Raw genomic sequence first — 72,089 nt, 5'->3', positions numbered from 1 at the left:
TCCCTATTCTTTCATCTGTTCCCAACCCCGACTCTACTCGTCGAGTCTAGCAAGAACTCGACGAGTTCTCCTTCAAACATAACATCGAGACTATCTTCATCTGGCTCGCCGAGTTTGTCCTTGAACTCGTCGAGTTCATCTTCACCATATGAGTGTGACTAGTCTGTGACTCGCCGAGTTGTAGAAACAACTCGTCGAGTCCGTCTTCATGGGTTGGGAGATTGCCTTGGACTCGCCGAGTGTGTTCATCCACTCGCCGAGTCCTATGGTTTCCAGGTCCATAACTACGTCTATTTCGTTGAGTCCTTCTTCTGGACTCGTTTAGATCCCTTCTAAACTTAACTGGATCCCTTCAAATCATAGAAGATTGGAGAACCAGACCCCCGACTCTCCGAGTCCCAAGAGCGACTCGTCGAGTCTACTTATGTCCAAGTCCATAAATCGATTTCTGTTGTGCAAAGCTCATCCAAAAGGTAGATCTGGGCTCCTAAGGCCGATATAACACGTAAAGTCACGAAATTTACGTGCATGCATGGGACCTTTAAGCTTGAAGGACCAAAAATGGGGTTTATTACATGCATGGGGTTCTCATGGCCATAGAGATGGCACCTTTATGCCATGAGGACCCTCCAAGGTTCCAAATCTGAAGCTTCTACCCTACATTACACCCTAAAATCTGAAATGACATGGAAATGCCCTTAAAGATGCCAAGGTTCAATCCCCAAATTAGATCTAACACATAGGAGGTCAAGATAGGGGCTATTTACCTCAAATACACTGGAAATGCAACCAAACTCAGAATCCACTGATTTGCTCCTTGATTCACCAAACTTCCCTCCCTTCTTCTAGCTTCAAACCAAGATGCGAAGGCACAATATAACTCAAAGATGCTCACAACTGATTAGGTTTTCGAGGACAGAACTTGGGGGTGATGGAGGCTGGGGTAGAAGCCTCATAAGTTGTTTAAATAGGGTGCAAACCCTCCAATTTAGGGTTTTACTCGGACATCTCCTACTCGCCGAGTCGGTCTTCCGACTCGTCGAGTAGGTCACTTAATCCCCCGACCCGGAGTCGATCCTACTCGACGAGTTGGGCCTCCAACTCGCCGAGTCCAAGGGTAAAATATGAAGTTTGGCTCGAATTAAATGCGTACCTGAGATCGGGTGTTACAAAATCCCAATTAAATGCTCCCTCATTTCCTCCTATGACTCCCACGTCTACTCCGAACCATTGCGGTGCTGCCACTGCACCTTCACTAACTCTACCCTCTTGTTTCTCAGCTCCTTCGTCTACCCCGAACCATTGCGGTACCTCACACTCTTGTGGTCCGTGTAGATAGTACACCGGACCCCGTAGAGGAAATACTGCCAAATCTTGAGGGCGAACACCACCGCCCCCAGCTCCAAGTCATGCGTCGGGTAGTTAGCCTCGTGAGGCTTCAACTGTCTCGAGGCATAAGCTATCACATGCCCCCGCTGCATCAACACTACTCCCATACCTATGATTGAAGCGTCACAGTAGACTACAAAGTCATCTACCCCCTCTGGCAGGGTAAGAATCGGCGCCTCGCACAGTCGCTGCCTGAGCGTCTCAAAGGCTGTCTGCTGCTCAGGACCCCAGCGAAACACCACCGACTTCTTGGTCAGTCGGGTTAGTGGAACTGCTATCTTAGAGAAATCTTGGATGAATCTCCTGTAATACCGTGCCAAACCTAGGAAGCTCCGAATCTCGGATGGAGACTTCGGGACCTCCCACTGCATCACAGCCTCTATCTTGGCCGGATCGACTAATATACCCTTCTGGTTGACGAGGTGTCCCAGAAACTGCACCTCGCGCAACCAGAAATCGCACTTAGAGAACTTTGCTAAAAGTATCTCCCTCCTCAAGGTCTCTAGCACCTCTCTCAGGTGCTCCTCGTGCTGCTCCTGAGTCTTGGAATAAACCAAGATGTCGTCAATGAATACTATCACAGACCGATCCAGCATCGGTCTGCACACGCGGTTCATGAGATCCATGAATGCGGCTGGAGCATTGGTGAGCCCAAACGGCATCACCACAAACTCATAGTGACCATAGCGGGTCCTAAAAGCGGTCTTCTGCACATCATCATCCCTGACCTGCATCTGGTGATATCCGGATCGTAGATCAATCTTGGAAAACCAAGATGCTCCCTGAAGTTGGTCAAACAAGTCATCTATCTTCGGGAGTGGGTAACGGTTATTCACTATTACCTTATTCAGCTCTCGGTAATCTATGCACATACGGTGCGACCCGTCCTTCTTCTTCACAAACAGGATCGGGGCTCCCCATGGTGGACTGCTTGGCCTGATAAAACCCTTGTCTAGCAGCTCTTGCAGCTGTGTAGACAACTCCTGCATCTCGGGAGGAGCCAACCGATATGGTGCCTTGGCTATCGGAGCCACACCAGGGACCAGATCAATCCGGAACTCGACCCGTCTCTCCGGAGGTATCCCAAGCAAATCCTTCGAGAACACATCTGGATACTCTCGTACCACCGGTACATCATCGATTGTCGTCTTACCTTTATCTCGGGTATCCATGACATACGCGACATATGCGACATACCCCGCACAACCCTGCTGAATGTGACGTCTCGCTCTCGCTGCAGAACAGAAAACTGGTCCGCGTTGTGGCCTCTCACCATGAATCACTAACTCTCCCCCACTAGGAGTACGAACCCTCAGTAGCTGCTGCTCGCAGTCGATCACTGCCCCGTTGGGGCTCAACCAATCCATACCCTTGATAACCTTATTCCCTCGCATGGGAATAAGAACCAAGTCCACTGAAAACTGCTCATCAAATAACCGAAGTGTACATCCTCTATGAACTCTTGCGACCTTGACGGTCCTATCATCTGTTATCTCAACGTCAAGTGGGCAATCCAGCTCCCCCGGAGCTCTGCTAAATCGCTTGCTAAGTGCAAGCGACACAAACGATCGGCTAGCCCCCGAATCAAACAATACCATAGCTGAAATGCCATTCACTAGGAACGACCCAATAAACAACACATAAACATGAGTAATAATCAAAAGTAATAAAGAGAAGATGGAGAAAATACATACCGGCAACCACATCAGGAGTCGCTCGTGCCTCCTCTGCTGTCAACTGGAAGGCTCTGCTCTTCCCCACTGGCGCCTCAGCACGACCCTGCCGGCTGTCTGTAATCATCAGTGTGGTAGGAGCGGGTACCACCACCTGTCCTGCTGATGCTAAACTCGGACACTGGGACTTCTTGTGTCCTCTCTGATTGCAATGGAAGCAAATTAGATCAGATGTTGCGGTGGTGGTAGTGGTAGTAGTTGTACAATCTCTACTCATATGCCCAGTCCGATTGCACTTGAAGCAGCCGGAACTCCCCGCCTTGCACACCCCATCGTGCAACCTGCCACACCGACTGTGGCTCTGCTGTCCCCTAGACCTGTGATCAGACACCTTGGGCTTCTTGCCCGAACCCGCTGCGTCAGACGCCACCTCTGGCTTCCTTTTCCTCTCCATCTCTAGATCAATCTCCCTCTCACGAGCCCTCACAATCATGTCCTCAAGCGTATTGCAGCTGGAGCGACTCACAAACTGGCGGATATCACTCCCCAACATCTCATGATATCAGTCCTTCTTCATCTCCTCGTCTGCCACATACTGCGGAACGAGAAGGGCCCTCTCCTTAAACTTGGCGGTAATCTCCGCCACAGTCTCTGTCGTCTGCTGGAGGTCCTGAAACTCCCTAGCAAGCTGCTGCACCTCAATGACAGGTGCGAAATCGGCCCTGAACCTGGTCGTGAAATCACTCCAGGTCATCGCATCCAAAACTGAGTCATCACCAATAGCTCGTCCGATCTCCTCCCACCAATCTCGTGCCCTGTCCTTCAGAAGGCAGGATGCTAATCTGACCTTGTCCCCCTCGGGACATCTGCTGGTGCGGAACGCGTTGACGATATCCGCCAACCATCTGGTACTCGCAATGGGGTCCCGAGCCCCATGGTAGTCGGGAGCTCCACAAGCTATGAACTCCCTGAAAGTCAATGTGCGTGATCCCATCATGGTCACTATCTTAGTACGGAACGCGCCTAGCTTCTCATCTAGAAGCTCTAAGATACCCTCCTTGACCGATCCAAAAATCACAGGAGTCTGGTCTAGTATGCTACGTGTGAACTCCGAGGAGATGAACTCCCTGGTCTACTCATCTAACTGCCCGACTCCAGAGCCTGAGCCCGATCCCTCTCCTGCACCTGAACTACCAACTGCTGGTCTAGGGCGTAAAACCACCATTCTGAAAACACAATATAACAAGCGTCAGAATACTAATATAACTCGAGAGATCACATCTACTACAAGTTTCCTGGTCTTGTCTCAGCCTTCCTTGATTCGAGTACGGATCCTCTGCTTTCAGTAGTACGGGCCCATATGTAACACCGGATTCCTGGTACGATTTTATTTAAGTATTTTCTTAAATTTTTGCCATGAACTCGGCGAGTCTGCGTCCCGACTCGCCGAGTAGCAGCTTGGTGGACACGGGATTTAAGCTGGGAACTCGGCGAGTCGACATATGGACTCGGCGAGTCCACCTGTCTGGATGAAACTCTATTTTCAGACATTGCACCCTATTTTACCCATTCTAAAACACCCATTTCGTCCCATTTTCCTCCCAGAGAGCAGTAGAAAACAACCCTAGCTCCTTTAGTGTTCTTGAGTGATTTTGATCTTCCAAAGAAGGTTTTGGAGCTTAGAAGAAGAAGGAGGAAGTTGGAGTGTTCCAGAAGTGAAGGTAGATCCGAAATCTACTCTGGGGGAGGCATCAAATCAGGTAATAAAATCCTCACTTTGCTCATTAGCTCTTAGGTTCCTTTTTGTCCCCAATGGTTGATCTTCAAGCCTTAAAACCCCCAGATTTCGTGTGTATATGTGATAACCAGACCCTAGGAACTGAGACCCATGAGTTGGATCAGTTGCATGTCTCAGATTTGGCTAGATTGGGTGAAGAGTCGAAGGGAACTCGGCGAGTGCCAAAGTGCACTCGGCGAGTTCTATGAAGATGGCCTTAGACTCGACGAGTTGGATGAACAACTCGGCGAGTCCTATGAAGATTGCCTGGTACTCGGCGAGTCGTTCTTCAAACTCGGCGAGTCCCTTGAATATAGCCTTGAACTCGGCGAGTTGTTCTTCAAACTCGGCGAGTCATATGAACTGTCACTAGGATAAGAAGGGTTTAAGTGTAGGAGGTCCAACCCTTCGTAGTCGCACGTGGAATTAGCAATTTAACGTGTAGCTATAGTCCCAGAATCTCCAAATCTCCAAGGTTGATGTTCTGATGGAAGATTGGAGCGAATTGTGAGATCTGTTCGTCGGACTCGGCGAGTCCCCCCCTTGGACTCAGCGAGTCCAGTAGCGGGTTTGTTAGTTGTCCCCGTTTAGTGAGTCAGGCTGACTCAGTGAGTGGGAACAGGGACCCGATGAGTCAGAGTCGGGCTAGACGTAGAAGGACTTGGCGAGTCGCTATATGGACTCGGCGAGTCCAGTCAATCAGAGAGTTGACTTTGACCAAGAAGTTGACTTTGACCAGTCATTTGACCTAAGGGGTATTTATGAGTACCTAATCCATGATTACAGATTTATAGCCGGAGGGTTACCGGTGCGGCAGCCAGGCGTAGGTTGAGCGGGTTTTCAGCAGCTACCCTCGAGGTGAGTTACCTCCCAGTAAAAGTGGGTCTAAGGCCACAATGCCGGCCCACTAGTAGGAGTCGTATGATAGATGACTGTCTGTGTGATAATCATCTAGGTTTGTTACTACCTGATATGCTTTATGTGCTAGCAGATTATGATGTATGGGTTATGTGATATGTTATTATGTGGTAGTAGTAGTAGGGGGTGAAACAGTCCCCGATCCGGTCGACAGGACCGAAGGGGTAGGCCAGCACCCAGATATGCTAGGCAGTATCCGGTCGACAGGACCGAAGGGGAAGGTCGGGCACCCAGAAATGCCCGGCAGACATGTATGCTATGTGATTGTATGGTATGAGGTTCGTTGGGGGAACTCACTAAGCTTCGTATTTACGTTTTATAGTTTTGTTTTCAGGTACCTCTTCAGCTAGGGGAAAGGAGCCGGCGCGGTAGCGGCATATCACACACACTCTTGTTTCCGCACTATGGATTTTCTGGGATGTACTCTGAATATTTTACTATGATGATTACCGGTTTTCAGACATGAATTAATATTATGAATGTTTTGTAACGATGTTTTTATGTATTAACCTAATTTAAAAATGAAATTTTTAGCTGGTATTTTTGGGATGTTACACCATACTACCTTCCACATATATCCGTACTTTCCTCAAGAACTGCCTTGACTCCACCAAGTCCCTTCTGCTACTGCTCTCTAGTACTCTCATCCTAGGCTTGCCCTAGGGTAATCACCAACCCACTCTCCGCTATCAGCTACATAAGAAGTCCCTGCTACCTCCCCCTAACTAGCTCGTGAATACTATTACATATCACTAAGACTAGATAATTCTTCGAATGAGAGATCCTACCCTACAACGGTTGGACTCAGACAAGAGCTGCGCAATAAAGCTAGACCTAACCTTATGAAATTATTTAATCCTCACAATATGTAACGTAACATATTCATTTACTAGTTAGTAAGATATAACTAAGACTCCTAAAAGCACCAAGCAAGTAGAATTCGAGCATCGAGTACACATAATCAAGCATATACTACTCCGACTATCATACTGACAATTCTGTACTAGCATGCAGTTCTCATAAAGCTGAAACACATATAACAGACACATAAGGCATCCTTCCTAGATCCTTAGTCCTATTCTAGCATGTTGTTCTAATAAAGCTGATAATCATAGCATAGCATAAACTTGTATGGGTAATTTGGGAGTACTTACATGAGCTCGGTTGATTGCATGCACCACACCCTTTTCTCTTTTCAAAGTTCTTTTCTTTCTAAAAATTCTTTTCGCTTTTCCCAAAACTCTTTTCTTTTCTCAAAACTCCTTTTTACAAAATTTGATTTTCCTTTGAAAATTTTTATACCAATTCCTTAGTTTGAGTTCAGACACACCCGGAAGTGTGCCCGAATCCCTCAAACCAAGGCTCTGATACCAACTTGAAACATCCCAAAAATATGACCCAAAAATTTCGTTTTGAAAATATTATAAGAAACTATAATCATCCATAATCAATAAGAAAACCAAGTGTCATGTGTCTCAAAATCTCATATTAAGTACTGTATCAACACAAATGAGTAAAATATATCAGAGTCTCAATAAATCCCATGCTGAAATCGGTGGTGTGTGCCATGCGATCATCCCGAGCCCTTCCCTTTGCTAGTGGAAGTACCTGAAACCAAAACTGAAATTGTAAGCACGAAGCTTAGTGAGCTCCCCCAAACTACCACATACCATACAATAACACATATAACACATACTGGGCCTTGCCCACTGCATCGGTCCCCGCCCGACATCGGACCGAAGTCCGGCATAACTTGGGCCTTGCCTACTGCATCGGGCCCCGCCTGGCATCGGACCAAAGTCCGGAATAACTTGTGCCCCGCCCACTGCATCGGGCCCCGCCCTACATCGGACCGAAGTCCAGGTCCATAACTACGTCTATTTCGTTGAGTCCTTCTTCTGGACTCGTCTAGATCCCTTCTAAACTTAACTGGATCCCTTCAAATCATAGAAGATTGGAGAACCAAACCCCCGACTCGCCAAGTCCGAATAGCGACTCGTCGAGTCTACTTATGTCCAAGTCCATAACTCGATTTTTGTTGTGTAAAGCTCATCCGAAAGGTAGATCTGGGCTCCTAAGGCCGATATAACACGTAAAGTCACGAACTTTACGTGCATGCATGGGACCTTTAAGCTTGAAGGACCAAAAATGGGGTTTATTACATGCATGGGGTTTTCATGGCCATAGAGATGGCACCTTTATGCCATGAGGACCCTCCAAGGTTCCAGATCTGAAGCTTTTATCCTACATTACACCCTAAAATCCGAAATGACATGGAAATGCCCTCAAAGATGCCAAGGTTCAATCCCTAAATTAGATCTAACACATAGGAGGTCAAGATAGGGGCTATTTACCTCAAATACACTGGAAATGCAACCAAACTCAGAATCCACTGACTTGCTCCTTGATTCACCAAACTTCCCTACCTTCTTCTAGCTTCAAACCAAGATGCAAAGGCACAATATAGCTCAAAGATGCTCATAATTGATTAGGGTTTCGAGGACATAACTTGGGGGTGATGGAGGCTGGGGTGGAAGCCTTATAAGTTGTTTAAATAGGGTGAAAACCCTCCAATTTAGGGTTTTACTCAGACAGCTCCTACTCGCCGAGTCGGTCTTCCGACTCGTCGAGTAGGTCACTTAATCCCCCGACCCGGAGTCGATCCTACTCGACGAGTTGGGCCTCCAACTCGCCGAGTCCAAGGGTAAAATATGAAGTTTGGCTCGAATTAAATGCGTACCTGAGATTGGGTGTTACAAAATCCCAATTAAATGCTCCCTCATTTCCTCCTCTGACTCCCACGTCTACTCCGAACCATTGCGGTGCTGCCACTGCACCTTCACTAACTCTACCCTCTTGTTTCTCAGTATAGTCATTTACTAATCTAGTGGGTTTTAATACCTAAATACTATGCGTTGATTTCATATTTTTCATGGAACACACCTTTATATTTATATAAAAGAATATATAAATAGTTTCAAACCAACAAGATAAACTATAATCGGTATAGTTTGGAAGTCACGAACCACGCTTTTTAAAGACACGTTAATTATTTAAAGGTATAACTATCCTGTTTTACAAGAAAAAGGAGTCATCGTTCACGTAAATCTGTTAATGCTCCTGTGAGACACCTTTAGTCGTACCTACCTAGCGTACGCGGTAAGTCCTGCTAGTTATAACTAGAGTCTCCTGGAGGGAGAGCGGGGTAATTGTGTATAGATCTATACCAGGTTGACTCCCCCACACCTGAGCTGTTCGCTACAGCTAGACGAGACCAGTCTAGGGTGACAAATATCTTTGAAACTGACGCCTAAAAAATGGCAAGCCAGGCGTTTAGGTCATTAGTATGGTTGTAACGACTCACATAGGGATAAACAAATTTTTTTTTGGGTTTACGAGAAGCTTATACTTCATTAGCTTTATTAAAAGAAATGAAACAATAAACTTTTTTCTGTATGATATTCACCTCCATCTTGGTCTTGGGGTTTTAAGACCTGGTCTACAGAAAGCTTATACTTCATTAGCTTTATTAAAAGAAATGAAACTATAAACTATTTTTTGTATGATACTCACTCCCATCTCAGTATTAGGGTATAAGACCACAGTTCACCTTTAATAAAATATTGGATTTTCTGGAAAGATATTGTATTACTTTATAAGGAAAAGATACAAAGGAATTACTTTCAACTACAGTTCACCATTAAGAAAATATTGGATTTTCTGGAAAGATACTTTATTACTTTATAAGGAAAAGATACAAAGGAATTACTTACGATTTCAGTTTATACTTAATAAAATATCGGATTTCTAGAATTATACGAAACCATCTTTTCGCAAAACAGTTATAAACTATTGTATCCAAAAATGCTTACGAACTCACCAACTTTTTAGTTGACGCTTTTCAAAACGATTTGTATTCTCAGGGATCTAGCAGGCAGGTACTCAACCCTTATTGAGGGTCGACATCGTCATTTCATGTTTATTTACTTTTCAGTTATTTGTATTCGACTTTTGAACAATTGTGTTTGTAAACAATGTAATACTCGAAATCTAAATGTATGAATGTTTGTGTTGCTATGTTTCATTACTATTCAATTGTTATGATACTGTACATGAAGTCACTCCATCCGCCCCCAGACGTTTCTGCCGTTCTGGTTTGGGGGTGTGACAGTCCATCTTGTGGTTTGTAAGCTTGGTTTCAGCTTATATCCAACATCTTCATCACATTTTTGACCTTTTGAGGTATAAAGTCTCAAACTTGCTCATTACTTCTCTAGATCTTGTTTTAGGTCATTTTTGACCTTTTTGAGGTATAAAGTTTGGAACTTGGTTGAGAATGTACCAGGTCGTAAGACTGTAGGGTGCAAATGGATCTTCAAGAAGAAGACCGACATGGATGGTAATGTACACACTTATAAGGCACGACTGGTTGCAAAGGGTTTCTCACAAACTCCGGGAGTTGATTATGATGAGACCTTTTCTCCAGTGGCCAAGATTAAGTCTATTAGGGTTCTGTTAGCCATAGCCGCATTTCATGACTATGAAATATGGCAAATGGATGTCAAAACCGCTTTCCTTAATGGAAAGTTGGCTGAGGATGTTTACATGAGTCAGCCAGATGGTTTTGTCAACACAGAGTACCCTAATAGAGTGTGTAAGCTTGAGAAATCCATTTATGGGTTAAAGCAAGCACCTCGCAGATGGAATCTTTGCTTTGATGAGAAAGTCAAGGAATTTGGCTTTTCTAGGAGTGAAGATGAATCTTGTGTATATGTCAAGGCTAGTGGGAGTATAGTTAGCTTTTTGGTATTGTATGTGGATGACATACTACTCATAGGAAATGACATCCCAACTCTGCAGGAAGTTAAGTCCTGGCTTGGGAAGTGTTTCTCTATGAAGGACCTAGGAGAAGCTGCCTATATTCTAGGGATAAGGATCTTGAGAGACCGGAGTAAAAGACTAATTGGACTTAGTCAGAGTACTTACTTGGATAAGGTGTTGAAGAGATTCGGCATGCAGGACTCCAAGAAAGGAGAGTTACCCATCCAGAGTAATGCCAGATTGAGTAAGACACAAAGCCCTAGTACTGAGACTGAGATAGCAGAAATGAGTCGAATACCTTATGCTTCGGCTGTAGGATCGATCATATATGCTATGACGTGTACTCGACCTGATGTAGCCTTTGCTTTGAGCATGGTTAGTAGGTATCAGGGGAACCCTGGCAAGGCACACTGGACTGCGGTAAAGAATATCCTCAAGTACCTACGGAGGACTAAGGACTGGGTCCTTACCCTCGGTGGGAGTGAAGACTTGAGAGTTGTAGGGTATAGTGATGCTAGCTTTCAGACTGATAGGGATAATTTCCGCTCTCAGTCAGGCTGGGTCTTTACCTTAAATGGAGGAGCAATTTCTTGGAAGAGTTCCAAGCAAGAGACAGTGGCTGATTCAACTTGCGAATCAGAGTATATAGCAGCTAGCGAGGCAGCAAAGGAGGCGATATGGCTGAAGAACTTCATTGGAGACCTTGGAGTTGTACCAGCTATTAAAGAGCCAATGGAAATTTTCTGTGATAGTGAAAGTGCAGTTGCCTTAGCCAAGGAACCAAGGGATCACGGGAGATCCAGACACATCGACAGAAAATACCATTTCATCAGACATCGAATAGAAGAAGGACTCCTCGTGGCAAAGAGGGTATCATCGGATGAGAATCCAGCAGATCCCCTCACGAAGGGACTGACTCGGGTTAAGCATCTCCAGCATGCTCGGAGCATAGGGCTGAAGGATGATATTAGATTTAGTAGTTAGATAACCTTGAAATTTGTAAAGTGTAATTGACATTAGATGATGAATAAAAGGTGTTTTATTTATGAGTAAAGTGTTGCTATCTCTTGTTGATCGTTTACTATATTTCTTTTGCATGTTTTGACTTCCAGAATAATTATGTTTGGTATATCATATTATTCGAACCTCCACAGTCGGTCATATGTCGGAAGTAGGTATAAATCAAGACTGTCATGATTGGTTGCAGAGGTCTAAGTTGTTGGTCATGGCTACAACACTCATGAGTGCTCATAAGTTCTCAGCATTGGACTCAACCCACGCTCACTGGAATCACTTCATGGAATTTATCTCGAGTGATCGTGAGACGGTAATATCATATAAGTCTTCAAACCTAGAGATATGATTTGTTACTTATGAGTTGGTTATGCATTGATTGTACGTTAACGCATTGTTAACTCGATGTTATAAAACGTGCTTTTGTGTATAATTCAATGAGTGGTAGAACAAACATATGAGTCGAAGTTTATCTGTTCCTTCTTGGATTAGAAGCTGATATCTGGGCCCCTCGATGATTTTGTTTTGACCTATGTACCGGGCCCGGTCAGAACTAAGTTGATGTGTTCAATTAAGTTATTTGTCAAACAAATCGGAAATCGGGAAACAAACTGCTGGACAATAAGTAAGACATTGTTCCATGTATTTGTCCGGCTGATATCTAGAACAGAGGATTATATGATCACTTATCTTAAATGGCGTATCATCATCTTCTCAGTTCCGAGAGACCTTGAAAGAGCTACGATTGCCGATCGGTTCCTGAAGTATTGCAGTTATAGTTATTAGACTTATCCAAGTGGGAGACTGTTGGATAAGGTGTCTAAGTCCATAACTATTTCTGGTATGTACTTGACCCGACCCGGCATGGTCCATTTGGGTTGCATGGCACCATGCAATTGGATAAACTAAAATGAGAGAAATAACACTTATGGTTTATTAATATATTATAAGTTCTAATATATTAATAATATTATTTAATTAGTTTGATCAAGAATTAATTTAGAATTAATTAAGTGATCAAAAGATAACTAATTAAATATATGGGTAGATTATGTAAATCTTCCATATCTTATATAGTGGGCTAAGAGGCTCCATGGATTATCAAGTTGGGTTCCACCCATAGGATGCTCCATGGATGCTCCATGGGAGTTACAAACCCATGGGTCATGGAAATGAAGAGTCATGACACATTAGGGTTTACATGGTGTAACCCTAGATGTGTCAACACTATATAAGAAACCCATTCTCCACTAAAATCGGCTACACATAAGAAACAAGAGGGCTAGAGCCGATTTTGCAAGTGTAAGATTCTCTCAAAGTTTACTCCTTTGCATTTGGTGTTGTGTGAAGCATTTGAGGCATCACACTTGGGGTGCTAGGCTCACAAGGTTTCAAGGATCATAAGCAACAACAAGGTAAGTTATTCTATCTTTCATGCAAGTTAAAATTTGTTCCCCATGTATGCTAGATAGGAATATAACCTTGGAATTCAACTTTGCATGATAATTAGACAAACATAGATCCAAGGTTATTAGGGTTGCATGTACACTTAGGAAGTGTTAGAATGCTCAAAACCCATCAGTGGTATCAGAGCCTAGGTTTGTTTGTTGTTTTTTGTGTGCAAACAGCTTGAAAAAAAATAGTTTTTCTGTTTTCTGCTTTTATGAAAGTTTGCACATTTGTTGCTGGAAATGGACTAGAAACATTACCCTAAACTGTTTTGATGTTTTAAAGCTTGTTTTAGATGGTGTAATGTTTATGCTAATCCATTTACAATGGCAATTATTAAAATTACAAGTTTTTTTAAGTGTACTTTTTTTATTCTTGAAAGTGTTCATATTCATGTTCTTGAACTTATGAAGATTAGATGATCATAGGAATTGTTTGTAACCTTCATGGTAGTTTAATTCATGATCATAATGTGTTTTAATGGAGTCCATAACTTGTCCTCAAGTTATGGAAAACCAAAAGTCTCACTTTTATTAAAGCCATTAAAAGAACACAAGAGTTATAAAAATGAAGAGTCTTCATTTTTATTACTCAATTAATTCATAAGTTATAAGAAATGAAAAGTTTTGGAAGTTTACAAAACTTGCCCTCAAGTTTTGGAACATGTAAAGTCTTGATTAAAACTTTAGTTCCAACCCTTAGAATTTTAAAAGTTAAAATTCAACCCTGATACTTTATAATATTATAAGTTACTAATATATATATGTATAACGTCAAGTCGTCTTACCGCTAGTACGCCTCATTCACGAAGCCGCTCTATTAGGGGGGTATAAGGTTGTTGCCTATAAAATGGCAACTTAATGGGTGTCCACTCTCACCCACCGCTTCCTTGATCGGTGGAGGGTCGTTAGCCGAACGGGTAAGACAAGGACTTATAAATTCTCATTAAAAGTATGATGAATATTATAAAGTAACTAAATGCTTTTATTAAATTCCCAATCTTAGTTACTTTAGGAAAATGTGAATAAGGTGCTAATCCATGAAATTACACTTTACACTTTGTTTAAGTCGTTGGTGGAGCATGTGTGGTTAACCGGCACACTAACTTGGACTTAACAAGGTAGGTAAAGGGTGACTTAAGGGTTACCATAGCATCGGTGGAGCGTGTGTGGTTTACCGGCACATCGATTGAGTGATAAACCTTGAGGGTATCAAGTGATTTGCATGGTTACTTCACACCTCGTTTTGTGATCCTCGGTATCCCAGTCACAAAACTTGGAGGGAACACTCGAGATTGAAACATGCATTTGAAAAGTTCATTGAATCTCAAAAGAATCTAGGAATTTCTAAGAACCAATTAAAAACCTAATATTTATATTTCGTTTTTCATGGTGGAAATTGGTGAATCGTCATTCACCTACCTTTCAAATATGTTATAGCTTGGATTACGACATACCTCTTCTAAGTTATAATATATTGTGATTGGATCCTAGCCTTAATATTACATTTGGGTGTTTTATTAAGGACTCTCTTAATATCTAAACTAATCTTGTTCTCTTCTTTCAGATGTCTTCAAACAATGCTGCTTCTGGCTCTAATCCTAATGGCTCCTTTACCGTTATGAACTTGTGTGGGAAATTCACTTTTGATGGATCCAACTTCAATGAATGGATCAGAAACATCAGGATGATTACCCGCTACGAGGACAAAGAATATGTCCTTGACAAGGAGCTTAAGGAGATTGATGAGACCACTGCAACTCCCCAGGAGATCGCTGACTTCCGGGCACATGAAAGGGATGCTACAAAAGTGGCATGCATCATGTTGGCCACCATGACAGCGGAACTCCAAAAGTCCTATGAGGACTTCTACCCTTTTGAAATGCACCAAGATCTGATGGAAAGATACCATCAAAGTGCACGACAAGAGAGGTATGAAATCATATGCTCTATCATAACAACCATGATGAAGGACGGGGAATCCGTCACGAGCCACATGCAGAAAATGCAAAGGTATGTGGATCGGTTGCTGAAGCTTAATGTGAACTTCCCTGAGGAGCTTGCAATAGATATCATTTTGCACTCCTTACCATCGTGCTATGATCAATTCCGCATGACATATCACATGAATAAGGAAGAGGTCACACTCAGCAAACTTCAGGGACTCCTCAAGACCGCAGAAACAGGTCTTAAGGGTAAGTCGGTTGTTAACACTCCTACTCCAAACTCCGCCCCGGTTTTGGCAATCGGGAAAGGTAGAGGGAAGAAGAGGAAGAGCTCTTCGAAGGGTACCAAGGCTAGGACCCTTGATGGTTCTTCTTCAAGTGGAACCAAGAAAGGTTTTGTCACTCCTTCTTCTGACCCTAAAGAGACTGAATGCTTCTATTGCCATGAAAAGTCACATTGGAAGCGGAACTGCCCAAAGTACCAGCAAGATGTGAAGGATGGGAAAGTTAAACCCAACCATGCAGGTATTTACACTATCTTATCTAATAACTCACCCCATTCTAACTCTTGGGTCCTTGATACCGGTTGTGGTATTCATATCTGTTCTGATTTGCAGGGACTAAGAAGAAGTGAGAATGTGGAGCATGGAAGAATAAACTTAATCATGGGGAATAGGAAAGCTTTACCTGTCACCAAGATTGGAGTTTATACTTTATCGCTAAGTAGTGGGTTTAGTTTAGATTTGAATAAATGTTGTTATTCGCCAGAAATGGCAAGAAATATTATTTCCTTTCATGCATTGTATAAACAAGGTTTCACCTTTTCATTTGATAATGAAGTTGGTTCGATTAATGCTTTCTTTAATAATGTTCTTTATTTTAAAGCATTACCTTGTGATGGTGTGTATGAAACTGTATATGTGGTTGATAACTTAGGAAATAATGTATTGTGTATTGATTCTGTTAATGATAATAACTTGGATAAAGCATCATTATGGCATTGTCGTCTTGGACATATAAGCAAGAAACGCATAGGCCAACTCCAAAAGGATGGAGTATTGGAGTCATTTGACCTAAAGTCAAATGATAGTTGCGAATCATGCTTACTTGGAAAAATGACAAAGTCACCCTTCACAGGTTCTTGTGAGAGGGGTGAAGGTTTGTTGGATCTTATACACACGGATGTGTGTGGGCCCTTCAAACATGCCACAAGGGATGCTAATCGTTATTATATGACTTTTACTGATGATTACAGTAGATATGGATATGTCTACTTAATCAAGCATAAGTCAAAGACTTTTGAGAGGTTTAAAGAGTTTAAACAGGAAGTCGAGAATCAATTGGGCAGGAACATTAAGATGCTTCGATCCGATCGAGGTGGTGAGTATCTTAGTTTAGAGTTCCTCGACTATCTTAGGGAATGTGGGATTGTCTCACAATTGACACCTCCCAGGACACCGCAGTTGAATGGTGTAGCTGAGAGGCGTAATCGAACCTTGTTGGATATGGTTCGTTTCATAATGAGTCGAGCTTCGCTACCAATCTCATTTTGGGGGTATGCCTTAGAGACTGCCGCCCATATCCTTAATCTAGTTCCCACAAAGAAAGTTGCCAAAACTCCTCATGAGATGTGGACTGGTAAAGTACCCAAACTAGACCACATTAAGATTTGGGGTTGCGAGGCTTTCGTGAGACGCGAGACTCATGATAAGCTCGAACCTCGAAGTGAGAGGTGTATTTTCATCGGCTACCCACAGAAATCCTTTGGTTACCTCTTCTACAGACCTAGTGAGAATGTGGTCTTTGTAGCTAGGAGGGCTTTCTTTCGAGAGAGAGAGTTCATAAGCCAAGGAGACAGTGGGAGGCAAGTTGACCTTGAAGAAATTCAAGAGTCAAGTGGTGAAGGAACTTCAAACCCTAGCACTCAACTTGAGGAGGAAACTTCTGTTGAGCCAATTGACAAGTCTGTACCTCTGAGGCGTTCCACAAGGGTTAGGAATGCACCTGAGCATTACTATGGATTCCATATTACTGCGGAAGGTGATACACTTATCAGTGATGAGACACTGATAGGTCTGGATGAACCTAACAGTTACGCGGAAGCCATAGCAGGCCCTGAGTCAGCCAAGTGGAAAGAGGCAATGGACAGCGAGATACAATCCATGTATGACAATCAAGTTTGGAACTTGGTTGAGAATGTACCAGGTCGTAAGACTGTAGGGTGCAAATGGATCTTCAAGAAGAAGACCGACATGGATGGTAATGTACACACTTATAAGGCACGACTGGTTGCAAAGGGTTTCTCACAAACTCCGGGAGTTGATTATGATGAGACCTTTTCTCCAGTGGCCAAGATTAAGTCTATTAGGGTTCTGTTAGCCATAGCCGCATTTCATGACTATGAAATATGGCAAATGGATGTCAAAACCGCTTTCCTTAATGGAAAGTTGGCTGAGGATGTTTACATGAGTCAGCCAGAGGGTTTTGTCAACACAGAGTACCCTAATAGAGTGTGTAAGCTTGAGAAATCTATTTATGGGTTAAAGCAAGCACCTCGCAGATGGAATCTTTGCTTTGATGAGAAAGTCAAGGAATTTGGCTTTTCTAGGAGTGAAGATGAATCTTGTGTATATGTCAAGGCTAGTGGGAGTATAGTTAGCTTTTTGGTATTGTATGTGGATGACATACTACTCATAGGAAATGACATCCCAACTCTGCAGGAAGTTAAGTCCTGGCTTGGGAAGTGTTTCTCTATGAAGGACCTAGGAGAAGCTGCCTATATTCTAGGGATAAGGATCTTGAGAGACCGGAGTAAAAGACTAATTGGACTTAGTCAGAGTACTTACTTGGATAAGGTGTTGAAGAGATTCGGTATGCAGGACTCCAAGAAAGGAGAGTTACCCATCCAGAGTAATGCCAGATTGAGTAAGACACAAAGCCCTAGTACTGAGACTGAGATAGCAGAAATGAGTCGAATACCTTATGCTTCGGCTGTAAGATCGATCATGTATGCTATGACGTGTACTCGACCTGATGTAGCCTTTGCTTTGAGCATGGTTAGTAGGTATCAGGGGAACCCTGGCAAGGCACACTGGACTGCGGTAAAGAATATCTTCAAGTACCTACGGAGGACTAAGGACTGGGTCCTTACCCTCGGTGGGAGTGAAGACTTGAGAGTTGTAGGGTATAGTGATGCTAGCTTTCAGACTGATAGGGATAATTTCCGCTCTCAGTCAGGCTGGGTCTTTACCTTAAATGGAGGAGCAATTTCTTGGAAGAGTTCCAAGCAAGAGACAGTGGCTGATTCAACTTGCGAATCAGAGTATATAGCAGCTAGCGAGGCAGCAAAGGAGGCGATATGGCTGAAGAACTTCATTGGAGACCTTGGAGTTGTACCAGCTATTAAAGAGCCAATGGAAATTTTCTGTGATAGTGAAAGTGCAGTTGCCTTAGCCAAGGAACCAAGGGATCACGGGAGATCCAGACACATCGACAGAAAATACCATTTCATCAGACATCGAATAGAAGAAGGACTCCTCGTGGCAAAGAGGGTATCATCGTATGAGAATCCAGCAGATCCCCTCACGAAGGGACTGACTCGGGTTAAGCATCTCCAGCATGCTCGGAGCATAGGGCTGAAGGATGATATTAGATTTAGTAGTTAGATAACCTTGAAATTTGTAAAGTGTAATTGACATTAGATGATGAATAAAAGGTGTTTTATTTATGAGTAAAGTGTTGCTATCTCTTGTCGATCGTTTACTATATTTCTTTTGCATGTTTTGACTTCCAGAATAATTATGTTTGGTATATCATATTATTCGAACCTCCACAGTCGGTCATATGTCGGAAGTAGGTATGAATCAAGTCTGTCATGATTGGTTGCAGAGGTCTAAGTTGTTGGACATGGCTACAACACTCATGAGTGCTCATAAGTTCTCAGCATTGGACTCAACCCACGCTCACTGGAATCACTTCATGGAATTTATCTCGAGTGATCGTGAGACGGTAATATCATATAAGTCTTCAAACCTAGAGATATGATTTGTTACTTATGAGTTGGTTATGCATTGATTGTACGTTAACGCATTGTTAACTCGATGTTATAAAACGTGCTTTTGTGTATAATTCAATGAGTGGTAGAACAAACATATGAGTCGAAGTTTATCTGTTCCTTCTTGGATTAGAAGCTGATATCTGGGCCCCTCGATGATTTTGTTTTGACCTATGTACCGGGCCCGGTCAGAACTAAGTTGATGTGTTCAATTAAGTTCTTTGTCAAACAAATCGGAAATCGGGAAACAAACTGCTGGACAATAAGTAAGACATTGTTCCATGTATTTGTCCGGCTGATATCTAGAACAGAGGATTATATGATCACTTATCTTAAATGGCGTATCATCATCTTCTCAGTTCCGAGAGACCTTGAAAGAGCTACGATTGCCGATCGGTTCCTGAAGTATTGCAGTTATAGTTATTAGACTTATCCAAGTGGGAGACTGTTGGATAAGGTGTCTAAGTCCATAACTATTTCTGGTATGTACTTGACCCGACCCGGCATGGTCCATTTGGGTTGCATGGCACCATGCAATTGGATAAACTAAAATGAGAGAAATAACACTTATGGTTTATTAATATATTATAAGTTCTAATATATTAATAATATTATTTAATTAGTTTGATCAAGAATTAATTTAGAATTAATTAAGTGATCAAAAGATAACTAATTAAATATATGGGTAGATTATGTAAATCTTCCATATCTTATATAGTGGGCTAAGAGGCTCCATGGATTATCAAGTTGGGTTCCACCCATAGGATGCTCCATGGATGCTCCATGGGAGTTACAAACCCATGGGTCATGGAAATGAAGAGTCATGACACATTAGGGTTTACATGGTGTAACCCTAGATGTGTCAACACTATATAAGAAACCCATTCTCCACTAAAATCGGCTACACATAAGAAACAAGAGGGCTAGAGCCGATTTTGCAAGTGTAAGATTCTCTCAAAGTTTACTCCTTTGCATTTGGTGTTGTGTGAAGCATTTGAGGCATCACACTTGGGGTGCTAGGCTCACAAGGTTTCAAGGATCATAAGCAACAACAAGGTAAGTTATTCTATCTTTCATGCAAGTTAAAATTTGTTCCCCATGTATGCTAGATAGGAATATAACCTTGGAATTCAACTTTGCATGATAATTAGACAAACATAGATCCAAGGTTATTAGGGTTGCATGTACACTTAGGAAGTGTTAGAATGCTCAAAACCCATCAGTCCTTTGCTGCCTGGAGCCGTTATCTTTGGACTGTAAATCCCGCTTTTTCCATCTTATTGCTCTCAGACGGTTTTCCTTTTTCAGTTTCTATCTTGTTTCTTCGTCTCTTTTCCCCTTCTTCTTCTTCTTCTTCTTCTTCTTCTGTGTTTTCGCCATGACTTCCTCTCTGAGTTTGATCCCCACCTTCGCTGAGTTCGTCACTCTTCAAGAGGCTTACGGCCTCACTCCGGATGACGGAGTAGAGTTTCCGGCCTCCGGGTCTCTGATTACCCAGCCTCCTCCTGGGAAAGTGAGTGTTTACCTGAAAACCTTTGATGCCGACCTTCGCCTTCCACTTACTGACTTTCAAGATGAAATACTCCCGCGTAATGGGTGTAGTATTCAAATGTTGACCCATGGTGTTGTTTATAAGATGATAGCTTTCGAGATGATATGTCGGGCCAACGGTATCGTTCCCGACTACTTTTTTTTCAAGTTCTTTTTCCAGTTTGCTGCCACCAACGATAAGTACACCTTCTCTGCCCGCTGAGGAGGCCATAACCTTATAATTGACAGTAAGCCTCCTAAGAACTGGAAAGACAAATGGCTATGGGTCAAGCGAGAGCTGATTGGCTGCAAGCATCCCCGGGCGAACACATTATCCAATGCTATTCCCAAACTGTTCCCCCATAATCAGGCGACCGCCGATCTCTTGCGCACTCTCTAGGTGGACGTTGATGTGATGTCGGAGGTCCTAGTTGTTGGTGTCGGAATGAGCCTCAATTGGCGTGCTCGGGGGTCCTAGTCTCCGGCGCCCCCACAACCAGTGGGGAGCTCCACTGCGTCGGGGAGCCAGCCGGGTTCCAACACTGCGGTGGCCCCTGCCGTTATGTCTCGCCCTCCCGTTGAGCCGGCAGCTGATAGTGTGGTGGACAGTAAAGTCGGGATCGCTGCCAGCGTTCGTCGGGTTGCGGAAAAAAGGAAAGTTGTGCAGGCGATGAGTGGGCCGGCGCCCAAGGGCAGTTCAGGGCCCATTGGCTGGAGTGTGATGCAGCGTCGCGGCCTTATGCGCTTGTTGTCTTCTGCGCCGTCACATTCAGGGGATGTGTTGGTGATACCCGATGATGACGTTCAACGGTTTGAGGGTATCGTGGGGGCGTCTCATCAGCCCATTGCTCCTATTCTAATCTCTTTGAGTCCTGGTTTTAGCCCTCAGTCTTCAAAGGGCAGTCCTGAGCGGTTGCGTCAGGAGCCTGCTGTTGTGGGGGTACTTCATAGTGCACCTGCTTTTGTTCCGGGATGGAGCTTGCGATCTGATTCCCGTTTGTCTGTACATTCTGTTGCGTTGGATTTTACCCGCCATGCTCTTCCTCCTGCCACCGTAGAGGATATGGATTCAATGAGCAATAGTGTATTGGCTCATAACCTTGCCTATGCCGCTGCGCATGCCATGACATACTTGGCCGCTGGGTCCCGACGTGTGCAACGGCTTGGAGAATTGGAGCATGCACATTCTGCTCTTGCAGCGAGCGAAGCTGGTTTGAAGGGAGAGGTAGCGGACCTTGGTGCCACCGTTCATCGATTAGAGTGTGAAAACAAGTCTTTAGTGTCGGAGAAATTGGTGTTGGAAGATGTTCGGAGTGCTCTGGAGGCCCAGGTGGAATCTCTGACCCAGGAGAATGAAGGTTTAATGATACATAATGAAAGTCTGGAGCGGGACCTTGTCGACCGTGAACGCGAGTTGGAGGTGTCAAGAGCTAATCGTAATTGGCTTCTCCAGGTTGGCCTTGTGCGTGTGATGGACAAGCTTATTGAGCATCCCGAGTTTACCGGTGGTATTAGCCGTATTCGTCATGCTGCATTTGTTGTTGGTGAAGAATCGGGCTGGGCAAACTTAAAAGCACAGGTTAACGCTGGAACTTATGACCCTTCTGCTAGTGACTCACGCTCGAGTCATTCTTCGGCCTTGGATGATGCTCTCTTGGATTTTGCAACCATGGACTTTGCTGGCTTGCTCGGGTTGGGCCACCTGGATATGGACGGGGTGAAAGCGTTGTGTGCTTTTGATGAGGGTGAGGACGTTGTGGAAGGTTTAGGTGTAGGGATTGGTGGAGCGGGCGGTGGGATTGGCGGTGATGCTGGTGGAGCAGGTGATGGAGTTGGTGGTAATGCTGGTGGCGCAGGTGCATGAAGTTGTCTAGAGTTGCCCTTTCAGGGTGTGAAAAAAATCTTGTTGAAGCTTTGTTTTGTTTTGTTTTGCTTTGTCTTGAACAATTTATGGCCTCTAAGGCCTTTATCGTGTTGTATTGGTATTTATTTTGACTTAGTCTGTGGCCCCTAAGGCCCTTATGCATGAATCGACAATGGTTTTACTCTTTTACTGTGTGTTTTGCTTTTTGGTTGATACATTGCCTTATTCGTTGAGTATGTTTTCTTACTTTGGCTATATTGAACCTTCTGTGTAGGTTTTTTTGTGTTATTTCGAGATTTACCATCTCGTTGTGTGCATGTGGATTCACTAAGTATCCTCTATGCTATGTTAGGCATGCTCACTGCACTACGTATCAAAGACAGTGCATTTTCTTTTATTTATGTAATTCTGATACATAGTCATTTTGCACTATAATTCCCTATCGGACTACCCTGAGTATCCGCCTGTTGGTCCGGGCGATCAATCCGGCGAAGGGATGTCTCCTTGCTCTCCCTTCTGTATAGGGGCTTACAATTCTGAGGGGCGCATCATCTGAAAGAAAACTCGATCTGGGTGTTACAACACATATATTCATCGTTGTTATTAGAGAATCTCAAAAGTTAGTGTTTTTCTAAAGCTTTGTACTAGTCCAACAAGCTTTTGAAAAACTTTTTACCATGGTAAAACAAGGTTTTTTAAGAGGTCAATCCAAACACTTATAATTTTTTAATCTTTTATTTTTTAAGCTTTGTCATATTTAATCCTTACATTTAATAACGTTTTACTAATATTTAATTGTTATATATTTTTATTAGTAAATTAATTGATTTAATAAACCAAATTAAATATATTTTATAAAAATATTATATAATCTAAAAGTAATTGTCAAAACTTTCAAAATTAAAAAATGTCAAAAATTATAAAACATTGTTGTTGCGCAATATTTTATTGTTTTTGTACTTTTATACCTAAGTATATAAATATTTTTTTATTATCTTTTTTAGTTTTGGGAAAAAAAATATCCGACAAATTTATAACATATATTTGTAAAATTTATAGATTATATGAAAGGCTTAATAAATCATTTTAGATAGATAAATGATACATTGGTTAATTTTAAATAAATTATTTTTTTTTTTTGAAAAAATTGACCATTATGATATGTAGTAGAAACAATTGTTAGATATTTGTTAGTTTTAGATAGATAAATGATACATTGGTTAATTTTAAATAAACTTATTTTTTTTTTTAAAAAAAATTGACCATTATGATATGTAGTAGAAACAATTGTTAGATATTTGTTAGAAAAAAATAAGTAAAAGATAATGTTTACAATATGAGATTCGACGTTTTAGACTTAGAAGTATATATACCTATGCTTTTTAATTGTTCGAAAAATGATGCATAGATACCATTCTTATTAAGTTGCAAGAAGCCTCATAAAGCTTCATCAGTTCATTTTGAATTAGATAGATTACACTAATAATATTTCTTTTATGATCTTAAGTCTTTAGTTGTACATGATCATAATGATCTTGTCTATTTTAGTAATTAAGATGTTTTCTTCCTAATTTTTACGGTTTGCAGCATCAAAAGTTATGGTTCATGTTTGAAATGATAAAGTTAACTCCATATCGATGTCTTAATCAACATCAAAATATAATGTATATTGCACAACTAACACCTTACGAGAAAATTTGAATATGAGTTCATCTTGGTAGGATCTTTCGATGTCAATTCAATCTTACGATCACGATGTTGCAAAACATAAAACGATCTTGGGTAAGATCCCGATATTGACAACCATATAAGGTTATATGTAAGGCATGTTGGGATGCTCTATTGTTATTTATCGTTATTGTTCTTAACAATGGTTTTAAGTCCATGCGTTGCGGCGGAAGTTTAAGTAAATTTTTTCGTGAAAGTACATTGCTGTAATGGATTAGCTAATATGATTTTGGTACTTTTGATTTGACCCTCAATACCTTCAAAAATCAAAAACCTACATGGAAAAATCCCAACGTTGTGCAGGAATACATACAACTGAAGTTGCCCATCATCATTTTCTGTCAAAACAAACAGAATCAATAATTAGATTAACATACACTTTTGGAGGAAAAAAAATATTAAAAATCCAATAGAAACAAAACCAAAATGAAAATAGTAATTAGATTAAGCATGCATCTTTTAAACTGAAAATTGTTTTTGTTGATGTAACACCCCCCCCCCCCCTCCCTTCCGGGAAGTTTTCATGTTGGGAGCCCAAAGCGGACAATATTGAGATACGTGTGAGATTGTAAAGTCATGAGAGCAGCAGATCTCATAAGAACTCTGCAGTTTAGCATGACCGGGCAAGAACAATTCCTGGATGGGTGACCCCCTGGGAAGTTTTCGTATCGGGAACTCAAAGCGGAAAATATTGTGATACGTGCCGGAGAGGGTTGTTACAGTTGAACAGAAAGCAAATATAAATGCTAAAGATAGGGATATGTTGTTGCATAATTACATTGCACACATCTTTAAAATTCCACTTCTTATTGAAACACCCTCTACACTTCAGACTACAAAATCTTTACTTTTTAGGATGGAGATTCGTTACAAAACCATAAAAAAACACTTCATCTACCATTAATTTCCATGGTCAGGATGACAATATGACATCGATCACCTTCTTAAACAGGTAGCTTCACCTGTAAGGTTATTGTAAGTTCAATAAAGCGACCCTTAGACTATCTGAGATTGATATGTATCAGGAGTTCAAGTGTGTCCGAGGTGTTGACTATTCCGAAGGAGAGAGAATGTCAGGAGAAATGAAGACTTGTACTATTTTGTCTTATTTTATTTTTCTTGTTCTATGTAATAGTTGTAGGAGACAAGATCAACCGCGACGCATTGTCAGACGATTGATATGCAGTCTGTATTTGTCATTGTTGTCTCATTTGTCCGTTATGCTCCTAAGTAGATAAATAGGAGTGTCATTCCATGTAATCAGTATGCCTTTATCAATCAAGAACCATATATGTCATTATCCCATATTCATGTTCATTCTTTTTGCATATTCCCTTAAATTCTTCATTTAATATCTTGCATTGAATACTAATTGGTTGTTTATTTTTCAAAGTTTGACTAATATAATCTAGACTTGACTGAAATTTTTTACTAGCATCCATTGTTGTTGTTTACTCAAGGTTTGATTTATCAAACCAATCAAACCTTGTCCAAATATATCATCGAGGTATCATTTGTCTTCGCAGTTTATTAAGGTACCAAGTGAGAATATACATATGTGCCTACATGATTATTGGTCATCCTGATGCGGTTTTTAATAGGCAATGAGACCGCGAGACTGCTTTAGCCAAATCTGCCAAGAAGTTTGTTCAAGAATTTGAATTGTTGATTAAGATAATATTAAATGGAATTCAAGAATGAAACACTGAATGCACAGTCAGTTCATAGTGACCTAGCCTAAGTGGCTTTAAAAGAAATTGTTGGTGATTTTAGTGTCACCATGTCATTTTAAGTAACTGGAACTAACATGTGAGCTAAGGGGCTTCATAATTTGTACTCTATTATATGTATGAGGTTGTGCGGAGTGGACGCATGTATAAGATCGAATTAGAAGCCGGTTCGACGACTAGTCGGGGGTCCGGGGTTTCCAAAGGGGCAGCACCCCTTTAGCGGGGTTTAGGGGCAGCGCCCCTAGCGGGGTCCAAGGGGCAGAGCCCCTGGCTTACATTTTTGGTAACCCTAAATCCTCATTAAATTCGGATTAACATTACTTGCTTCCAAAGCAACTAATGACGGCCCAACCCTAGTGAAACCCTAATCGTGTTTAATATATAAACACCTCTTCCTCTACAGAAGAGGGTTACGATCTTAAGCTCTCATTTTTCATCATACTTTCACAGAATCCTCTAGCATATTGGCTTACGTTTTCTGTGCCTAGAAACGTAAGTGTCCACTTGGATTATCCTAGGCTGAATTTCTTGTAACCCAGGCATAGGGTAGAAATATCAGTTCGGAAAGTGATATCACGATCCAAGTTGGTATCCAGATCTCCACCACAAACCCTAACTTTCCTACAGAAATTTCATTGATTTATCAATTCATTTTTTTAGCTTACACAGAAATTACAATTCATTTTAAATAGAAGATTGTATTGGATTAAGTTGGTGATGAAGATAGTTTTACATTCATTCTATATATTTATGCTAGTAACATGCATAAGTAAGTTTTATAAAATATTAATAAAATTATAAAAGTTTGTTAAGTTTTTAGGTATATTGATGCTCTAATATGAGCATTCAGTGTCTAAACTTATCTACCTCAACCAGATTTGAGATCGTTCCGAAAAGGTACACTAGAATTAATAAACAATTTTGGTATAATTGTAATTTTGGAGTAACGTTTAAGAAAATATATAAAAACCACATATCTTTTAACCAACCATGATATTTATGTGTATAATTAAATAAATTCAAAGCTCGCTTACATCCCTACTCATAGTACTCAATTTATTATTTCAGAATGCATAACGTTTGACTTAATATTATATGAAAAATAAAGTACTAATCAATTGTATAAAATGTTTCTCAATGCAAACAACAAATACCTTTGAAATTTCAAAGAGTAACACCTAATTTAGGAGATATATAAAGACCAATCTGATCATTCGCAACTAATTTAACACTAAAGAGATGCTTGGTTGGATATGATGCAAAATTAATAATTATAAATTAGGATCGTAAAAGTTAGTTTGGGTGGTGTTTAGTTAATAGTCTTAAATAATTAGATCCTGCCTGTCAAGTAATAAATAATTATAGTTAATTAAAGATGTTTAACAAATAAGTCGTTGTAGTATAGTGGTAAGTATTCCCGCCTGTCACGCGGGTGACCCGGGTTCGATCCCCGGCAACGGCGTTTGAGTTTTTACTTCTTTTTCGGCCTGAAACAAATTATCACAGCGCCATTGCATATATTACCTTTTTTATATACCCTTTTCCGGTTCATCTACCATTTATATAAACTCAGGAACTGGAGTTTAACAACTGTAACAAACTTTTATTTATAAAAAGTCAGAATAGATATTTTATACAATAAAATGATGATTGATATTATAACTTCTTTTTATTAATCTTTTCTAGATCCACACCCTAAATATGTTTTGATACAACTTTTTCAGAAAGCAAACTTTTCTTCAACTTTCTCTTTAGATTCGCTTTAATAACTCTCTTCAACATATGCCATCGATCTCAAACACTCTACCGATTTCCCTTGAACAGCTTATCTTCTATGTGTTCTTATGCATCATACAACAACAATTACACATAAATTCGTTGTCAAAACTTTGGCTAATTTGATCCCAAAATTCATGCATTTTGTTTTTTGAACAATATTTCTTTTACTTTCTTTCTGCAGAAGTAATTTTAATTTTACTTGTTTAGCTGGTAAGTGATGCTTTTGTGAATCAGTCTTTGCTCTTGAAAAAATTGGTAACTCATTTATGTGCCCTAATTATTATGATAGTACGCTTGTTGTATTACTTGTATACTCTAGAAACTTTGGTTTTACTGATTGACTAACATGCATGTTCTTTTGTGTGGCCAAACTCTTGATTCTTGGTGTATTTTCATATCAAAAACGTTAGATTCTAAATTTTAATGTATTTTATTTAGTTATTTTGTGTTTATTTAGGGGTAATGATTAGATTGTTCAAGGTAAAGGAGAAATTTGGGTATCAGAAAATTATATAAATGGTCCATGTTGTAAAAAATATATATAATGGTCCTTAAGTATGACAAATTATAGAAATAGTCCATGTCTAATAGTGAAATTACAAAAATTGTTCTTGTGTAAACTAAAACTACGGTAATGGCCCATGTATAAGACAAAGTTATTAGAATTTGTCCCTATGTAATAGCAAAATTACATAAATGATCTTTGGTGTAAAACAACATAACAATAATGCTGCCGATGTAATAGAAAATTGCATAAATAGTCCCATATGTAAGACAACCTTACATAAAGACTAAACTGCACAAATGGTCCTTGTGGTTTGCTCAAAATTGTCACTTTGGTCCAAAAAGATTTAGACTAGCACCACAGGTCCAAAGTTTTTATTTTGTTGCGAGTTTGGTTCAATTTGCTTTGAACTTTTTATTAGTTACGATTTTGCCCTTACTTTTTATTTTTTTTAGTTGTTTTTTTATTTATTTAAAAAAAAATAGAATTTTTGTAATTAAAAATAAAACAAAAAAGAAAATATTACCCCTATCCCTACCCCACCCTCCCCTTACTCTTTTTCATCCCACTACCAATTATGTTATCACCACCACCACCATTGTCAGTCACCACCACCACCGCTACCACCACCGTTGGTCACCAACAACCGCCACTGCCACCTTTGTATCTGAATACCAAAACACTCATATAATTCCAGATCTATAATTTCAAATTAAAACTCAAGAACTACCACCACTATCTGATGAATCCAAACATATTTTTTCCGGATCTGAAAACTCAAACAATACATTTTCCTTATCTGTAAGTCTGTAACCTCAAAATCAAGAACAATATTTGTAAACCCATTTGTGGATGTCATCTTCTTCCTCCAAGAAACCCTTGTTTCAGCGTAGATGCACCTTATTTTGCTATGGTGGTCGTCTGACGAGAAGAAGAGAAAAGAGGGAGATGGAGAACGACTCTAGGGCGGAGAAGACGTGCAAAACCTGATCGTCGTCGAAGGTGGCTTCAGCCTTCAGTAGGTCCGATCTGAAAACACCAATAAACATCGTCGTCTTCACACCTCGACGATGGCTTCGTCTGGAAACACGAGCCACAAACGCCGCCTATGTTTCTCTCTCCTTCTCCGTCGAGTCTCGTATATCTCAGATCCTTCTTCTTCTTCGACGAAAAACCTATGTCGTCGTCGCCCTTCTTCACCGAAAACCCTAATGCAGATGAGATAAGGTGGCGGCGCTAGAGTTTCGAAAGTTGGCGATCGTTTCTGTCGAAAATGGGGGTTATGGAGATGGTTTTTGATGGAGAAGACGAAATAGATTGGAGATGGACCATGTGCTTGCAGATCTTCATCACAGACCTTGTGCTTCAGTTTCCAAAGTGACAGTAGATCTTGACACAGATGAGGTTTATGCTAAAATCTGTCTTCTCCCCTTGAGAAACCTTCACGATTTTGATTATGATGATAATGGGATTTTAGGGTTTGATAAAAAAAATCAAAATCAAGAAAACTCAATCAGTTGCTAACAATGATGGTGGATTATCAGTCCAGAGGGATTCAAAGGGATTCGATTATATTTCTTAAATCTGATAATGGTGATGGGTGATTCATAAAGAGGATGATGCCCCATTTATATCTCTAATGAATCATGAGAGAGAGAGAGAGAGAGATTTTTATTTAATTTTAATTTTAATTTTTGTTTTTTTAAATCTGAAAATCAGAAAAACAAATAAGAAAAAAAATCAGGGGTAAATCAGTCATTTTAAAAAAAACATCAAAACAGATTGGACCAAACAAACAACAAAATGAAAACTTTGGACCTGTGATGCTAGTCCAAACCTTTTTGGACCAAAGTGACAATTTTGAGCAAACCATAGGGACCATTTGTGCAGTTTAGTCTTACATAAATGAAAAATAAGATTAAAAATCATCTCCAACACATAGAGGTCATCCCACTGGTTTAGACAAATGTTTAAACGAAGGTTTTCTTTCGTCCCTAAACTTTGAAAAACTACATTTCGGTCCTTACAGAGTAAGATAATTATTTTAAGGAGAATTTTGTATATATCCTTATTAAACATCAAAATATCATATTTGTTCCAATCAAATTTATAAATTTCATATTTACATTGATTAAGCTTTCAAAATATCAAATTTCCCCCCAAAAAAAATATTAAACATTTTTAAATATTTTTTCTATAATTTTTACATTTAAAATCATTATTATTAGAGAAAAAAAAAATAACCTTATCGTCCCTCTCCTAAATTGTTGGAATCATTTTAAGCCCAAATGTTATAAAGACTGAGGATTTCAATATTAAGCTCTCTTCGTAAACACTATCCCTCTTTGCTAATACCTATCAAAACGATTACCCTATTTTCATATCGGAGAAGTCAATAAACAAACAACAGGAAGTTGACTGCAAACAGTAATAGTAATTTGGAGTTTTCACGTGTCAAATTCAATAGCTTTAAGAGGTTTCCATTTCCATTTCGAGGTAAGATTTAACAGTAAAAGTGTAAAACCTTTAGTTTCTACATGGTTATACATTATGTATGTGTTTTAGTATCTTAGGTTAAGTTTCATAGGGTGGAACGAATGACAAGAAATCACCGTCATTCCGAACTAGATGACAACAATGGTTAAAGTTATCAACTTCACTATGAGTTACAACACACCCAATGTAGATTTAATTGACATAAAATATCAAAACAATGTACATATTTTGATGCAGAATATATGAGTCGTTACTTCTTTTTACAACCATTTACCATAAAATTTTCATTACATATGTACATGTCAGCGTTTGAGGAACGTAGCTTGTGTTAGTAAGATTCATTATTTGCATTTACTAAATCTTGTAATATAGAAAATCTTACCCATCTTTCTTTTTAGGGTCTGCAATTGTTTGCTTTAACATTACACCTCTTAGAACTGTAAAATAATTGTTAGCCTAATAAGATTTTGGGTTTTATTTTGTATTGGGTTTTATATTGTCCCATTAGCTAGAAAACCATAATTACCTAGTCTATATATTATGTATTTTTCTTTCATTGTATCTTGTACTTCTCATTTGATAATAATACGAACCCTAGCCGTTATATGTCTTATTAGTTTACATGGTATCAAAGCTCGATTGATCATCTGTATTTTCTATTTTTGGGGGCGAGTTCTAGCAGGCACGACGTTGCGCTTATCATTTGTATTTTTTGTTTTTGAAGATTTTCGCAATTTTGGGTATGGTTTTCCTGCTCGTTTCTGTATTTTTTTTTGGTTTAATTTTTTCGGTTCATCGATTTCAAGGGTTTTGTTTCACATGTTGGTTTTATTGATTTCGAGTTATTGATTGTTGCTGCTACTATTCGTATTTAGTGTTGTTTTGGTTATTCTCAGTTGACTGATATTGAAATATGGCCCCGAGAGATAATTCTCTTCAGTCCATTAGTATCCAACTTGATGGCAAGAACTATGCCTATTGGAGTTATGTTATGAAGAATTTCTTATGAGGAAAGACTATCTGGGGAATTGTTACAGGTGACAAGAAGAAACCAACAGATGAAAATGCTAAGAATTATGCAGCCTTACTGGATTTATGGGAGACTGATAACTCCAAAATCATTACTTGGATTAATAATTATGTTATCCAGTCTATTGGTACTAAGTTGGCGAAGTATGACACAACAAAGGAGGTTTCGAGCCCTCCAACAGAACAATCTCAATGTTCGGGAATTTTATGCAGGTATGTCGGATTTGTGGGTTCAGTTGGCTTATATAGAACCTGATGTGTTGAATGCTTTTAAGCCATACATTGATACAATGGAAGAGCAACGTTTTGTTCAGTTCTTGATGGCATTACGCTCAGATTTTGAAGGCTTACATGGATCAATCTTGCATCGCACACCTCTTCCCACTGTTGATTTGGTTGTTCATGAGTTGATTGCTGAAGAAACTGTATCAAGTCCCATGTTGACAAAGGTCCCAAGACAGCTACTCCTGTTGTCTTTGTTGTTCCACAATTACATCAGTCTTCAAACCATTATCGCCCCAAAGTTGCATTGACGAGTGTGCTTTCTGTAATAAGAAGAACCATTGGAAGGAAAATTATACTTTCTTGACAAGTAAGGGAAATCAACAACAATAGCAAACGAGATCACCTGCACAACCTCAGTCTTTACAACAGAATAGGTCTTATGCACAGTCTCAGTCACGTCCCTCGTTTCCATCTTTTAAGCCACCACAATACGTTGTTGCTGCACCTTCAATTGAGAATGAGACACATTTTACACCACCATCAGCTTTGGATCCCCATATTATTGAGCAGTTCAAACAGTTCATTGTTGCCAATCCAACTGCCATGAAAGCTTCCATGTTATATTCAGGTTTGTCTTCATCCAACACTTCAGGTGTTCCTTCATCCTTGTGGATATTGGATTCTGGTGCATCTCATCACATGTCACCACATATGTCATCTTTTGCTTCGTTATCATCTCGTACACCTGTCTCTGTTATGTCTGCTAGTGTTACACCGATGTCAGTAGAGGGCGTTGGTTCTATTGTTACTCCTTATATATCTTTAACATGTTTCTATTATATTCCCATACTTGATTTGAATCTTGCTTCGATCAGTCAGTTGTGTAAGTCTGGTTGTTGGGTCTTCTTTTCTGATTCATTCTGTTGTGTACAAGACATTCGGTCTCGGAGGGTGATTGGGATAGGCCATAGACTTGGGGACCTTTATGTCTTGGAGCAATTACATGTTGCTGATGTTGTTGAATCTAGTGTGGATTTGTCGTCTTTTAGTTTAAATCCTTCGTCATCTGTTTTTTTATCTTTGACATTCTCGTTTGGGACATGTGTCAGCGTTTTGTTTACAGTTTTTGGTTTCCACTGGTGTGTTAGGTTCTTTGAAAACTGATGATATTTATGATTGTTGTGGTTGTAAACTGGATAAATTTTATGCTTTACCGTTTAATAAAAGTGTCACTCGTTCTGTTGCTCCCTTTGATATTATGCACTGTAATGTATGGGGCCCATCTCCGACCACGTCTAAATCTGGAGCTAACTATTATGTTTCATTTATTGATGATTACACTCGCTACATGTGGGTTTACTTTATAAAGCGTAGGTCTGAATTTTTCACCATATATAGTGACTTCAGAGCTCTTGTCAAGACTCAACACTCTGCTGTCATAAAATGTTTTTGATGTGATTTAGGAGGAGAATTTACCTCCAATGATTTTAAACGGTTATCGGCATCTGATGGCACTGTGCATCAGTCATCTTGTACATACACCCCTCAACAAAATGGTGTTGCAGAAAGAAAACATCACCATCTCCTAGAAACTGCAAGATCCTTGCTACTTTCTGCTCAAGTTCCCAATATGTTTTGGGGAGAAGCTGTTCATACCGCCACTTACATTATTAATCTCATTCCTACTGCGCACACTTCGGGGAAGTTTCCTTATGAAATGTTGTTTGGGTAACTTCCAAATTATTCTTCATTATAAGTTTTTGGGTGTACCTATTTTGTCTTGAAGCCTCATATAGAGAGAGAGATAAGTTGTCTTCAAAATCAGCCATTTTTGTATTTCTAGGATACAATATTGGTCAGAAAGGTTATCAGTGTTATGATCCATCAAATCAGAAATGTATGTCTTCGCAATATCACTTTTTTGGAGCACATTCCATTCTATAGCATTCATGTTTAGTCACATGACGCAACCCGAGATAAGCTCCGTACTATTGATTCGTTTAGCATTGACATTGATGATCCACCACCTGCCACTGATCCACCACCTGTCGCTGATCCTCTGCCTGCAGATCATCAAGACCCCCCACTATCGAGGCCTTACTGTAATAAGAAGTCCATAAAGCTTCCTGACTTTGTCTATTCCTCTTACTCACCACTATTTGCCTCTTTTATTGCTAATATAAATCGTCTCTCTGAGCCATCATCCTAAAAGAGGTCGTCTCTGATCCTCTTTGGCAGACCACTATGGCTGAGGAACTTGCCGCTCTTTATCAGACTCATACGTGGGATCTAGTTTTGCTTCCGCCAGGAAAGCACACAATTGGTTGTCGTTGGGTATATAAAATCAAAACAAAGTCTGATTGATCATTGAGCGTTATAAATCTAGATTTATTGCGAAAGGGTACTCACAAAAGTATGGTATGGATTATGAGGAGACTTTTGCTCCTATTGCAAAAATGAAGACAGTTCGCACCTTGATTACAATTTCTTCCATTCGTCAATGGAAGATTTATCAGATGGATGTCAAGAATGTGTTCTTGAATGATGATCTTCATGAGGAAGTATACATGTCTCCTCCCCCTGGTATTACTCACCAACCATGTGACGTTTGTTGACTTCGGAAGGCATTATATGGCCTCAAACAAGCCCCTCGTGCTTGGTTTGAGAAATTTTTACGGTGATTACTTCGCTTGGTTTTAAGCCAAGTAACCATGACTCGGCTCTATTTGTTCGATGTATGAGTGTAGGTCGGATTATTCTTTCCTTATATGTCGATGACATGATTATTACAGGTGATGATCATGATGGTATAGAGTCTTTAAAGCGTGATTTGGCTCACCGTTTTGCTATGAAAGACTTGGGTTTTCTATGTTATTTCTTGGGGATTGAAGTTGCTCAGTCTCCAAAGGGTTATCTTTTATCTCAAACGAATTATATTTCAAACTTGTTTAAACGCGCACAACTCACAGATAATCGGACAGTCGATACGCTTATAGAGAGTAATGCAAAGTATTCTCCAACTGATGGTGTCCCCTTATCAAATCTAAGCCTTTATCGTACCTTTATATGGAGTTTGGTTTACCTGACTGTCACTATATCGGATATTGCTTGTGCAGTTCATGTGGTTAGCCAGTTTGTCACTGCCCTTTCTATTGTTCATTGGGGAGCTGTTCTTCGTATTTTGAGATATCTTCGTGGTACTCAGTTTCCCACCCTTATGTTTCCATTTACATCCTCTCTTGAGTTGTGTACCTATAGTGATGCTAATTGGGATAATGATACTTATGATCGTAAGTCCACTACTGGAGATTCATTGATATCATGGAAGAGTATGAAACAAGATGTTGTCTCTCATTCTTCCACAGAATCTAAGTATCGAGCCATGGTTATCGCCACTTGTGAGATTGTTTGGTTGAGATGGCTTTTTGCAGATATGGGTGTTCATATTTGTATTGTGACAACGAGAGTGCGATAATGATTGCCGATAATTCAGTGTTTCATGAGTACACAAAACACATTGAGATTGATTGTCATTTCACACGGCATCACCTCCAGAAGGGAACTATCTCCCTTCCTTATGTTCCTTCCACCTTGCAAATTGTTGATATTCTTACGAAGCCTTTGACTGTTCCTCGATTTCATTTTCTATGTGACAAACTCTCAATGCTTATTGTTGTTGCATTGTGAGTCTGATGAGAGATGTTAGCCTAAAATAAACAATGTAGCATGAGGAATTTCAATGTTTACCGCAAGTTCGAATGGATGATAGATCTGGATAATTACCACAAGTTTGAGTGGATAACAAATATTGTTTTTAGAATCTCAAACATTATAATAAGGGAAATTGTCAGAAAAGTCCCAATATTTTCGGAAAAGTTACACTTTAGTCCCAAGATTTTTTTTTGAACATAAAAGTCCCGATTATTTCATTTTGGCCCAAATTTACAAAAAAATCCTCTTTTTTCTTTTAACCGGAAATGACATATTATCGTGTTTTTCCAAATAATTGGGATTTTTATGTTAAAAAAAAAATCTTGGGACTAAAGTGAAACTTTTTTGAAAATATTGGGACTTTTCTAACAATTTCCCTTATAATAATTGTGTGAAATCCTTTTGTAGACCACACGGGCCATTACGATTGTCTCCAAACCTAAAAGACCTTATAACTTGATCTTTGGGCATTAAGAAGGCATCTAATCACATCCATTATTGCCTTTAGGATAAGTAAAACATGTTTAAGAATAATTAATTAAGTGTAGTAACCTAATTTGCATATCATTGAGTGATTAGTATTAAGTATATGTCTTATTATGGTTATTTAGGTGTCCTATATTCTTTCTATATCTTAGATGGGTTCATGGAAGAATAGACTATGCAATTGTGGAGAGTTTCCAGTTCCACCATGGATAAATATTCATATGCATACTTTGTGTTTGGCATATTTTTACTTGTCTTTTACTCTTAAGTGCAGGGTGTTGCTAATCACTTTGACTTAAAACCCCAAGTTGAGATGACATCTCCCCCCCCCCCCCCTCCTCAACCTTTCCTTCTCACGCCTTTTTTTTCAATTATAATGTTTCTATTTTCTTCAACTAGTGAAAAAGTTACAATGCTTAATAATAATTGATAGGCACATATAAAATTATCGAGAACAAAAAAGAGTAACTAAAAAAATAGACACAAGTAATATAGAAATAAAGTATCACGTTAGCTGTAAATTTATATTTAATAATTTTGTTATTATTGTTTTTGTTATTTATTTCTAAATACTATTATATTTAATAAAACATAAATTAGAAGATCAAAGCATAATGTTTGAGAGTTGATGACCAAGCGACGATAGATTGTTATTCTCAATGTTTTAAAAAATAGTTTGAATCGGCTGATTGATAGGGAAATTGGTAAGTGAGCGATTCAACTAACGGTTTATGCATATTTTTGGACCGGAACGAACCGGTTATTTTTTACAAAAAAAAAATGGTTAAATCAATTAAATCGAGCCGGTTCAACCGGTTAAGTTGAATAAAAACACACGAAAATAAAGTATTTTGCATAACGAATTTAGGTGGTCTTTTCATATTTATTTAGACTTCTTTTAAATTGAATAAAATCACATGATAAATGTTATGAAGCGTGTATATTCAGTTAAAACTATACTTTGATTCAATACTATATTTTTTTTATGTATGTGAATTGATGTAAAACTTATAGTTATATATTTTTTTTAATGTATTTGGTGTGATCTAGAACTTGTTTTTATGTGTATTTTTAATGTTTGGACTTGTTTTTCTGTGTATTCTAATGTTTGAAATCGTGTGTTTATGTGTGTAGGAAATTGAAGAAAAACAAGAAAAAGTTAGATACTTGGTTGAATTGACGATCAAACCGTTAAACCAATTGAAACGGGAACCGGTCACCATACCAGTTCTGTAACGCCTCGACTCCCAGGTATTTGAATTTTGCATAAAAATGACATTTTTGACTTGAAACTCGTCGAGTTGATGACCTCAACTTGACGTGTAGGGAATTCTCTACTCGACGAGTTGAGATGGAAAACTCGACGAGTAGGAGCTGGAAAATGAAACCCTAAGTTGAGATGGAAAACTCGAAGTTGACCATTTGCAGCTCATTTCAACCGAGAGAGGTGAGTTACCTTCCAGTAGAGGTGAGTCTAAGGCACCAATGTCGGCCCAACCAGTAGTTGATTATGTTTGAGATGATTGTCTTTGTGATAATTGTCTGGTTTGCCACTATCTGATATGCTTTATGTGTTAGGATGCTATGATATATGTGTTAGTAGTAGTAGGGGTGAAATAGTCCCCGGATACCGGTTGAGAGATACCGAAGGGTTGACAGTACCCATGCATGCCTAGTAGTATGTTCATGGTGTTATTACACCGTTAAGAGGAGAGAGATAGAGAGATAGCTTATGCAGCCAATCAATGCTCTCGTTTCATCCGGTTACGGTCCACGAGCCATGAATCACATAACGATCCGAAACAGGGTGTTACATGAAGGCCAAACATCTAACACACAATTGGAAAAACAATGAAGATCTAGTAAGTTCAATTGGATGCAGAAGTTAAAAGATATATTTTCATCATCAACAATTTTGCTTCGGGAACCTACTTCTCACAAAAACAAAGCACCAAATGGATGTCCGCGGTTGAGCTCACAAACAAGACCTCCGGTTCCGCCTACTCAAGATCCACAAACTCAATATCCTCGTAGACATAGTTTTGCTACGTCTATGTCAGATTATAATGGGTCTAATCAGTTTGATTTAAACCAGGAACTAGAGAGGCACAATACATTTTCGTTTCAACAACCTTCAACATTTTATTCAAATTCACTTGTGAGTGAAATTCCAAATGAATTTCATCCATATTAGAAAACTGGGGACGATATGCAATGATTTTTCGGGAAATAGTTGTCTCCTACGACTATAGTCAAAATTATTGGTGTCAAATCCGCTCAAAATTATACAATGAGTTATTAGAAAACTGGGGACGATATGCAATGATTTTTCAGTATTATATAAACAACATACATCACTCGTTGAGTTTCACTGGATTGGGTTCTGTACAAAATGATTATTGGTTGATTATGTCGAATACATGATTCCTACAGTTTTCTACTTTGGCATGGTCCGCAAGAAATCTCACATCATAGATCTATTGTTCTCGTCTTCATTCATAATGTCTATTACGTAAAAGTTGATTTACAAGAATCACATCTAATGCCTACAGTTTTGCCACTTTGACATCACAACAGATCAAAACGTTCTATTGAATAAGAAATATTATATAATGCTCGACTTAATGCATATATATTCCACCGAATGCACCACTCCCTCAAGCCTTATAACCTTAAAATAAAAAAATAAGTTGCAAAGTTAGATCTCCGTCCATGTTATCAGAAAATCATTGCTCTTAATTTGTTCATATGTGTGCACCCACATGATAGTCCAATGAATTTCCGCTTTTTAACTTCAATCTTAACCATTCAATAGATCCATCAAACGACCGCTGAGAATCTCATTGCCCCATACCATCAAGTTCCTCGTGTTCCTTGACACATGATTATTGCCCACTTTCAGACTTTGATCACTTTTACGTCAAAAAGACACACACGCAGAAGGTGGGGGACTGGCGAATTCATCGTGAGTGTGTGAAATTTCACACATTTCACAACGCCATTCTCATCAGTTGAAACACAAAATCCCACATAAGAGAATCTGAGAGGTGGTTTTTGTTTAAAGCAAAATGATGTGGGAAGGAGGATCGTCATCTGCGGTTACGGAGGAAGGTAGCAGCGGCGGCGGTGGGGGTGGAGGAGGGAGGAGGAAGCCGTCATGGAGAGAGAAAGAGAATAACCGGAGGAGAGAGAGACGGCGGAGGGCAATTGCGGCAAACATATACAATGGGTTGAGGGCACAAGGAAATTATAGTTTGCCTAAACATTGTGATAACAACGAGGTCTTAAAAGCTCTTTGTAAAGAAGCTGGTTGGGTTGTTCTTCCTGATGGCACCACTTTTCGTAAGGTATAATCGAATGATTCATATGCATTTATGACGATTAATTAGATCCAGATGTTTATGAACTGGTATTCCTTCTCTATAATCGAATTTCCAGTATCACTAATTTAACTTCCCTGGTTTTAATTTGAGCGTATAAGTGGGTGTAATTCAAATTCGGGATTTCTTTCTCCGACTGTGGATTTGCCCATTTGTTGTTCAAAATCTTTATGGAACAGCAAGGTAGAGTTCTTTATTACAAATTTATGATACAGATTTTTATCCAAAATTACAGGGATGCAAGCCGCCACCCTCCGCCTTCGAACACGGTGGCTCATCAACGAACACGACTCCGTGTTCTTCTCGGAAACCAAGTCCACCGTCATCGTCGTTCCCTTCATACCAATGCAGCCTCTCATCTTCATCCTTCCCCAGCCCATCAGATCTCGATTCTACAGATCCGCCGTTAAATAAACCTTTTGCTTTTCTAAGCAACTCAATTCCGTCATCACTCCCACCTCTCCGGATCTCAAACAGCGCTCCGGTGACCCCACCACTCTCATCCCCAAAAGTTCAGAAGAAAAACAATCTCAATTGGGAAGCTTTTGATCTACCATGTTTCGCTTCTTCAGTACCCACAAGTCCAACCAGCCACCGGCGGTTCAGGCCCGCCACCATACCGGAGTGTGAGGAGCCCGATTGGTCCACCAGCGGTTCGTTTCAGAGGTTGAGGTTCCAGGATTGTATTCCGATGATGGTGAACCCAAACTCTCCAACATCCAATCTTGTGAAATCAATGGCTCAAGTAGCTGCTATGAATGATGCGATCGCTGAAAAGGGTAAAGGGGTGAAGGCATGGAAAGGCGAGAGGTTTCATGAAGTTGGTTTTGATGATCTTGAGCTCACCCTTGGAAGTGGGAATGCTCAAATATAGTGGAATGTTCATTTCTTCAGGATTTAGAAGTTGGTATATTATCGATTCTTTTCCAAGTCCATTTAAATGAGTGGAAATATTATGATTCAATCTTGGTTTTTTGTATTAGTTTCATCATATTAGTAAATAGAAACCCATGTTTATGATTCAGTGAGGTACTTACACCAGCAGTGATATTGATTGTGTTACTTCGAGAAGCTCTAGAGTTTTTCCTAGAAGATTAGCTAATTTTAGTTATAAAGTCATCTGTTTTGAAAATGCCAAATGACCTTGAAGGTAACTATTTTTTAAAATGGTTAAAAAGATATCATTCAAGTTTTGTATAATTAAAAAACATTATCTAAATAAGGTTTTTGTATAAAAAAAATCAACAAACTACATATTTTGTTCAAATATCACCTTATGGTAACCGATATTAATGGAAAAAAAACATGAAAAAATGACTCAAAATCGTTCAAAAAATACCATCCAGTCATTTTCCTTTGTTTTCTTCCTTCAATTTTTTTTTCGGTAATATCTTATCATCTACAAATGTCGGTTACCATAAGGTGATATTTGAACAAAGTGTGTAGTTCGCTGGTATTTTTTGTATAAAGATTTTATTTAGATGATGTTTTTGAACATACCAAACCTGAATGATGTTCTTTGAACAATTTTGAAACATAATTACCCTACTAAATCATTTTCCCTTTTCAAAACCAATTTTTTGGGTGCAAACTAATTTTCCGAACAATTCTTTTTATCCAAAAACACCACTACAAGCGTCTAGACACCTCGTCTAGGACATCACAACTCCAAAAACTTGAAAAAATAGCAAAAAATAAATATACATATACAAAAATAAAGATGTATAGGGTGGTAAATCGGGGGGATCGTGTCGTGTTTTTGTATAACACGGCATGATAAAGTTTTATGTAACATGAACATGACACGATGTCGTGTTTTTTTAACTAACACGAAAACGAACCAATTAAAAAATGATAAACACGACACGACACGACTAAGATAACATAAAATAACAATTAATTTATTTAATTAATACTTAATTATACATAACATGACAAAACACGACAAGCAGATGTAAATCCTATCAATTTCGTGTCGAATTTTATACACGACATGATACGACATTTTTTTTACACTTGGTACGAAAAATAATTCAAATTTAAGTTTCGTCCCAATTCTTTTGACTCGGTGGACAAAATTCTCAAGTTCTTGCTTAAATATAGGTTATCAAAAAAAAAATTTCTCTCTCTCTCTCTCTCTCTCTCTATATATATATATATATATATATATATATATATATATATATATATATATATATATATAGACTTAGGTTATTCTATTCAAAGTAATTATTATGTTATTGTATGCATAAATGTGGGCTAATCAATTTTACTTATTTTAAAAAAGTGAATAATACATATTATTAAATTAAAGATAATTAGAAAATACCATCTAATTTCATTTTAAGGGTATTTTAGTCAATTAACATAAATTTAAAAAGGGAAAATTACATATTTTAAGAGATAATAGATTCTATTAATTTTAAAAATCTGATTGTAGTGATGATAATTCTCAGATATTCTGACAGAATATATTTATCAAAAATAAAAATTTTCTTGAACCATAAAATAATAAAAATATTTTTGAACCTATTTCTTGATCATAACTTTAAAAACTTCTTGGAGAATAACAAATTCTTGAACCATCAATTGAAGAATAAAAACAAAAATTACATTAATTCTTATAGAATACGGGTAACAATTGCTAAGAATTACATTTATTGTTAAAGAATAAACCTAAAAAAACTTTCAAATCGGGAAAAAAAAACATCAAAATCTAACAAAGACACTAATACATTCTAAAAGAATAATGTTGCTAATAATCACTTTCAATTTCATGGTCCATTCTTCAAGCATCAGCTGCTTCTGTGGAAACAAATCCAATGCATAAATCAGTGAGAAAAATATTCATATTCCATTCCAATAGAATTGGAATTCGTGATTCCATTCTGATAGAATTGGAATTCAAGATTCAGTTACGGTATGCATTCTGTTGGAAAAATATCCAAAGTAAAAAACAATTTAATGAGAATGATACTGTTAGACATTCCAAGATAGAAACTCGTTCATTTTCATCAGCATCATCTAACTCTCCAAGTTCAGAAATTAGTTGATTTCGGCTCTCAACCACCTGTAGAAGTAAAATCCCAATTTAAAAGTAAGAACACAGAAATAAGAACACAGAAGTACCAACAATTTATGCGATAAAGTCTGTTTCAGATTTGCAACAATGGAAAAAGAAAATAAGCACATTCAGAGCATGGCATTTAACCTTCTTAAAATTTTAAATACTTCAGTCATAGTGCTTGGAATTCAAATGCTCTGGAAATTGTAATATTCTTCCAGCAACCATTAATCAACTCACTAAGTATGATGAACAGAGGTGTACATAGTAAGTGTATATGCAATCTAATTGAATTAAGTGTTTAATAATGTGAAGGGCAACAAGATACACCCAAATTTAATGAATCAGGTTGGACAACATCCCAAAACGGATAGATTGTTCAGCTCATTCCATTGGTTGGCAAGAATGGCATAAGGTCCATACATAAATATCTGAACAGACAGAATAACTATTTCTGTCCGATCAAGTAAAGTTGCAATCTTCACTATACAGAAAGTTCAACTATCATGCCAAATGTGTCCAGAGGCACGGAGAAACCTAAATGAAGTATGTGCAAAAAGTAAACCAACCCTTAGACTACTATGGAAAGCCCATAGAATACTTCGTAAAACACCATGGAATACACACAGAGGAAAGCCTCTAATCATCTGGTTTTGCCCTTTGCATAAATTTAAAGGAATATGAGCAAAAGAAAATTCCACAACTTATATCTTTTGAAGAATCATACCCGAATTTGATTATCTGCTAGAAACAAATTACGGTTCCTTTATCATATTTAATACTCTCGGTTGAATTAATCCAAAAGATTAAACTATAAGCATGAATAGAGAATGCATACCCGGAAACAACCATGCCGGTCAGATTAGCAACCTCTGCAACGGTTGCCTTCCATCGATTGACATTATACTCTGTCCATTTTGACCCTTCTGCTCCTTCTTCTACATTTATCGTGAAACTTTGTCTTTGGTTCCTGACATCTGAGGGATCGACATGGTAAAACACCGGTAAAACAAATTGATTAAAGATCCGTCTTTGTTCAAGGATCAACAACAGCTCATCAAGGCACCATCTGGAATTCGAATACTTCTCAGACAATACAACTATAGAAGCCCTAGATTCTTTGATTGCTCTCTCGATTTCCGGCTTCAGTTCTTGACCTCTGCATAGAGAGGTTGTAAAACAAAGGGGATGTCGATCTTGTTCTTAGCAACATTACGAGATCATCACCGTGTGTTGACATGATGGATTCAATGGCTTGTCTGATTCATCTGGTTCAGACGAAGAAGACACTGGTAGCAGCAATAGCGTCGCAGCAGGTAACAGAGGCAGGCTACACATGATCATCGAGAGCCTGATTAGCATAATCCCACCAGAAAACGATAGCGGGTAGTGTAGCTTTCTTCTTCGATTATTAAGAATCGCGACCATGGTGATGTCGATCTTGTTCACTTTCGGTGGTTTTAAAAAGCCGACGGAGAAAACCTAGGTAGGTAGCTAAGTCAATGGTTACCATAATTATAAGATATTATTTGTGGAAACTAATTATCAAATTACGTATTTATCCTTATTTATTTATTTAATTATTTGTTTTTATTTTAAATTTTGATTGGCCCACATTTATGCATACAATAACACAATAATTACTTTGAATACCTGAACCTAGCTCTCTCTCTCTCTCTCTCTCTGTATATATATATATATATATATATATATATATATATATATATATATATATATATATATATAAGTTATGCCAAAGGTATCTAAAACTTTAATTATCATAAAAAATAATGATAATACAAAATACACTAAGGTCCCGTTTGATATACTTCTGACCGAGTCGGGTCAGACGTTTTTGGCTGACTCGGTCAGTTAAACTTGTTTGTTACACTGATTTTCGGTGTCTTACTCGGTAAGCTAAATCTGAGTGGAAAAGATGAGAGATATCGACTGAATGAGAAACGGATTAAGGTTTCCAAAAGTGCCCATGCCCTACCATTCCAATTTTCCGAGCCTCCAACCCCATTTCTTCTCTCTTTCAGCGACGATCGACGATTTGACCATATCCCCCCACCGATCGACGATTCGAGCCTCTACGCCCTACCGATCGTGTAACATCTCGATTTCCATGTATTTTACATTTTGACCCTTGGTATGAGAACTGTTTGCAAATTTGGTCCCAATTGGCATTTTAATGAAAAATGGAGGATGCATGCATAAGCTGGGCGTACGTGGTCAGGGGTCAAACCCTAATTTTTAGGGTTTGGACCCTATTTAAATATCCTTAACTCTTTGAAACCTCTTCATTCTTCAACCTCCACCTCCATATTCGACCTAGCTAACCCTAATCCATTTTTGAGCATCCTTGATCCATTAGTGTGTGTTTTGGTGTTCATAGAGGAAGGAGAAGGAAAAGAGAATATCTTGGAAGCTTGGAGCAACCTTGGATCTTGAAGTTTTGCACCCTCCTACATCTCCATAAGGTGACCGGTAGAGCTAATATTCGGAGCAGTTTCTTGTACTTCTGGGTCGAAGGTACCAATGCCGGCCCATTAGGTTATGTATATATCCCGGTATATAGGATGTTGTTATGATGTAGTGATATGTTAGATATGTATCCTGTTATATAGGATGTTGTTATGCTGTATGTGATATGCGGTAGTGATTTGTAGATCTGCCTGTTTCTTATTGATTGTTTATATGTTTATCTATTGCATATGTCAACATAGTATGGCTTGGGGTTGAGGCATTACTGCTATGTGCGTGAACCAATAGACCGGGGGTAATCTAGCCCGATGACAGTGGACCCGAGGGTATACCAGTCCGATGACTGATTAGACCCATTGTATAGTGACATTCCAGTCCGATGACTGATTGGGTCGGGGGTAATCCAGCCCGATGGCTGTGAAACTGGAGGTATTCTAGTCTGATGACTGATTGGACCTAGCATGCATGATTATATATGTTATATATGTTGTGTGTGGTACTTTGGGCGAACTCACTAAGCTTTGGCTTACAAAGTCAGTTTATTGTTTCAAGTACTTCAGATGATCGTGGCAAGGCGAATGCATGATCGTACACATCCTTCGATGACATGTTATTGGAGATTTATGGTACACTGATCTTGGGATATTTGTACTTTATATTTGGTTTTGTTATGGGGTTTGTTTGAAAACAATGGTTTCTTTTGATTTGAAAATGAAAACTTTTATTGTGATTTTGGGATGTTACAATTTGGTATTAGAGTCCTGGTTTGAGAGAATTGGATGAGCATTCGTGCGAATCCAGACTCAAACTAAGGATCTACAAAAGTTTTCAAAATGATTTTCGAAAATTGTTTTCAGAAGTAACCAATGAAGGACGAGATGTGTACGAGCTGGAGCAAGAAAGTATACACCAAGTTACCCACACTGTTATTTGTTATTGATGATTATGATAGAAATGCATGCTAGTGATAGGCTAGAGATCTTCAGGGATTACATGATAGAATTATCTGATGTATGAATTTCATAGTTTCTCAAGTTTTCTTTTGGTTCTCCAATAGGAGTTCTAAACTGAAAATTAATTGTTTTTGTTGGCTTCAAAACCCAATTATTGCTATTTACTTCTTGTAACTTTTGTTTTTCAAACATCTTGCTAGTTGTTATATATGAAATATATGTAGTCCTAAAAAAATAGTTGGGATTACTACAAGGAGGTAAATGATGATGTGATGCCATTGATGGATGATAAAAGCATAAATAATGATGATGCAATATTGAGGAAATAAGGTAGGTTGATATGTTGTTTTTGTGGATAACACATAAAGGTGATGATTGTGTGATTGTGAGGGGCAAGAATGGTTGTAATTGCGTGATCATAGAGTTGTTTGTAGTTGGCCAACGTGAATGAGGAAGGAAAATAAATGAGAAATTTGAGAAAAATATCATTTTAGTCCTTTATAGAAGTAATGAAGTATGGGAAGAAACTCCAAACTCTTCAAAACTCACATTGATTAAAAATCCATTTTACATATATCAGTAGAGACAACAATGAAACATCATGTCATCTCTCCCCCACCTAAACTACATTAACATTGAAATTCCCTCATCTGCGTATCATTGACTCATTGTCTCCATTGACACCACGGATGGTGGTAGTAGTGACAACATTATTAGAATTAGTACTCAACATAAGAGTCAACAATTTAAGTGTTTGAGTATTTATGATTATTTAAATTATTAAAAGATGCGACAAACATTATTATATTGCTGTAGAATTTAAACTAAAGTTAATTATAAAATTTTATTTTTCACCAATCATATTAATAACTTTAGAATATTGTTTATATAGATACCATGTTATAACCCAAGAAAATCACGGTAGATATAATTAATATTTTTATATAAACAAAAATAATAATAACTGTAAAAAAATCAATTGGATTCTCAATTGTAGGTAATCATGAATTAAAAACATGACATACTCAATTGCATTTTTGAATTGATAGATAACAAAGATATCAGAAATAAATTAGGATAGAATTTATTTTTTTTCAAAATTTGAAAAGCAATTGATTTGTTACAAAAAATATGGATTCATGTAGATGTGCGGGACGATTATAGATATAGCTTAGAAACGTGTCATGTGGCAAACCAACATGATAGAATAAGGACAATTGGTATAATTAGATTTTATTCGGTAGAAGAGATAGATTTAAAAGTCTCGATATATAATTCCAACAACTATTTCTATGAATGATTGAAATCAGTTTCGTAAAGAAGTCTTTATTTAACTTAGAGTTAAGATAGGGTACGATAGTAATTTTGTATTATGCTTGATGATCAATTTTGTTGCTGTTGATCCTAGTTATTATCAAGAAGCGATTATCATTTTATGATTTATCTGCCGCTTACATACTCACAATCAAAGGTACTAATCCGAACACCAAAAACTAAATATTAAAAAATTAAAATAATAATTAAAACGTCAAAGCAATAAAAACACATCTTTAATTATAAATTGTCAAACATGCAATATCATCAATGTGATTGTTATAAGTCAAAGCAATACAAGCACATTCATATATTATTTTTTACCTAAGCGTCGTTGACGTAACAGTACAAAAATGTTCCTTGTAAATGTGTATCATTCTTATTACTGGAACAAATCATTACATGGAGAATATATACACAATACACATGATTAAGGACCGTCTACATAAAATACAAGCGAATGTGGCTATACATGAGTCCGATAACATACACCCACAGTTTGATCGGGAAGGTAACAAATGTTCAATTTGGTTCTAAAATCATAAAACAAAGTGTAAGACCTTGATGAAAATATATATGTACTACGAAGAAGAAGGAACATGAAGAACGCAGTTAAAACTGATTACCACCTGATCCTAGATAAACTGTATTTTGATAACTATGTGTTTAGTGCATTGGTGTTGCATCGGGTTAGGCGACATATATACAACACTAATGTTGTCATGGTAAACAATGGTTGCCTTAGAAGGCAGACAGTGAAGCTCACAGAGAAGATTGTGAATCCAACACAATTCGGCAACCATATTTGCCACACACTATATCTACAAAATGCAAATAACTATGGGTCGGTTACATACACATGTCACAATACATAAAAAATGTGGACTATATATGAGCCCGCTAAGATTATTCCCCTAAGGAGTTGAGAGTTCAATTCTCGTAGTGGACATAAGTGTAGTTTAAGAGTATGATTTAGATGCGTGTGTATGTGTATTTTAGCTGTTATAACCTAAGTTGGTATAAGGAAGTTATGGAGATCCGAAGTTGAGATAGAACGTACATTTCTAATCTGAGAAATTAACAGGAAGTCAAAGGGGCGCAAAGCGTCTCTTTAAAGACGCAGGGAATCCAAGGCGAATCAACAAAACATGTATCGATCAGAGAAGGACATGCGGCATCTTCGGAAACAATACGTGGCTTAGGGCGCGACACATCCCTAAAATTCTCAGCCTATAAATAGCTTTCAAGCGTTATTCACTATATGTTTTTCTGATGAGTGCTCCGAGCACTTAAGCAACATCTTGTAGCCTTTGGAGGTACGTTTTAACGTAAGTATACAAGAGTTAAGATAAAAGTTGGTGGGCAACGATTACAGCTTAGAGACAAAGGTCGTGAGGTCGTTTAGCAAGGGTACGAATGTCGTTAAGCTAAGGTATCCTCTTGATTTGTTAATACGTAACTATAGTTACGTAAGTCAGGTCGTAAAGGGTTGAAACCCGATATAATATTTGAAATTCGTAACACGATATTGTTATGAATTGAGATTGATAGAGGGTATCCATGGTGGAACTCTCGCTTTGGATAATGAGGGTTTTAAACCCAAGTTTACAGGATTGTCCGGTTTGCAATATTGGACTATCGGCTTACGACATTAAGCCGTTTAGTAACAGTCTTAAGGAGCTTAGTGTGTTGGTAACAAATGGTTATCCAATTGTGTTAGCGATATAACAAAGTTCACTATAATAGCTATAATGAATAAGCTCCTAAATGAATTGAGGCAAGTTCTGAGGAACTTAGTGTTTGTCTAAATAGGTTTGGACAAGTGATTGAGCTAAGAGATAGCACGAGGCTAGAGGTCAGAATGGAAATTAGTCTTCACTAACGAGCCATGTGAGTACATGTGAAATTTCTCTAAGTACATGGCATATTAGTAAAGTTTTTAGTGAGAAGCTTGAAAGTGATTTGAAAATCTTTTTGTTGAAAATGTAATAAATCCTAGCTAGCAAGTAAATGAACTCTTTTTCTAACGGGTAAGCTAAAGGTTTTGAAAGACAAATGTTATCGAACAAATGAACTCTTTCATTAGTAATGGTTATCTAGCTACGATTTGTTACATGAATTATTGAAAGAGTATTAAAGAATTGTATTTTACAATCACAATATGTTTGAATATATTACTATGCAATGTTATTATTGAAAGTGCTTGAGCATAACATCAATCATTTGTGTGTGATTGAGTCAGTAAAAGAACAATGGTGGTCACACATCATATGAACGAACTGCATATTAATGAGAAAGTGTTGGCTAGACCTAAGGGTCTGCATGGGGACCAATTGTAGGGCATTGATAAGATGATTGTTCTCCAGTAAATGTCAGCACTCTTTGTCACTTTATTTGACCAACCCAATTAGGGGTGTATATCATTGTCACTTTATTTGACCGGCCTAATCTGGGGCGGCCCTTATGTACATTAGATTCAACAAGTAGCCGAGGCTCGGGAAGGCCCAAAAAGATTTGCATTAAGTGAGGACTTGCATAACATGGTATGCATTGTGTTTATAAATACATGCCAAATTATAATTTTATCAAATGATTTTGCTAATAATTATGTGTCTAAACAAATATAGCTCACAAGACAATGATTGTCTTACGTACTTTGTTTAAATGTCATGTATTCCAGGTACTTATATGAATCATATAAAGCTATGCTAAGACTGATAGCGGAGAGTCGATAGATAAAATCTGGATATAACTTTTATAACGTAAGCAACCTCCTAGTTTACGAGACTTTGGGATGGTGTAACCAGACTCACTCAATACCACCATTACGAGACTTTGGGATGATGTTTATGCGTGAAGTACCCCCTCCACATCAGCCTTACACAACCAATGTAAGATTCATTCATGATTACCTTACCCATGTCAAACCATAGTAAGTCAAATAACTAAATTCAAATGCCATAAATAACTAACCCCAATTATCTTATTCTAAAACCATTGTTACTATCATCCTTCGAATTCTTAGAACGAAAATTTTATTCTCAAATATTTTGAAGAAAAAAGAAAAGAAAAGGGTACTCTAATTACTTTTCAAGGAATGAAAACATGGGAAACGAAAGAAAGTGGTCGAAAATGTTTTTATGTTCATCCAGAATTTCCATATGATTTTAGTGATAAAGGAAGAAAAAGTTTTATAAAATTGATAGAATTTTTCTTATAGTTATCAAATCGTTCTTAAGGACGAAGTTATAGGATTATTAGTTTTTCTTCAATTTTATCAAAACTTAAGAATATAATCAACTATTGGGTAATATCCGATATATACTGAAACAAAAAAGTCTTCAATTTATCTAATAATTTAATTAGATAATTTTAAAATTTTATTGTATTGCTGATACCCATTATTTAATTCCTTTCCACCATATAATGCAATAAAAAAATTACATATCATCCATTTTATTATTTAAATTGCATGATTTAGTTCGTTTTAGAATTTCATGATTTTTATCGATATAACTTTTTTATTTTTTGATAATGACTAAAAAGTATATATCTTTGTTACAACTTTATCTAAAAGCTTTATTAAGTTTTATCATGATTATTATGTTTATTTATTTATTTATTTTTTACAAATAAGTAAACATTAGTTAAACGAAATGATGTCGATCCATTTTATGACTTGATCTACATAAAAAAAAAAAATACTAATTTTCGCTTTTTCCATAAATAAAAATAATAAAAAGCTCTAGAATGGTATTCTGTTTTTAGTTTTAAATAGATTTATAAGCTAATAATTGAGATTGAGATTGAGATTGGGAGTCTCTTTCTTCAGTTCTTCTGATCGCGGTGGGGACTTCTCTTCTCGTATTTGGGTTATATCTAACCAGCTCCACCACCTACATCCGGCACCACCATCGATCTTCACGTCTACTGTCACTCTTCCACATTTCTATGAAATACAAACAATCAACATCAAATCCAGCAAGATCAGCCTTCACATCTTAAATGGATTCACAGCTCAAAGACTTATCTTCAAAACCCCAATCTCCCACTTCTCAACCCAATCTCGAAGACGCTTCCGATAATGACGATCTCCCCCTCCTCAGCCCCACCACCGCCACCACCACCACCACCGATGACGACAAATCTGACTCCTCCACACCCCGCCCCAGCATCGAAGAGCTCGAGAAGAAATACGCCGCGTATGTCCGACACGATGTGTATGGCACCATGGGGTGTGGAGAGCTACCCTGGCCGGAAAAGGTTTTGTTAGGAATTGCGCTCGTCACGCTCCTCCCTCTGCGGGTGGTGTTGGCGACGACGGTGGTTGTGCTGTATTACTTGATCTGTAGGGTTTGTACTCTGTTTATGGCACCAAATCGGGAAGACGAACAGGAGGATTACGCTCACATGGGTGGGTGGAGGAGAACTGTTCTCTATTGGTCTGGAAGGGTTCTTTCTAGGATTATGCTTTTCGCATTCGGATTTTATTGGATTCAGGAGACTTGCAGGAATCCAAAAATCAATGGAAGTATCAACAATGAGGTAGCTTAATTTCTGGTGTATATATATATATATATATATATATATATATATATATATATATATATATATATATATATAGCATGCAGTAAAACATGTGCTTCCAGTTTACTATCTTTGTTAATCGCTTCTTAAGGTAATTTAGGGATATGCAAATTGTGTCATAGAAGTCCCTGTCAAAAGTGGCTCCTCGAGTTCATGATTTCTATCTTTCATTCCTGAATTAGGAATATCATTAGCAAGGGCACTTTATATGTCAAGATTCTTAATTGTGTGACAGTATATAACAATTATAGTTTAAACATGATATGAATATGATTATTACTTTTATAAACACAGTTGTTTTTGTACTTCAAATTGGCATTTGGTTACCTTGATTCCTTTCAATGGTCAGGTGGATTTGAATGAGCAATCTGAGGAAGAAGATGAACGACCTGGAGTAATCATATCAAACCATGTTTCACATTTGGATATTTTGTACCATATGTCTTCCTCATTTCCAAGTTTTGTTGCCAAGGTTTGTCTACTTTTTGATTTTTTAGATCCAAAAAGTTATTTCCATTTAAGTTTGTGGTAATATAAACTGAATTGTTTGGTTTGTTTCTTATCATTGCTGAAGAGATCAGTGGGCAAGCTTCCTCTGGTTGGCCTTATAAGGTTGGTTTGAATCACATCCATATTTTCATTTGTTATCTGTTAAAAAAAAAACATCCCTTCAATTCTGATTTTTTGTTTGCAATTCTCCTTATTAAAAAAAAAATGATAAGCAAGGAAAGAGTTGGGTATCTAATTTCTATTAAGAACATTTATCCATAATTTTTTTTTTGGGAATGAAGATAAAATTCAGCAAAATCTACGTTCATAGATCAGAAAGACACTTTTGAAGTCTTTTTTTCTATCTTCTTGTATTATTCTTTTATAGTTTATACATTTGTTATCCATTGCTTTATAATTACAATTTTTTGTTTTTTCAGCAAGTGTCTTGGTTGTGTATATGTCCAGCGGGAGTCAAAATCATCAAATACAAAGGGCGTTTCAGGTATATTTAAATGTTTGATGTTTCTTTAACAACCGTGCTTTATATTTCTTGGGATTGTATCAATGATCAAAATATATTTCATGATGCTCTATATATTGTAACACATCCATATATATAACAAAACCATCTTTATAATGTGTTCTCTTTTTCTACATTTTTTCTTAAATGTAATTTCTGTTTCAATTTTTTAACTTTTTTACTTGCAGCTGTGGTGAACGAGAGAATTCAGGAAGCCCACGAAAATAAGTCTGCACCCATGATGATGCTTTTTCCAGGTTATTATTTTATATACAAATTTCTATCAAGTAAAATCCTTCTTCTTTAAATGCTAAAAATACTTGTATGGAGGTGTATAATTTCTTCCGTATTTCTGAAGTGTAGGATTTTTTTTATTGACATGTTAGCTGCAAAATTATTAAATTTTGATCCCACCCACCTGTATCTAATTTAGTTTAATTATCTTTTGTTTTTGTTTATGCAGAAGGAACAACTACAAATGGGGATTATATACTTCCATTTAAAACCGGTGCATTTTTGGCAAAAGCACCTGTTCTTCCTGTTATTTTGAAATATCCTTATGAAAGATTTAGCCCTGCCTGGGATTCCATATCTGGGGTGAGTGTTTAAAATTTAAATGCTGATCTGTCTTCTAAAAGGGTGTTTTGGTCCGCAGAATGTTTTGGTTTTGGTAGGAATTGGAATTCAAAAGTCCTTGGGTGTGTGTTTGGTTTGTGAATTTCAATGGGATTGAATTCTCGATTCCATTCCATGGCTTGGTTGTTTGCCAAACGGACAGAATTCAATTCCATCGGAATCCTTCCAATATAACTTTTACTATTAAATTACCAAAATACCCTTGTAAGCAGGAAGAGGGAAAGCATGTAAATAGGCTAAAGATGTTTACTTGTGCAATTCTAGGGTTAAAAGGGTATATTTGATTATTTTTAACAATGAGTAAATGCATGGAATGTTGAAATCTATTGATGAAGGGAGTTTATGAATCCCAAACACGGGATTGGAATGGAATTGAATTCCAGTTTGTTGTCGATTTTTTAGGTGCGGCATGTGATTTTGCTGTTATGTCAATTTGTAAATAAGATGTCGGTAACACGGTTGCCAGTTTATTACCCCTCACAAGAAGAGAAGGACAATCCTAAATTATATGCCGAAAATGTTCGCAGATTGATGGCTCGTGAGGTATATATAATATACACATATGCTTTCATTTTCATTTTATAATTTATAATAATTACTATATTCATTATGTTGGTTGTGCAGGGTAACTTAATAATGTCAGATATTGGTTTGGCAGAGAAACGAATATATCATGCGGCTCTCAATGGTAGGCTAACTGTTTTGCATGAGAAAGACGATTGATTGATTCAATACACAGCCTTCCAAAAATCCACCATAACTTAGTTCCTTTTGTTTTAAGTTGTACAGTTTGAAAAAACACAACAATCACTAAATATTACATGTTACCCGCGTGTAATGTATCTTAAGAAAATCAAAAACTATCAATAAAGTGTGTTTGACCATTTAACTATATTACTTATTATACAACAGAAGCTAAATCTCATCCAATCACGGTGTTAATGGAAAGCTAGATATACACAGTCTTACCTCAATTAATCTGAACCATCTCTTTTGTGTTCATGCAGGTTTGTTTTTTCAACGGTAGATTCAGACTCATACATACATTTTTATTATTTAAAACAAAATTAGTGAAACTTTCGGACTAATTTTTTGGAATACGTATCTCTTAAGTAAAACATTAGTTGTATTGTAGTATTATGTTATATGTAGAGATTCATATTTATTGTCCTGTGTGTTTGATATGTACAGTATTAGATTAGATTGGGACCCTCACTGACAGATGTGACAATGTCATCATATAAGCACATTGGTTCTCTACTAGGGCAATCAATAAACACATTGGTTCTCCTAAAACTTATATAGGTAGTTTGATTACAAATACACAACTAATTAACGATCAAACCGCCTTTTGTTTAGAAGAAAAAAACCAAATCTAATTTGTCATTGTGCACACGAGTTATTGCTAGAACGTCTCAATTCCCAAGGTGGCAAGCACCCTTTCAAAGGCGACTGCAAAAGCAAAGAAGATGTTGACAAGTGTCTCTGCCTTGATGAAACCGATGCCAGGCAACTAAAACTACTGCTTCTTAGCCTTCGCATCTCACCCTCACCCTCACCCTCACCCTCACCCTGGTATGGTAAGCATCGTGGATCGTGTTGCACTGTAGACACTTTTAGGGCTTCTGGTAGTACACAGCTAAAAGCTGAACCTGTACACATATCACTTAATTTGGTAAGCTATATAACAACTAATACCCAATGTGTAAACATGTATCTTCAAATAAAATGTTGTGTACATAGACGACTGTTCAATGAACTATTTGAATATGAGTAAAGACGAACGAAAAGTATAATAATTTATGTTTAAAATGCCAGGTACATCATCAATTGAGCAAAAAATTAAAGTATAATACGAACGAAAAGACATTACAGTTATATTATTTAGTAAAATTTGAAAATAGACTCCTTCAAGAAATTGAAATTTTCGCATTAAATGAAGAAATTGAAATTTTTTATATTTTGAGAAGCATAATTGTATTAAATTTTAATATAACTTTTTGGTATGTTAAAAAAATACATTTTTATTAAATGGTTTCTAGACGGTTTGTGTAATTGTTGTAAATTTCAAGTATTGATTATCTATATATTATCTTTGTGGCTGAATGGATCCAGCCAATTTTTTTGACTTGCCATATTCAGACATTCTGAATGTATTAAGTCACGGATCAAGTCTAATATCCATTAAGTCAAAAAGAAACAACCCTTAATGGACTTAATGGTGACACGACTTAATCCAATGATAAAACAAGATGATCTCAAGTAAAGATTTAAGAAAATAATACCCAATTTAGCGAGTCGATTGACCCATTTAGGGATTTGCTTTCCAGTCAACTTGTAGCAAATATCATTGCAAAAATGGTTGCAGTTTTTGACAATTAGATGATACGTGTCACCATTGTAGTTTGCAGCATGATGCTCCATGAACTCTCGAACCTCACTAGGGTTCAAACATGTAGTCCCGATTAATATCGACCTCCTAAATTTAAACCCCGGGCATTGTCTTGGCTCAACCTCAAACACACCACTAGTCGGATAATCATGAGCTCCAAATGCATATTCCACACCATGAACTACATCATAACAGACTTAATCAGTACACATGACTTGATACAGAAAGAACGACTTAATACAGAAAAGCATACCTTCTACACCAGAGTGGAAGATGCCAAAACCAGCCCAATAAGCATAGCCATTCATGGGTGTGAGGTCATAGACATTGAGATAAACAGGTGTGTTTCCGGGCCCATATTCGGCTTTTATTTTTGGGAAAAAACAAAAACGGGTGGCGGATTTTCCTTTTAAACGAAGTGGCACGATGGATTTCAGTCCTTTCTTTGTTACAAATTTCATGGTGCAGCTTCTAAATAACATCCTACATGGAAAAAATATATATATATATATATAATTAGTCGTTTGCATTTAATTTAGAAAGTATAAGAAATAAAAAGGGAATTTATTTTCTAGGTTCCACCAAACACCTTGGATCGGTTGACAGTCTAACTAAAAACAATATCTTTCAAGCCAGCTATACTTAATTTATTGTTCCATTTAGTAGCTGGAAACATAGTTTATTCATAATAATATCTTTGAGTTGACTTTGACTTTTTTTGTGGCAAATGCATACACACACAAAGAGAGTGGGAGGCCATGAATAGAATCGAAACTTATAATTATGTTCTTACATATTATAAAGTTATATGTACTTGTTACATGTCAATTAATAAGAAAAGTTTTGTTGTTGTCTATGAACATTTTAAGTTTTTAACCTTATATTCAAAGATGGATAGTTGGTGAGTGTTATAAAACTACCCATGTGCATCAAGAGCATAAATTAACACTGTGGATATCTGAATTTCCTTATGTTAACCGAAGGACTGAGTTTCTAAAGAAGATAAAAAATAAATGGATTCTGTTTTGATAGTTACATGAGCCAAAAAAAATGAATCAGTGCAGATGTACTATTGTACCAAGTGAAAGCAATTTGAAAAGGCTCTGTCAAATGGAAGGGTACCACAATGATAATAACTAAATGCTGTTCAGAAAGATTGTTTATTTCTATCTTCCCCATCACAAATGCACAAGGATCGAAGTCTTTATTTTTACCTTTTTTTTTCTTTGAGATTACAACTACTAACAATTTCATACACAGAATTCTCATTTGAGACTTTCGCCTAAAAAATTCAGAGAACCAGAAAAAGCACAGAGAGAACGTATGAATGAGTATCAACAACTACTTCTACCACTCACAAGTAAAATCCCTACGAAAATTGCCCCAAAAAACACTCAAAGAAATAAAGAAGAAAAAAGAACACACGAGGTGCTTGTGAAGGTCAAAAAGGGAAACGGAATACGCATGTCAAGTTTTACACAACACACAAATTTTCGCCAGCATATATAGTAACGGATAATCATAAAATTGAAAGTGAATAGCATCTAATAGCATACATTATCTCTAAAAACCGTTTCGATTTGACAAAGTGTACTCCCAAATTCTGATTTTTAGGCTTAAAATGTCGACAATTGGAATAAAATCATCACAGAGGACGTAAAACTTGCTGCATTTGGATTAATTCGGTTTAGATATACGAAAAATTATCAAATTATATCAGATCTTGTGACGAACTCACAGATATAACATAAATCAAGCATACGCTAAAATCTACAGATCAGGGCCTCGGAGGGATGAAACTAACAACAGAAGTCGAAACATCGAAAATGAAATCATCGCGTAACAGATAAACCTTATCTAAAACAAGCAGTAACATGAATTAGGTAATTAAGAAGGCAAAAATCTGTAATTGGGAGAAGAATCTCAAAAACATGACGGAAGAAAACTAAAACTTACAGAGTAGAAGAACAAACGCCATTGGGAAATGCAAAGAACAACAGGATTGATCAGCACAAGGAGCCAATTTTCTGTCAAGATTTGTGAGGTGAAAGAATCGAGAATTGGATGAAAATTCAGAAAACCGAAGCCTTTGAGCCAATTTACACACACAAGTGTGTGTAAGAGAGAGCAAAAGGGAGACTGGCAGTAAGGACACCCTAACCCCCTCCCTCTCACTCTCTCATCAACCAATATATAACCATAAATACAACAACACTTTATTTGATTTCATTTTGTTAACATGCACTGCAGTACATTGGTATAATTAGTAATTAAATATTTAAAGTAAATTCTAAGAAAAACAAAACAAAAGGGCGAAAAAACAAAAGGGCATATTTTAATTTGATTAATGTTTGGAAAAATGGTTAAAACTTAAAAACTTAAAAGTGCTTTTTAATAACAACAAAAACATCATTAATATTTTGGTATTAATATACCAAAAAAATTGTATTTGAATTAAAGATTATGGAAAAAAATCAAATAATTATATTGTTTTTCATAAAATAAGGACAATTTTCTATTATAATATCTTTTACTTTTTTAAGATAAATTTCAATAATTTGTTGAACAAAATTTCCATCGTGATCATTCTTACATGTTATTGTCGGTTTAGCATGTAAAACTGATGAGATGATTCTTTTAATGATATGAATTAGACTCTGTTATTTGAAAAAATTATACCAAATCCAATATAATAGGTTTATTCAAAATTGGTAAGGAGTAGAGTTTTGGAAGTTGGTCTCATCCCATTGAACGATCAACTCTTTAAAATTGTACTAGTTGTTTTTGAATCAAGTATCTACAATCGAACCAAGGTTTTGAAGCAAATCTAAACATCTAAGCCAAATAAGTTATCCACCTAGGTTTTCTATTTTTTGTTTTCTCGACATCATAATCAAGTGTTTTTTTTATTCTGAATCGTAAGGTCCAATATAATGGTTTCAGACTTGAACGTACTCTAGGTTTTTCCATTATGTTTTACAGTTTTCTTACATAACAACAGGTTTGTTATGTTTTTTTTTTTCAATAAAGTAATGTGTGTAATTATATTGATAATGGCAATAGTGAGGATGAAAGTCAATTGTCATTAGATGTTACACTTTGTAGGGGTATGGACTACACTCAAAAAGATGATTTTATCAATATATGTAAGAAGTTGGCTACTTCATGTATTCATATTATTGATGTATTCATATTATTAGGCATGAGGAAAAACCAGTTGGCCCATAATTATAAAAGATGGAGAGATAAACATGCTTGATGCTGATGAAGAAGGAATTGGAATTGGGTTTATTATCCTTAATCCAATTACTTGATGGAATCTCATGAAGCCAATTGAAAGAGAAACATGTGAGAGCCCTAAATAACTAAAGTGTGTTTTGAAAAAAAAATATATGTTGTGACAAATGAGTATCATCTCAAATTTTCAAGATCTGCCATTCAAAGGCTACAAGTTAAGTATGAAGAATAAGAAGAGGAAAATAATTGTGTATTTTGTCCACATGTCTTATAGATAAAAGTCAAAAATATTCCAAATAAAGAAGATTATTGGGGCAACATATGTATTAGAAGTTATAACTTAGGGTCAGTTGTGAACTCATATTGGATTGCAAAACAATACATGAAGGAATTGATTGTAAGGTGTTTGGTTTTTATTCAAAAATAGTCTAATTATAGTGTCAAATTCGACATAATTAGCAACAGAAGCATTTTATAATTTGAATAAGCTAAAATCATGTTAACCCACCAAGGATCATTTTTAAAAGCTTAGAAAGATTCAAACATAACCAAAGGAAAGAAGAAGTTTACAACCTTTGATGGTTTTGGTTCCTTTTGTCAGTTACAAAGTTGATGAAGATGACATTATAACTCCAAGAAGAAGTCTTTTATAATGTACCCACCAAAGACAAAAAATAAATAAATAAATAAATAAATAAATAATAAAAAATAAAATTCCTACTAAAACCTGCTATACTTCACTTGTATTAAGTTGTTCTTAAGCCTTTAAGACATATACTAAAGTATGCTTAAAGAAGAAGCAACTTAATCAACCAAGATCATGCACCAAAAAAACAAAACTTGGAAAAGGAAAAACAACCACTTGTTCTCGGCAACTGGGAAGAAAAGAAGAAGAGAAGAAGTAAGTGAAACAACTAACTCATCATGCTTTCAATCCCCTTTCTTTTACGCATCCAAGCATGTACAACGTCAAGACAATAAAACATAAAGGTGAAAGCCTTTCTTACATGCATTGGTGAAGTAATAAACAATGAAAAGTAACATATCACCATCATGAGGAAGCTAACATTTTGTGGTCAATGAGACAAGGTTTCAATTGCTCATTACTATATCCATAACTAGCTAGTTGGATGACAACTTAATGGTTATTCAAAGTGACCAAAATGTTGTGCACAATATTAATATTCATACCATATGATATTAAGCTAGTTTTGTTCTCTTTTATTATTATTTCCTAGAAACAATAATTCACAATGTGTTAGAAAATATTATTTTCATAAAATGATGTTTATACAATTAAATACAAGTGTTTATATTTACTAATAATCAAAATTACTCTAATAAAAAATCAGTTAGTAGTAACTTGCTATAAGGTGTGACCCTATAGGATCATATGTCATTAGCAATATCATTCTATAATGACTCTTGTGCATATAAGATCTTTCAATCTCCCACTTGTACAAAACTTATGATAGATTGATATAGACAGTGTTGAACGTCTAACAACATTTCACTGCCCCCAGTAACACACGACGAAGAATGCCATTCACCAACATCCAATTCCTAGAAGCTCAAAGCTCTAATTGATGTATAAGGTAAGTTTATCAGTTATCCATTTGACTACATAAGCCTCTTGTATACTTCATACCATACTTGAAAATGATTTTTATAAACGCCCATTTAAGGAAAAACATTTGACCATATCAAATCATAACACTCCCTACACTTAAGTTCCACTATATATCTCAGGTGTAAGGGTACACACATAGTAACTTTTAATCAAGTATCACTCATAAAAGCGATCTATAAGGTGACCTTGATGTGGTTATGTTCAGTATGAGTTCTCTGACAAGTACCTATGAATTTTGGTTACAACCACTTGCCTACTTTCATCTGGTGAGAGTCGACCAATCCAATTCATATTAGTCTTACTTCATAATTGCTCCCACATTTATAACTGACTATGAACTTTTAGAATAATGAGATTATTCATGGATTAAACATGTTAATGTAGAACACAACAAGTATTGATGTGATGATAATATCCCAATATATCAAAACAGTATATTAGTTGTTTCCTTAATGTTCCAATATCCAAACATTAACTTCAAATCAAAATCTCATTTTTAGAATAATGAAGTCTTATAGGTGAAGTGTGACCATTCATACTTAACTTAAAAGAAGGACTTTGTTAATGGGTCTGACCAAATTTAATTTGTGTGAATTCCGAGAATACTATCATCTCCATATTTGACTTTACTCAAGTAGAGTTAAATATTTTGGAGAATATGATTGGTGTTCTGATGTGACATAGAGTCTCTTAGCTTGATTAAGTATACTCTTAAAGTCATAAAAGATGTCTAGGTTATCCTTGGATGGAAGGACTCAACCTAGTTTTTCAATGACCTAGTTCATCCAATCATATTTGATTTCAACTTCTGGAGTATCAATGTATTCTTATTTAGTAGACTGTGCAATTATGTTTTGGTTGGACCTCATTCCAACAAAACTTACACTCCATTCCATAATGAAGTCAAAATCCATTTATAATTAACAATATATATATATATATATATATATATATATATATATATATATATATATATATATATATATATATATATATAACAATCATTTTTTTGGACACTTGCATATTTTCACACACATGATACACACCGCCTCCATCTCTTCTGCCAGATATTTCCCACTTTTCATTTTCTGTCAAGAAGAGAAGAGAAAATCTCTCTTTCCTTCTCACCCATCGGCACCTCTCACAATCGTTCCACCTCCCTCAACTTCTGCACCACAATCCTTCTTTACATCTTTCCTCTTGGTCACTGGTAATTAGGTTTTTGATTCTGTCATAAAGCCTTTTGAAAATCAAGTCTTCGAGGTCGTCAATATGGCGTTCCAAGTAAAAGTGATCAATAAACTAGAACCAGAAGCTATCAAGTTCTTCTCTTCCATTTGCTCTCTCTAGAAAAATGATATTTCTTGGGCAAACGAAACTCATTTTTTATATTGGTTGCTTTTAAGCATCATATTACACCATCTCTATCTATATTCTCAAGCACTCGTACCACCGCTCGTGATTCTTGCACACCACTAAAGAATCTCATTCCTACCCCGTCTTCTGAAAATCAAGTCTTGGTGTTGAGGTAAATATCTAATTTGTTTCTGATCCTTAAGTTTCTTATAGAGACTCTTATAAACCATATATTTCGTTTCCTTTTTTTATTCTCCTCCACGTTCTCACAAAACCCCCTCCATTATTTTTTCCCTGGTTACGAAGAGTTTTTGATTTTTCTATGTCCTTTCTCTTCCTTTTTCTCTCATTCTGTCAGTCGATAATGAACCATTAGTGCATTGAAGATTTCATCTGGTCAATCACTAATGTATAATTTCATATTGTTGGTTTGTTGATTCAATTGATTAAATTGACTTTTTTACCGTCATCTACCGATGTCTATCCTATCTGTTTGATTTATCCGAATAACAGATTCAGAAGTTATTGTTAAAACAATTTGAAATCAACACTTACTTGTTACAACTTCTTTCCACATGGCCAACACCTTTTTTTCTATTAGATTTTTCTGGAATACTGAAATAGGAATCAATTGTCATGTTTCTATAAGTTAGATGGTTCAACCGACAAAGCAACACTAAAATTCTGTGATTATGGTTTTAGTTCCATTTTGGCAGTCTATACACGATTGGAATAAAAACTCATCGGTTTAATTCACCGTTTATCTTAGGAATAAAAAACATTGGAGGTACAAGCCAGCGGGTAGAGCTCGTCAGTTCTTGTTGGTTGATTATGTCACTCCCTGTACTTAAGTCTCATTATATATCTCAGGTGTAAGGGTACACATATAGTAACTTTTAATCAGGTATCACTCATAAAAGCAATCTATGAGGTGACCTTGATGTGGTTCTATTCGGTACGAGTTCTCTGACAAGTACCTATGAATTTTGGTTTACAACCACTTGCTTACTTTCATTTGGTGAGAGTCAACCAATCCAATTCATATTAGTCTTACTTCATAATCCTCCCACATTTATAACCGATTATGAACTTTTAGAATAATGAGTTTTTCATGGATTAAACATGTTAATATAGAACACAACAAGTATCGATGTGATGATAATATCCCAATATATCAAAACAATATAATAGTTGTTGCGTTAATGTTCCAGTATCCAAATACTAAATTCAAATCGAAATCTCATTTTTAGAATAATGAAGTCTTATAGCTAAAGTGTGACCATTCATACTTAACTTAAAAGAAGGACTTTATTAATGGGTCTGAGTAAATTTAATTTGTGTGAATTCTGAGAATACTATCATCTCCATATTTGATTTAATGTCAGTAGAGTTAAATATGTTGGAGAATATGATTGGTTTTCTAATGTGACATAGAGTATTTTAGCTTGATTAAGTATACTCTTAAAGTCATAAAAGATTTCCAAGTTATCCTTGGATGGAAGGACTCAACCTAGTTTTTTAATGATCTAATTCATCCAATTATATTTGATTTCAACTTCTGAAGTATCAGTGTATTCTTATTTAGTAGACTGTGCAATTATGTTTTGGTTGGACCTCATTCCAACAAAACTTACACTTCATTCCATAATGAAGTCATAATCCAATTATAATTAATAATTTTATATATATATATATATATATATATATATATATATATATATATATATATATATATATATATATATACCTTCTTAGGTTATTGTGTTCTAACTAATTATTGTGTGGATATAGGAACGATTGTGGGCCAATTTATTTTAGTTATTTTAAGAAAGACATTTATCCATATTTTTAAATTAAAAAAATAGAATAAAACCATTTAATTAAAAGAAGGGTAAAAATATACATTATTACTTTCAAATTAGGAAACACAAATTTAAGGAGGGAATTTTCGGATTTTTAGGGACTTTTGATTATCGTAGTTTTGAATTTTGAATTTTTTTTAATTAATTCAATTTTAATTTGCAGAATATTATTTTGTTAGAATGATGTTCTATGATATTGTTTTGTCATAATGTTATTCTATTATAATATTAAAGAAGAATAATAAAATTCTTGAACCTGAAATTGAATAATAACAACATTCTTATATATTCATACACATCTGAACTTAAATACAAATTCATAAATATTCTTACAGACTGATACATCTTAATATAATTGTACATATTCTAACAGAACGTAATCAAAATGAATAACACTTTTAATTTTACGGTCCATTCTTCAAGCATCGTTTCAATTTGACATTCCATTTGTCAAGCATCATTTTCAATTCTACGTTCCAATCAAACTTGAAGTTTTTAGGATGGATGGAGATTATGAAAGTGTACCAATAAATAGCTCTTCAAATAGTACAATTAGTGGACCTTTTAAGACCATCACTCTCAACACGAGTTTTGGTTTTGGGGTTGCTTCTGTGAAACCAAATCCAAATTTAGTTTAGAATCGAAAAATACATTACTAAATGAAAACGAAAAAATAAAGTCCTTTACAAATATGAGGAGTTGTAAATTGCACCAAAACCCATATGTAAAAATTGAAGAAAAATTCACAAACCAATGAGTAAGTGTAGAAAAAATAACAAGTTTTAGACATGATAGCTCATACAAAATTCAATGCTTAGGTTGAATTGGAACTTAAGCATTGCAATTCAAGATTTCATTCTAACTGAATTGGAATTCGAGATTCCTTTCTGGCATAATTACCCTCATCATATTAGATACCAATGTGATGTTGCTACTGCTACTACTTGAAGACTATTCCTTTGGTGCTTGATATTAATGAGGAAGATGAGAGATCAAATTTTCAACAATTTCCTTTTCAAATATCAAATGCTACAAGATACAATACGAACATGATAAAGTGATTGTTTTATATGTTATCTGAAAGTATTCTATAATTCTATGTACCTGAAGTTGGATGACTTCACCATCTGATTTGCTGATGTACTGGTAAAATTCAGGTTAAGCAAGTGAATCATTGAACGAAGACTTATAAGATTCACTTATGAAATTGTTTAAGAGTTCCATTTTGTTTGTCCTGTATTGATTCTGATTTCATAGTGTTCATTTATTGTTCCGGAGTTCACCATTGAAAAGTTATAAGTGAATCCATTATTGATTAGAATTAAACAAAAATAGAAGACTAGGATCAGAAGAAGTGAAACCATAATGAATCTCGAACGCATGATTAAATATTCAAGAAAAACATATAATAAGAGTTATCTGACGATTGTGATCTTTGGATACAGAATTGAACTTATATCTATTTCAATGGAGATGTGAGATGATGGACTTTTCCGGCCACCTGTGCCACTCAACGTCACCATCACCGACAAGGCACCGACCCTATAATTTTTTGCATTCAATCTCCATTGGTCCCCTCCTACTACACCTATTGATCTTTCACTGAAAACCTTTCTTTATAGATGCCATATGAAGCTGCCAGAAAAATGGTAAAGAAAAATGGGGAGAGGGAGATTGCTGCAGACAAGGCGGAAGCGTTAGCGGCTGGTGGCGAAGTACTGGCAGAGGATAACAGTATGGGGTTTTCTATTGTGGTATTCAATGGGGGCTGTGGAGCCGATGATGGATGGATTACCAGTATGGGAATCAGGGGAATGGAGGAATCGCTGCAGATTGGGACGGATAAGTTTTTTGAGATGCACCTCGATAAGAAAAGAGACGGTGAACGGTCACCGCAGGAGGGGTTGATGGTGTTCGGTGGCAATGGTGGCTCAATGGTGGCTGATGGTGTTGGTCGGCGAAGGGGCAAGCTCCAGCCCTCTTATCTTCTTCAATCATAGGCAGGTAGGGTTAATTGTAACATTCATTTTCAGGTATGTCTCTTCTTAACCCTAAGTGTGAATTCCTTTCTTTTTGGCCTTCAAGCTAGTATGCAGGGCGTACGGGGTGGTACGCTTAGCGTACTATCCCAGAGTGATCGTGCCTTTTGTCCACGCATGCTGGGCGTACATTATATATGCATGGCGTACATGTGGTTAATGAAACCCTAATTTTTAGGGTATTGCACCCTATTTAAGCCATATGATAACCTCATTTGGTCATGTTTAGACAGTCTCCATCCCCTCTTGTCCAGAAATCGAAACCCTAGTGAGTTCTTGAGAGATTTGAGCCATAAAGAGTGATTGTTGGTGCTTTGTGAAGGAGAAGAAGAATGAACCATTTGGAGTTGTGCTTGGAGCTTGATAATCTGAGATTTGTTCATCATTTGCTATCCTTGTGAGGAAAAAATCTTCCATCTTGCTAATCTATGATGTTAGATCTACTTTTGGTGCCATTTTGTTCTTTTTGGGTCCATGGAATTATTGTTGAGCCTCTTGATTCACTCCAGAAGTGATTGATGGTAGATCTAGGGTTCTTTTGGTCCCTTTGTCCATAAAAATGCAAGCTTTGAGGTGTTTATGGACTCATGCATGTGTTAAGACCCTTTGTTAAGTTCTTTTGAGCTATAGAACCACATTAAGCCATGCATTCACATAAAGTTGCCAACTTTACGTGATAACCCACCTTAAGGAATTCAGATATGAGTGATGGTTTGAAGTCTTAACCGATTAAGAGCTTAATGATGGAAAGTGGCCAAGCTGGGGAGTACGTTGGGAGTACACGATGGTACGCTTCATGTACAAGCCCCAAAGCGAGTACGCTAAGCATACAAGCTGAGTACGCCCTACGTACTCAGCAGAGGGCTTCAGATTTGTAGGCTTCTCGGTATTAGGCCCATGTTAGACCTTAGTAGTATTGGGCCTTATTGGGCCATCAAAGTTCTATTTTTAGGCTGATGCTATTTTGTTGGACTCTTTTGGTTGAAGGTCCATGAAGGGATTTGGGCCCAATTTGGAAAATTGGGCCATATTTGGGCTTTGGGTTATTATTTTGGATTTTGGGCCTCTTGGACAGTTGGTTTGTGCCTTGTCCTTAGGCCAAGTTAGATAAAAATCTATTTTACCCTAGTTTGGACTCTTAGTGAGAGTCGGTATCCAATTATTAATTGGATGTTATTTTGTGATTATATTGTGGGGATTTTAACGGGCCAGCAGTAAGAGATTTATCTGTGAGATTCAACACTCAGAGGTGAGTTTCCTCATTGTCTTTAGCAGGTCAAAGGCACCAATGCTAGCCTATGATTATTATGATAGGATGCTAGATGTCTTCGTGACTCTTGCATGTGTTATGTGTTGGTATGTATACCGAGCAAGGCTCAATGTCGGGCGAGGCCCGATGACTGTATTGTATTATATTGTTTTTGTGATTATCGCATGTGTTAGTATGATTATATATTTATATGTTTATTATGTGTATTGGGCGGGGCCCGAAGTCAGGCGGGCCTAATAAATGACAGATCTGTAATCCGAGCAGGGCTCGATGTCGGGCGGGGCCTGAGGTTGGGTGGGGCTCGATGTCGGGCGAGGCCCGATGTGGGGCGGTGGCCCAGTATGTGTTTATTTATGTATGGTATGAGGTATTTTGGGGAACTCACTAAGCTTTGGGCTTACGGTTTTTAGTTTATGTTTCGAGTACTTTCGGATCGAAAGGGAAAAGCCTGGGATGATTGCAGAGCACACTTCACCTTTTTCCGTATTTTGAGATTTACTCTGATATGATATGATGTAGTGACATACTTGGGTCTTTTGGGTTGTATGAAAATGTTTTGGATTACTGTTTTTATGAAATTAAAAATGAAATTTTTGGGTCTTATTTTTGGGAGGTTACAAGTTGGTATTAGAGCCTTGGTTTGAGGGATTTAAACATACTCTCGGGTGTGTCTAAACTCAAACTTAGGATCTGGTAAGGTTTTTAAAAAAGAAGTGTTTTTAAAGAAAAAGGTTTTCTAATACAAAAAAGGTGTGGTGCATGCAATCGACCGAGCTCAAGTAAGTTTTCCCAAAATACCCATACGTGTTATTAGATATGATTTTATTTGTGAATCTGTGAATCGCATGCTAGTTAGGGCTAAGGATTTGCTCAACATTTGCATGATAGAATGCTAGGAGAGATGCCTTTATATGCCTATTGAATGAGCTTGTAGACTAGCATGCTAGTATTGATCAGTCAGTGATAGGATGCATGATTAGTGTATGCTTGGTTCTGATTACTTGATGCTCGAATGCTGCTTGATTTGTGCTTTTTAGGATTTCTCACTAGTTTCAGCTAACTAGTAAGGGAATATGTTAAGTTACATATTATTGAGACTAGATAATTTTAGAAGGTTAGGTTTTAACTCTATTTTGCGATGTAACCAGGAAGCTTGTAGATTTTGTGATCCCTCGATATATTTTGATTCGTATTATGATGGTTTATATGGTCTATTTTCAGTATGGTGACTCTGCGAGGCAGGCTGGTTTCCAGTTCTGGTGCAGGGGAGGGCTTAGGCCCAGGTTCTGGAGTCGGATAGTTGGATGACCAAACGAGGGAGTTCATTTTGTCAGAGATTACGTGTTGCATTGTTGAGGAACTCCTGTGATCTTTGGTACGGTCAAGGAGGGCATTCTGGAGATTTTGGATGATCGGTTGAGCTCATTTCGTTCTGAGATAGTGGCCTTGGTAGGGGCGCGTTCATTAACCTCCAGGGAATTTCGGGCATGTGGTGCTCCGGACTACTACATCGAGAAGGACCCGATAGTGAGCAGGAAATGGTTAGTAGATGTTGCTAACGCTTTCCGCACTAGCAGTTGCCCCGAGGGGGAAAAGTTCATACTTGCATCCTGTCTTCTGAAGGACAGGGCACGAGACTGGTGAGAGGCCGTTTGGGCCCTCCATTGGTGATGAGGTTGTTGATTCCATGTCATGGGATGATTTGAGACCAGGTTCAGGGTTGAGTTTTCACCAGTGTTTGAGGTGCAACAGTTGGCGTGAGAGTTCCAGGATCTCCTCCAGACTACTGAGACGGTGGATGAGATCACTATGATGTTTCGAGAAATGGCACTTTTGGTTCCACGGTATGTGGTGGACAAGGAGATGAAGAAGGCGAGTTATCACGAGATGTTGAGGAGTGATATTCGGCAGTTTGTGAGCCGATCCAGCTACAAGACATTTGAGGATATGATAGCGAGAGCTTGAGAGAGATAGAGAAATTGATATTGAGATGGAGAGGAAGAGGAATTCGGATCAGGATCAGGTATTAGGGGTTTCGAGAAAGAGGCCCAAGGTTCAGGATTCGAGATCGAGAGGCTAGCAGGGTCGGAGCCGCTGTGGGAAATGTGACAAGACGCACGAGGGACCATGCAGGGTGGGTGGTTCGGGTTGCTTCAAGTGCGGCCCGAACCATGATACATATCGCCTCCATATATATATATATATATATATATATATATATATATATATATATATATATGTATAACAATCATTTTTTTTACAGTTGTATATTTTCACACCCATGATACACACCAGCTCCATCTCTTCTGCCAGGTATTTCCCACTTTTCATTTTCTGTCAAGAAGAGAAGATCAAATCTCCCTTTCTGTCTCACCCATCAGCGCCTCTCATAATCGTTCCACCTCCCTCGACCTCTGCACTGCAATCCTTCTCTGCCTCTTTCCCTTAGGTCACTGATAACTGGGCTTTTGATTCTTTCATAAAGCCTTTTGAGAATCAAGTCTTCGAGGTCATCAATATGGCGTTCCAAGTAAAAGTGATCAATAAACTAGAACCAGAAGCTATCAAGTTCTTCTCTTCCATTTTCTCTCTCTAGAAAATGATATTTCTTGGGCAAATGAAACTCGTTTTTTAAATCGGTTGCTTTTAAGCATCATATTACTCCATCTCCACCTATATTCTCAAGCACTCGACCAACTCTCGTGATTCTTGCACACCACTGAAGAATCTCATTCCTACTTCGTCTTCTGGAATCCAAGTCTTGGTGTTGAGTTAAATATCTAATTTATGTCTGGTCCTTAAGTTTCTTATACAAACTCTTATAAACAATGGATTCGGTTTCCCTTTTCGTTCTCCTCCACGTTCTCACAAAACCCCTCGATTATGTTTTTTCCTGGTTATGAAGAGTTTTCGATTTTTCTCTGTCCTTTCTCTTCCTCTTTCTCTCATTTTGTCAGTCGATAATGAACCATTAGTGCATTGAAGATTTCATCTGGTCAATCACTAATGTATAATTTCGTATTGTTGGTTTGTTGATTCTATTGATAAAATTGACTTTTTTTACTTTGATATACCGATGTCTATCTTATATGTTTGATTTATCCGAATAACAGATTCAGAAGTTATTTTTAAAACAATTTGAAATCAAAACTTCCTGGTTACAACTTCTTTCCACATGGATGACACTTTTTTCTATTAGATTTTTCTGGAATATTAAAATAGGAATCAATTGTCGTGTTTCCATAAGTTAGATGGTTCAACCGACAAGGCAACACTAAAATTCTGTGATTATGGCTTTAGTTCCATTTTAGCAGTCTATACGCAATTGGAATAAAAACTCATCGGTTTAATTCACCGTTTACCTTAATAATAAAAAAACCCAGAGGTACAAGCTAACAGGTAGAGCTCGTCAGTTCTTGCTGGCTTATTATGTTACTCCCTACACTTAAGTCCCACTATATATCTCAGGTGTAAGGGTACACAAATAGTAACTTTTAATCAATTATTACTCATTAAAGCGATCTATGAGGTGAGCGATGTGATTCCGTTCAGTACAAGTTCTCTGACAAGTACCTACGAATTTTAGTTACAACCACTTGCCTACTTTCATCTGGTGAGAGTCAACCAATACAATTCATATTAGTCTTACTTCATAATTGCTCCCACATTTATAACCGACTATGAACTTTTAGAATAATGAGATTATTCATGGATTAAACATGTTAATATAGAACACAACAAGTATTGATGTGATGATAATATCCCAATATATCAAAACAATATAATAGTTGTTGCCTTAATGTTCCAATATCCAAATACTAAATTCAAATAAAAATCTCATTTATAGAACAATGAAGTCTTATAGCTGAAGTGTAACCATTCATACTTAGCTTAAAAGAAGGACTTTATTAATGGGGCTGACTAAATTTAATTTGTGTGAATTCTGAGAATACTATCATCTCCATATCTGACTTTACTCTAAGTAGAGTTAAATATCTTGGATAATATGATTGGTGTTCTGATGTGACATGGAGTTTGTTAGCTTAATTAAGTATACTTTTAAAGCCATAAAAGATTTCTAGGTTATCCCTGGATGGAAGGACTCAATCTAGTTTTTCAATGACCTAGTTCATCCAATCATATTTGATTTCAACTTCTGAAGTATTCGTGTATTCTTATTTAGTATACTGTGCAATTATGTTCTGGTTGGACCTCATTCCAACAAAAATTACACTTCAGTCCATAATGAAGTCATAATCCAATTATAATTAATAATTATATATATATATATATATATATATATATATATATATATATATATATATATATATATATATATATATATATGCTAGGCAAGTCTTTTGACCGTCCTAAGGACAACCTTGTGTGGCCATTGATTATGTAAGAAGGTGAGGTTTAGATGAAGTTGTTAATGTTAATATGTCAGTAAAGATGAGTGTAACACCAATAAAATTCAAGCTAATTTAAAACTTTTAAAAACATTTCAAGCCATTAAAAATCATTACAACTTTGTTTTCAAAATGTATAATATCAGAGTTTCCCAGAAACGTAAACGATTCATGAGGAGCTGTACGATCATGCCTTCGCCTTGCCGCGATCCCGTGATGTACCTGAAACAATAAACTGAAACTGTAAGCCCAAAAGCTTAGGGAGTTCCCCTAAAATACCCATACCCGCAACAATACACATATAATCATAAACATCATACTATGGGTCCAGTCAACCA

At 37.2% G+C, this 72,089-nt stretch overlaps 3 protein-coding genes and 1 non-coding gene across 5 annotated transcripts; 3 read left to right on the top strand and 1 right to left on the bottom strand.

Moving 5' to 3' along the window:
• Window positions 1-27,282: 27,282 nt before the first annotated feature.
• Window positions 27,283-27,354, top strand: TRNAD-GUC (transfer RNA aspartic acid (anticodon GUC)). The gene has a single exon. It is a non-coding gene; the product is annotated as a tRNA-Asp (tRNA).
• An 11,499-nt stretch (window positions 27,355-38,853) lies between these two features.
• LOC145168073 (protein BZR1 homolog 1-like) lies at window positions 38,854-40,527 on the top strand. The gene is made up of 2 exons (XM_079087203.1): window positions 38,854-39,470; window positions 39,739-40,527. Exons 1-2 carry the CDS (start codon window positions 39,192-39,194, stop codon window positions 40,375-40,377), a joined length of 918 nt encoding a protein of 305 aa, XP_078943329.1. The 5' UTR covers window positions 38,854-39,191; the 3' UTR covers window positions 40,378-40,527.
• A 10,584-nt stretch (window positions 40,528-51,111) lies between these two features.
• Window positions 51,112-54,721, top strand: LOC145167777 (Phospholipid/glycerol acyltransferase family protein). 2 transcript variants are annotated; one of them, XM_079087122.1, is made up of 9 exons: window positions 51,112-51,866; window positions 52,258-52,380; window positions 52,483-52,520; window positions 52,838-52,902; window positions 53,109-53,177; window positions 53,384-53,517; window positions 53,959-54,099; window positions 54,181-54,244; window positions 54,564-54,721. In XM_079087122.1, exons 1-9 carry the CDS (start codon window positions 51,327-51,329, stop codon window positions 54,581-54,583), a joined length of 1,194 nt encoding a protein of 397 aa, XP_078943248.1. In that variant the 5' UTR covers window positions 51,112-51,326; the 3' UTR covers window positions 54,584-54,721. The 2 variants fall into 2 exon arrangements, with proteins under 2 accessions (XP_078943248.1, XP_078943181.1); XM_079087055.1 differs by lacking the exon at window positions 54,564-54,721 and having other exon boundaries at window positions 54,181-54,448.
• A 74-nt stretch (window positions 54,722-54,795) lies between these two features.
• LOC145167915 (deSI-like protein At4g17486) lies at window positions 54,796-58,149 on the bottom strand. The gene is made up of 4 exons (XM_079087190.1): window positions 57,905-58,149; window positions 56,202-56,431; window positions 55,842-56,129; window positions 54,796-55,208 (listed from the first exon to the last, which is right to left on the bottom strand). Exons 2-4 carry the CDS (start codon window positions 56,428-56,430, stop codon window positions 54,940-54,942), a joined length of 786 nt encoding a protein of 261 aa, XP_078943316.1. The 5' UTR covers window position 56,431; window positions 57,905-58,149; the 3' UTR covers window positions 54,796-54,939.
• Window positions 58,150-72,089: the final 13,940 nt, after the last annotated feature.

This window comes from Lactuca virosa, chromosome 1 (genome assembly GCF_052849685.1).
Source record: "Lactuca virosa cultivar CGN04683 chromosome 1, Lactuca_virosa_CGN04683_v6, whole genome shotgun sequence".
In the NCBI taxonomy this organism is placed as follows: Eukaryota; Viridiplantae; Streptophyta; class Magnoliopsida; order Asterales; family Asteraceae; genus Lactuca; species Lactuca virosa.
Note: the sequence above shows the minus strand (reverse complement) of the source record. Positions and strands in the feature narration are given on the sequence as shown.

What these genes read in the sequence shown, in the direction of transcription:
- LOC145167915 (XM_079087190.1), bottom strand. Translation starts at nt 56,430, where the DNA reads ATGTTATTTAGAAGCTGCACCATGAAATTTGTAACAAAGAAAGGACTG. An exon ending in CTTCCACTCTGGTGTAGAAG is followed by an intron (nt 56,130 to 56,201) that starts GTATGCTTTTCT and finishes GTTATGATGTAG; the next exon opens with TTCATGGTGTGGAATATGCA. An exon ending in CAATCGACTCGCTAAATTGG is followed by an intron (nt 55,209 to 55,841) that starts GTATTATTTTCT and finishes ATATGTGTACAG; the next exon opens with GTTCAGCTTTTAGCTGTGTA.
- LOC145167777 (XM_079087055.1), top strand. Translation starts at nt 51,327, where the DNA reads ATGGATTCACAGCTCAAAGACTTATCTTCAAAACCCCAATCTCCCACT. An exon ending in TTCCAAGTTTTGTTGCCAAG is followed by an intron (nt 52,381 to 52,482) that starts GTTTGTCTACTT and finishes TCATTGCTGAAG; the next exon opens with AGATCAGTGGGCAAGCTTCC. An exon ending in GCAGATTGATGGCTCGTGAG is followed by an intron (nt 54,100 to 54,180) that starts GTATATATAATA and finishes TTGGTTGTGCAG; the next exon opens with GGTAACTTAATAATGTCAGA.
- LOC145168073 (XM_079087203.1), top strand. Translation starts at nt 39,192, where the DNA reads ATGATGTGGGAAGGAGGATCGTCATCTGCGGTTACGGAGGAAGGTAGC. An exon ending in ATGGCACCACTTTTCGTAAG is followed by an intron (nt 39,471 to 39,738) that starts GTATAATCGAAT and finishes CCAAAATTACAG; the next exon opens with GGATGCAAGCCGCCACCCTC.